This window comes from Lampetra planeri, chromosome 4, assembly GCF_965212315.1.
Source record: "Lampetra planeri chromosome 4, kcLamPlan1.2.h2, whole genome shotgun sequence".
NCBI lineage: Eukaryota > Metazoa > Chordata > Hyperoartia > Petromyzontiformes > Petromyzontidae > Lampetra > Lampetra planeri.
The window spans coordinates 30,862,767-30,915,791 of record NC_136110.1 but is presented as its reverse complement, the minus strand read 5'-3'; the positions used below and the strand labels follow the sequence as shown (position 1 = coordinate 30,915,791).

The following is a 53,025-nucleotide window of genomic DNA, read 5'->3' as shown; positions in this document are numbered from 1 at the left end:
CTCATTAACCACAAACAAGGAACAGCATAGCAGTTGTGTAACTCGTCAAGGAATTTACAATAGATAATATTACCACACACTGGAAATAATTACATGTTTCGATAATATCAATGTAGGTATAATCATTTATGCCTGCCAAGTGATTAGATGAAATTGTACCATTCAGGGTAAACAAATCGATTGAGTAATCAATATTGTTGCCCAATGTGCTGAATTGTATTGACTCTAGGGGTCACACTAATGAGATACATGCAACATGTGTCTCAAAAAACTGGTTCATGCTCACAGCATGTATCATGAGCTTCGGAATAAAGGTTAATCTAATGACTCAAAACGTTATATTTTTGTTAACCAGAACATTATTGTTTAACCCTTTGTGAAGGCATAGCTTGATGAAGGTCTACCAACAATGTGTCAGTCATGGAGGTTGTGTGACCATACTTCACAACGCGGGTCAGCGCAGTTTGCTGAGTTTTAGGCCCACGACTGGCTCAGAAATAATTTGCCACTGATGGTAGCCACGACCGGTAATACAATGCAGGTCACCGGGTATGTAATGCAGCAGTGCGCTAACCGCAGTACCACCGCTCCACCCCGATTACCATACATCCATGTAAAAATATATATATATATTATCATCTAGGTATCATCATTGCAACACAAATAACATTGATGTTTGTCCAGATGGCATCGTGATCCTTTGCAAAAGAAATCAAACATCGCACCCCCCGAAAAAATAATGGATCACTCCAAAGATAACAATCTACATCTGTCGTACTGCAATGCAACTCGGCAACTATGAATGTGTTTGCTATTTATCCTGGGCATGTGCCATATGTGAAGTGAAATCATCCATCTTTAAACAAACACTTTCATTCTGTATGAACTATTCATGTAAGCCAATGTGGCTAGTTTCTTATTATAAATATTCATGCAATTTTCTCTTGAAGCCATTATGTCTTGTCATCAACATGTCAAACCGTCAGCCTTTTATTTTGGGGGGGGGGGGGGTGTGGGAGAAGTCCATAATTGCCACAGTAACACAGTAAATCCAAATTTTTCCCCATAAAAAGACACATTCCTGAACTTCCACGTTGTGTCTGGTGCCAAGTGGAGTGCTATGATGTCCTGATCAGTCAGGTGCTAGGAAGGGTCGTCGGGGGGACGACAAGGCCTCGTACCAAGTCCAGCATGAATGGTTTCCGACCCCTCCAGTGGCCCCAGATCCCTTGGCCCCAGCATGGAGGACTTGAGCCCATTGGCCTTGGGGATCTGAATCTACATGGGGAAACACAATTTAAGAGATGTCACGCATTGATCGTGTGACACTTTACAACCGTATGTATTTTTTTTCGATTTAAAGCTTTCGTGACTGCAGGGATTCATCTTCTTGGTTCTTTCGGTAAAGTCACGTAGAAGGGAGATAATAAAATAATAAAAATAAAACATAATAAAATAATACAATTCTCACGACGTTTCGGCCACAACGCAAGCAGCCGTCCTCAGGTGAAGAACAGGTCTGTCGGAAAGACAGCGTCTGAATGAACACCACCAAGCTTGGCAGCCTATATTTAAGCTGGGTTAGGGGAGGAAGAGTGCCTTGACAAAGGAATTTGCATATCAAGAGGAATGTAGCATATTTATGGAAAATGCAGATATGGGATTAGTTACTACTTGTGGAAAGCGTAGGAGGGGGCGGGGTCTCAAAGTCATATTATGCCCGTGCAGCTTAAATATAGGCTGCCAAGCTTGGTGGTGTTCATTCAGACGCTGTCTTTCCGACAGACCTGTTCTTCACCTGAGGACGGCTGCTTGCGTTGTGGCCGAAACGTCGTGAGAATTGTATTATTTTATTATGTTTTATTTTTATTATTTTATTATCTCCCTTCTACGTGACTTTACCGAAAGAACTAATCAGCAACAGCCGTATTGCCTCCACAGCTGGAGTGGAGGACCCGTCATGATGACGACGACGACGATGGCAAATTTAGCAGCAGCAGCAGCAGCTGACAAGACACCAACACCACTTCTGTTCCCAGCTGGGGGCTTGTCACTATTAAGTGTGTCAAATTAATGTGCCCCCCCAAATACATTCCAGAGCCATGGCTTAATGCAGAAGCACAGACCAAGTTACCGTAATCTCTTTACACCAATGCTCGGGGGGGGGGGGGGTCATTAAGGGCTTAGTTGTGAATGCAATTAACGACCTTTTTAAACACTTTGCAACGAGGTTAATACGTTCACGCATTGGCGCTATCCATCCGTCAGTTTGTAACAGGGGAGGGCATAAGTCTTGCACGGATGATCCAATGTGGTGTATGCTTTAGTGCGTATATCGAGTTGTGTGGCTATTCGGGACTTGACCGACAGAAAGTGGCCAAATTGATTAAAATGTTTAGTGGGACGTACCCGTCTCCAAGCCACTTATCCAAGCCTCGTGTTGCCACGTTCAAACATACTGCTGACTTTACCGAAAGAACCAAGAATATACTGCTTCCTGTTTAACACGTAACAGCAGGAGGAGGCTTTCGAGAGCAATATCCGTAAGGTTTTTTTGGGTTAGGTCGCGTAAGTATATGTGTCGTTGAACCTGCCACCACCCGTCACAGCCAATTAGTATCGGGGTTGTCACGTAAACGGAACACGTGTGTCATCAGAACACGCGTGTAAACAGAACACGTGTGTAAACGGAACACGCGTGTAAACAGAACAGAACGATTAAATGATTTCGGCGTTTAATACGCTTCGTGAACTACGCCTTTTGGCGTCATGTGGTCCAACACCAATGGAGACTAGGCTCTAAGAAAAGCTGTCTCGGATGTGGACCAATCAACTTCAAGGACAGTGCATATCATTATCATTATCAGAGTTGTTTCTTTTTGTTTGCATTTTGACTGCTTGTGTTGTGGTTATTGCAAACATGATCCCTTGTATAAAGGTGTCAGTTTTGTACCAGTTTAAAGGGTAAAACCCTACTACTATTGCACAACCGATAAATAAGAGAGGACGGATCAATGACAATGACGCCTTCATCCAGCAGTGGATAAATCACGGTGCGTATGTACCGTGAACAGATTATGATGCGCGATTAGACAAAAGGCTCGTTGATACAGATCACATCTACAATAGCTGCAATGCGTATTGATGTGTAGTAACATTTTACAATTATAATACGGCACGCATTAATTAATTATCGAGTACGAGACTGGCAAAGCGCCCGGTGCCTTGGAGTCATCACCCGTTATGGGGGTGGGGGTGGAGAGGGGAGTGGGGGCACGGGGGGGGTGAAGAGGGTAGTGGGGGCACGGGGGGGGTAGGGGGTGAAGAGGGTAGTGGTGACACGGGGGGGGGGGGGGTGGAGAGGGGAGTGGGGGCACGGGGGGGGTGAAGAGGGTAGTGGGGGCCCGGGGGGGGGGTAGCGGGGTGAAGAGGGTAGTGGGGACACGCGGGGGGGGGGGGGGTAGCGGGGTGAAGAGGGTAGTGGGGACACGCGGGGGGGGGGGGGGGTAGCGGGGTGAAGAGGGTAGTGGGGACACGCGGGGGGGGGGGGGTGTGAAGAGGGTAGTGGGGGCACGGGTGGGGTAGGGGGTGAAGAGGGTAGTGGTGACACGGGGGGGGGGGGGTAGTGGGGTGAAGAGGGTAGTGGGGGCACAGGGTGAGTTGGGGGTAGTGTGGGCATGGGGAAGGAGGTGAAATGGGGGGTGGGGGGCTGTGGGGAGGGGGGTGGGGGGCTGTGGGGAGGGGGGTGGGGGGCATGGGGAAGGGGGTTAAATGGGGGGGTGGGGGGCATGGGGAAGGGGGTTAAATGGGGGGTGGTGGGCTGTGGGGAGGGGGGGTACCCACCGGCTCAAGGGGCGCGCGAGCGCTTCCGGACATTGCCGCGCGCGCGCTCGCTCTCTTCTTAAACGCGCGCGCGATTGGTCCGCCGGCTGCACGCGATGAGAGCGTTGGCCAATAGGATCGGGAGCTGTCGGGGGGGGTGGGGTTCACCCCCGAGCCCCGCCCCACTTCTGGGCTCCGCCCGCTCCGTGGCCCCGCCTCTCTCCCCCGCGTGTGACGTCACAGGGCGACCTCTGGATATGGGGGGTCCCCGTCACGAGGACCTCGTCACGATTCTTGATTTGAAGTTTTCGTGACTGCAAGAAATCCATACACAAGCGATATTTTTTCCGCCTGAGGACGACCGCTTGTGTTGCGAGCGAAACGTCGTGATATATTATTTTAAATTTTATTTAATTTTTCTACCTACGTGACTTTACCGAAAAAAACAAAAAGTGTGTCCTGTGTAGTTTAAAACACGCAGATTACATTGCCCAATATATGAGCCTGAGAAACAATGTTATACTATTGGTCGCGAAAGCCTACGTATTAAACAGGCAATATACTGCAGGGGAGGCTATACAATTTGAGCTTGTTCTGCACGTAAACGTCTTTGGGTTAAATGTGGAACAGAAACCTGCGCGGGTAGATGGGGTTTAAATACACCACACTATACACATCTACGGTGTTATTCGCACTGCATGATGCACGTGGCGACCTGAGTTCAATTTCTCCTCCCCCACCCACGGCTAACATCAGTGACATACGCAGTATTATATTTGAATCGGTCTTGGGGGACCCACCCCCTTCACCGACCCATCGTTGATCAGAGTGGTGAAGCATGAACAATCAACACCTAGGATCAACACGGTATGGGGAGGCATTCATCTATAAGTGGATTGACAAAGGGCTACACATTATAACCTGCATTATAATTCCACATCCATTATGTTAAAAACTCAGCCATGCCATTTGTAGAACCCCGACCTCCTCCGCCTGGCAGAGTAAACGACCATTCCCAGACTATAGATGCATTTCGCTGGTATTGCAAGCCCCAATGGTAGACGGAGGCCATTGGATGGATTGAATGGTGAATTATACCAGGATGGTGACAACCCCCTCTGTATCGATTTCTCTCGTGTACAAGCACCCTATCAATCAACCGTGACCTTTACTCTTTGGTTCTTTCGGTAAAGTCACGTAGGTATAAAATAAAATAAATCACGACGTTTCGGGCGCAACACAAGCGTCCGTCATCAGGTGCGTTGCGCCCGAAACGTCGTGATTTATTTTATTTTATACCCACGTGACTTTACCGTAAGAACCAAATAGTATGGATTCCTGCAGTCCCAAAAGCTTCAAATCAAGATTGAACCTTGACCTTTTATTTACACGCGGCGAGAGCCCATTGCCTATGACCAAATCATCAGGAATGCACCCAATCTCATGAAATCCCAGAAGCTAACCTGGATGGGCGACCTCCACGCATATAACGGGCATTGTAGGCTGCTCTGGGGTTACGTTGTCAGCAGAGAGCACTGCAGCAAAAGCAGTTGTTGGATTGACCTATGGTTCAAAGTCTCCGCTCCCCGCCTTATCCAACCGGCACCGATCAGCGTGGTTGATATGTGGATCAGGGGTCCCCAACCCCCGGGCCGCGGACCGGTACCGGTCCATGGCCTGTTAGGAACCGGGCCGCACAGCAGCAGCAGCAGGAGGTGAGAGCGGTGAGTCCGCGCGTGGAACCCGCCCCCATTGTTTTATGATTGACCACTTCCGTCCGCGCCTCTTTGCTGCACTGCGCACTTGTCACAGTTTTGGTAAGCCCACAAGCTCTAACCCCTAGTAGCCAAAATGAGTAAAAAACAAACGTCGCTGGAGAGCTTCTTTGAAAAGGGGGAAAGACCCAATGATGACCCCCCCCACCCTCCGGTCCGTGAAAAATTGTCTTCCACGAAACCGGTCCCTGGTGCCAAAAAGGTTGGGGACCGCTGATGTGGATCAAACAACACGCACGGCGTGGGGCGGTCCGCATCCAGCATTGACACAAACATAAACATTAAAACACAAGATCAAAGGCAAATAAATAAATAAATAAAATAAATTTTCGTTGCATTGCCTCAAAAAAGCACGAGCACATACTGAAGAACAGTATTAAAACCAGGAAATGTGTTTTTGTGACCGACATTTTTCAGTGTGGGTTATCTACAGCAAAGGGGCATTTAAGTACAGCCTGAGGCAAGGTCGTATTTTTAACCACAAAACTATTTGGAGACACAAGTATTGATGTGTGGAATTCATAATATACTTATAAATTTATTGTCTATGTTACTACCCCACTGTACTGTAGAACCCGATGTGCTGGCATACAAATAGGCGTAACAACGTGCACAAAATCTTATACTGATAAGCTACAATCTAACGTCTTGAGTAGACATCATTCCAGTAAATATGCCAAATGAAAAGACAAAACCAAAATCATAGAGGCCATTCACACACTCGATGCAGACTCCAACATTTGTATTCATGGGTTTGTGTCGACATGATCATCATCACTCCATTTCTTCCGTGGCAGTTTCGTGAGCACGTTCCTTCCTTGACTGCCACTCCATTATTCTTGACACCTCGTCATCACCCGTTCTAGCAACGTGTCCTGCCAAAGTCCACTGATTTTTATTGAGTCAATGACGTCTTTAATTGGTTAATATTCTCTAGGCTATATCCCTCTTTTTTGTAGACATGTAACACTATGTAACACATTTTTTGTTCCTGGGTACTGTGTTATTTTTGATTGGTTATGCCTAAAAAGTATAGAAGATGGCTATTATTCCCCGTTTTTATTACCAGTACAGTGATATTTAGAAATGTACCTATTTTCAATGAGAAAACGGGCGAATTTGTGTATTTTCGTTCACATAAAGTCATTAAAAACAACATATGATTGAAAATGTACATGCATTTATTTCTAAAGTAATATAAAAATTACAAAAAAATATTCGTTTTCGAGATTTACGATTATGCTGTAAATCACTTTCACGAATCAGCCCCCAAATGTAGTCTCCCATCATGTTCTCGTTATACTGTCCTTGGTAGCAGCATTCGAAGTCCAGTTTATCTTGGTGGAAGTGCTCGCCTTGCTCTTCCGAGTACGCTCCCATGTTCTCCTTGAATTTATCAAGATGAGCATTAAGGATATGGACTTTGAGGGACATCCTACAGCCCATTGTGCCATAGTTCTTCGCCAGTCTCAACCAGCTCCACAGAGTTTTCGACCTTGTGTTTGCCCAGGAAGCCACGAACTACTGCGACAAAGCTGTTCCAAGCCACTTTCTCCTTACTAGTGAGCTTCTTCGGGAATTCATTTCACTCCAGGATCTTCTTTATCTGTGGTCTGACGAAGACACCGGCTTTGGCCTTTGTCTCAGACAGCTTAGCGAAGAAGTCTTGAAGGTACTTGAAGGCTGCCGACTCCTTATCTACAGCTCTGACAAATTGTTTCATAAGGCCCAATTTGATGTGCAGTGGTGGCATCAGCACCTTCCGGGGGTCTACCAGTGGCTTGCAAAAATCTTAAACCGATGCTGTCCTAAGCATGGTGAGTGCAGGAATAGACATTTAAATGTTGAATCATTATGCTACGCTTTCTGTCTTATCCATTGTTTTCGACGAGGAGTTGGTGGACACATACCATCGCGTGACAGTAGATTAAGCTATACAAGGTACAAGATTTGGCTGGGAGAGTCCCGATGTCAGAAAGGCTGTCCCGGTGTTATATATCTTTTGCAAAAGATGGGATTATATCCAGATTTATAATCACTTACTTTTAGGTCAAATCGTGTAGGTACGGTGTATCACCGTCCAGCTATCACGTGGGAAAATATATCAAACCGGAATGTTGAAAAGCAAGCAAAATGTACACGTTTACGTTTCGCTAAAGATTACATCCAGCATCATCTTGGTTTAACATTATTTTTCTGGCTCTTGGCTCGTATCTTCAAAGAGTGAGTTATGGCAGATTAGTAGGTGGGGCCTATGAAAAGCAGAGCCAGTGCCAAAAACGTGAGTCGGCCACTCAGTATCGACAGGGCTTGTGGTTGAATGGGCGTGGTTATTACCGAGTACTGTAGGAGCGCTTGACAGAGGGGATGAACTATGTGTCCCCAGTTGAGCCTGCCAGAAATGTGGTAGTTTTTTGTATTGGATAGCAGTTCCACAAGTACTGCCCATTGTTTTTCTAACCCATTCCTACAAATTGTTGATTAGTAGTTATCCATATTATTGGTTCTTTCGGTAAAGTCACGTAGAAAAAAGAAATACTTATTTTATTTTTAAATAAATATTCATTTTAAAAAAAAAATTGTATTTTCTATCTACGTGACTTTACCGAAAGAACCAAGAATATGAATTCCTGCAGTCACGAAAGTTTAAAGTCAAAATTGAGTAGTTACCCCCTCGCACGTGCAATGTTGCCTCTGTTCACACCAATTTCTGCCACCACCAAAACACTGGCCCAGCATCCCCACAGCTTTGAGGGCCCTTACCCCTCATCCAGCAGTGGATTGGACAAACGGGCAGCAGAAGTGCACGTGGGCATAACTGTCGTCCCACGTGGGCGTGTGTGAGGCGCGCGCGTGCCTATACACGCAATCCCGGTGGATCGTACCATTCGTCAGCTTAGGGCGGGGGGGGGGAGTGTTCAGTCGTGGTTTAGGGGTGGAGCAGGAGGAAAAGGGGGCGTGGCTTGTCCCTATATAAATGAATGGGAGGGGGCGGGGCCAGAGGGGGGCGTGCGCGTGACGATACAGAAGCGGCGAGGCGGTCGGACTGTACCACTTTGCTAAATAGTGGGGAGAGCCGGGAGACGCGGCCACACAGCCGAAGGTAACATGGAGGCGTCGGACGACGGTCTGAGAAAGCGCAGAGCCGGGGCCGATGGAGCGGCCGTGCGGGAGGGAGCCGAGGCGATCGGCTCGGCACGACGGAACGACGGCGGGAGATGTGGCGCCGGCTCGTCGGAGCTGCTGCTGTGGCTGCTGTTCGCCTACACGGCGCTGCTGTTGCTCGCCGTGCATCGCTCCTTGCTGCATCTCCCCGTGCCCCTCGACGAGGCGAACGCGCAGCCCGGGCAGTTCGTGGCCGAGAGGGCGAGGTGAGGGTGAGGGGGGGGGTGAGGGGTGAGGGGTTGGATGAGATGAATGATGGATGAGGTGTGGGGTGAAGGAGGTGAGGGGGTGTTGAGGGGTCTGGTGAGTGAGTTGAGGGTGTTGAAGGTGAGTGTTGAGGTGTGGTGAGTTGTGGGTTATAGGGTGAGCATGAGTGGGTTATAGGGTGAGCATGAGTGGGTTATAGGGTGAGAAATGAAAGTGTGGGATGGATGAGGTGAGGGGAGTGGGGTCGGGTGAGGGATGACGAGAAGCCGGTTGGGATTCGATGAGGTGGTGATAGTTTTGGGTGGTGGGGGTGAGGTATTGGTGTAAGAGGTTCGATTGGATGAGGTGAGTGGTGGGATGAGCTGAGATGAAGAGTGGTGAGGGGCTCAGATGGGGCGAGGTGAGGAGTGTTAGTAGGGGTTAGGATTGAGTTGTTCGGGCTTTGGTTCTGGTGAGGATTAAGAAGTAACGGTGGCGATGAGGTGGGGGTGATGGGTGTGTGAAGCGAGGCGTTTGGAGTGTTTTGAAAGAGAGATTAGGCGATTAGACACCGGGTACAGAGTCCCTCATCCTGGGCTGGTTTGGGGTTATGCAATTGTAAAGGGGATCGAATGGGTCACCTTGCTGATGTTTGATCCCCCCAGCAGTCGAGAAAAGAACGGGGTCACTAGGGCATGGTCCATGCATTGATTTGCAATACAGTTGTGCAGGCATGTGTTGATTGCCAGGGCAGTGGAGTTCTAAAAGGCCACATTGTCTTAGCAAAGCCATGGTTTGGCTGAAGTTGTAGCACAGCGCAGCGTTTGAATAACCACGACATTTGCGTTGAAGATTAACGGTAATTTTGTAAGCCAAAGGAACAAATTAGAGTATGAGATGGGTAAGATTAATGAAATAACCTCGTATGGATGTGCAAGGTGCATTGTTATTTTGCAGGACCATGTGAGATTACAACGGACTGGGGAAACCTTTATCCTTCGGTGGTATTATTTATGGCGAATGTTGATAAAATAGAAGGGCATGGATTTAATTAAGTTGTTCGGGCGTATGTCTAGTAACCAGGCCAAGTGGGGTCGTAATGGCATCGTGTGAATGGAGTTTTGTGGACACGGTATAATTGTAAAAGCATGGTCTGAATACAAGGGCAGTGTCTTTTTTTCAGATGGAAAATTGTCTGTATTAAGTTGGAAGAACATAGGCTGAACGAAAGTTGTGCCATGGAATTTAGGCTTGGTCAGGGTGGGTGGTGGGGCAGCAGGCAGGGAGGGCAGCTATTCTGAGCCTCATGCAGAGGGCAGAGGCTGCTTTGTGTGCATGCAGGGTTTGCTAAATTCCGGGGGATTGGATAGCTTAACAATACACAGCAGAGCAGTCATTGGTGACAGACACCTTGCAAAGAACAACATGTTTTAAATACAGTGCATGCAGAAATACTTGCCGAGCACAGATGAATTGTTAAAAGGGCTAAGATAATTCGACAGTAACCTTTGTTACTGTCGAATTGACTGGGGCTGTGATACGAGTGTTTATAAGGATAACGCTCAAAGATCAAAATGTTTGCAGTGCATACGTCACAAATATCATGTACCAGTGTTGCCATGTGTTTTGTAAGGTTTGTTTATATAATTAGCGTGTGGTTGCTGCATACCCATTGTCTGCTCTTCAACAAAGCAACAGTGTCAAAGACAAATATTCTCAATTCCTTAAATATTTTCATTTGCAGTAGATTCTGGGCATATGTACCATTATTTTGCCATATTAACTGCTCTTCCATGCTGGCACACCCATATTGTTAAAACCACATCTGGCATCAAAAATAAATTTGCATTTATCGCAATGACCAGGCCTTCAGAACACAACGTGGCAATGATGGGCGTTTGATTGCGTTGCTGTAAATATCTCACTGTCAAATTCCTGCCGCTCTGATAACAGGAAGCACCTGGAATACATGACTGGTTTGGGGCCGCGTCCCACGGGCAGCGAGGCTGCCGAGGTCAAAACCGTAGCGTACATCCTGGCCCAAGTGGAGGCCATATCGCAGTCGCTGGAGGCCTCGGCATCCTCGTCACCGGCTGGCCGACGACCAGCTCACCGAATCCGCGTGGACTTGCAGCGCCCCTCCGGCTCGTTCAACCTTGACTTTCTGGGAGGGTTCACGAGCGTCTATGCCAATGTCAGTAACGTCGTGGTGAGGCTGTCCCCGCGCCACCTGGGCGATGGTGATGGAGGCCATGGAGGAGGTGCCCGGCGCCATGCCCTCCTCGCCAACTGCCACTTCGACTCGGTCCCCTTTGGCCCAGGTTTGTTTGTTACACTTTTTTTTGTTTGGCAGAGTGCAATTTTTTTTCAAGTTCATTTATTAGGTATAGCCCTGTGAGCCATTCGGCTCTTGAAACGGGTGCAACCGCAACAAACAAAAAACAAAAACATGAACAAAAAACATCTTAAAGTGAATATGTGACTAAGTGCAAACTGAAAATCCAAGAAAAGACAGCAAAATATTGCAGAAAAAAACACCGTACACCAACGCTAATGATGAGAATGGGTGCAATACCCTGCATGAGGTAATTTCCCTACTCCACAGAAAATGTGAAATATAAATGGTTATTACAGTGGGTGCATAGTTAATAGAGATGAAATAATATATTTTATGACATTGATGTTAGCAGGGATGTGGTGATGAACTCCTTCCAAATTTCGGTGAATTGTCACAATTTGGGATATTTTCTATACAAAGCCTTTTTTGACTTTGTGGTACATTAGACACAATCGTGGAAACAATGTACAGTATTTGAAATAGTCTATCTGTATGTGAGTTTCATGTTGTGTTATACAGCATAAAATACATGTTAATGGATAAAATGTTACGTTACAATCACTAACATACATTTAGAATTTATTCATATGTTGGTTTTATTGACGTTTGGTTTAACAGGCAATGAACGCAATGTAACACTAGAGTCGTAATTATTGTTTCGTGTGTGGGTACAGAATGTTATTTTCTTTTCACACCTTGATATCCTCTTGGTTCTATTCACGGGGGACGTTGTGTAATTTTTGTTTCCTGGTCCCAATGTTCCTTTTTAAGTCACTTGGGAGGACATTGAGACTGAGAAAAATAAACCCATAGATCAGGGAACAAACAAAAAATTAGACATCAATTTTACAGATAGGTAAATGGGCTTGGGCTGGGGATACATCACCATATGGGATGACTGCCAATGGACAAGACTGGTCACGGAATGGCAGCCAAACGGAGAACGTCCACTAGGACTACTACCGCGTAGATGGAGCAATTAGATCAGTTCGTGTGTGGAAGGGTGATCAATGGTAGCAGCACTGGACTGTGAGGGATGGTAACAATGTGGCGAGGCCTTCATCCAGCAGTGGATAGAAAATGATTGATCATTATGAATTTACCTTAATCCAGCCCTGGCTCAGTAAGCACGAGGTTGTTTTTCTACTGTGTAAGCCGACCCATGCCACTGACATCACACACAATTAGCAAGCCGAGATGCATGTAGGTAACACGGTTACCCTGTGTCCTTGGTTTACTAATGTCACACAAATTACTTTGCTTAGCACTGAGCCAAATTCAGATGTCAGCGTATCTCAATTTGTTTCCGGTTCGGCACAGAAAAAATATCCAGTTGTGAATGCCACCCGAACTGAGGGCCCACGTGCTGATTTGACCCTGATATTCCACGTGAAATAATAGTATTTGATTCAAATACTTCTCCACGGTGGGTGCTGTACAGGGGCGAGTGATGATGCGGTGAGCTGCGCGGTGATGCTGGAGGTGCTGCAGGTGCTGGCACAGCTGGAGACTCCACTCCTGCATGACATCATCTTCCTTTTCAATGGTGCCGAGGAGAACGTCCTTCAGGTGTGAGCAGGCTGCCCAATTACCTACTCTTAGTTCTTTCGGTAAAGTCACGTAGGAAAAAAAATGAAAATAAATAATTAAATACAATCACGACGTTTCGGAGGCAACACAAGTCTCCGTCATCAGGTGGGACCGTCACAGCCAGATTTGCTGCATCAAGATGCCCAATTACTTGTTTCAGATTTGCAGTTCTGTCTCGTTAGGGAACTAGCCTGGCCAGTGAATCCTTGGGCATTTTCTCTGAATATAAAAAAAATGGATGGCTGCCTCCAGCTAAACTCGATGGTGCAGTTACTGACATTTACAGGCCCACTTCAGTATGTAACAGATACAGTTTTACGCAACAAAAGCTCTGTTATTTCCCTGCCATTCTATGTCAAAGGGTGTGCTGAGTAATGAATATTTGTTTTATGATTTGCTAAGTGTCTGACAAGGAACTTTGCCCAACACTGTGTTCACATGTGATAATTTCATCAGGGATGCTGTCAAATGAAAACATTAGTCTATCTCAGCCTAATGTGGAGGGAGGAATGTAGACTAGGTTTGGTGCCAGTGAACCAAATGGTGACCTCAGCTGCACACTTAATGTGACTTTTAAATTGATTGTTATTATTGCAGTGTGCTTGTTAAATTGTGCTGAAAAATACACTTGCTAAAACCGTGTGTGAAAAAAGAAATTAAAACACGTTTTCTCTCTTTCTTCTTTTGAGAGGCAATCGATGCCCATTGATTTCAAATGCACAAAAAATATTTCATGACTAGCACAGTTGAGTAACAAAACATTGAGTACCTCCTGTTGATGCTGCAGATGGAATACAGTTTGGATTTGTAAAGCATTTAAATATAACCAAAGATGTCATGGTGTAATGGCTAGCAGTCTAGAAGTTACCGATTCAATCTCCTTGCTCGGCAGTTTAAACAATGAACAATTTTCTATGAATCCTCCCGCCTCTGGTCACCCAGCAGTATATATGGGTGCACTACACTTAGTCAATCGTCGGCCTGCGTGTCGTAGGATAGTGTGTGGGTACTTCCATTTCCTCCAAGATATCTGGCCAGTGAGGAAGAGTAGGCCAAAAAATATCTAGGACTCTCCAAAGCTCCTACTAATGGAGACACTTTCGTAAGCAGTAGCGTGCACCTTTACCTTAAATATTACCGCAGTTGAAGAAGATTCAAGAAAAAGAGGGGCATGTGTTTAATGACATTGAGCGAAAGATGATCATAATTAATTTAGTTTATGGGATGAAACTAAATTGGTATTAAATGCAATAGGTATTTAATTTGAAGTGTGTATATATAGTGTGTGTGTTGCAAGTTGTAAACGAATGAAGCAAACCTTCATCACTAACCCTTCAATTGTCATGGTGTGCAGGCAAGTCACGGATTCATCACCAAGCACCCGTGGGCATCGCTTGTCCGTGCTTTTATAAACCTGGAAGCAGCAGGAGTGGGTGGCAAGGAGCTCGTCTTTCAGACTGGTATGATAAAACCCTCCCTCTGTAATCTCTCCTTCAGGAGTAAGCTTAGATTGTACATCATTTTGAACCGGTTGATGGCCAAGATAATATTAAAAATAATTTTCTGGACAGTATGTTGATATCAAATAAGGACGCGAGAGTGTATGGAAGATGACACTGGTGATACAGTTAAGGTAATTTCATAGGCATGTAACCATACACCAATCCACCCCATACTTGGATGAATTGTCATGTTTCGGGGTCAAAGTTTTGCTTTCTTTTATTTGTTCTATCTCATATTCTTGGTTCTTTCGGTAAAGTCACGTAGAAGGGAAATAATAAAATAATATAAATATAAAACAACAAAATAAAACATTGTCAAAGTCTTAAAAACAGTCTTCCAAACGTCCCAATGCACAACCCAACTGAAAAAAGAGTCTTTAACTTGCTAAGGCTTTCCTGGGTGATGAAATTACATTGTTATAAAAATATCAATAATTTACATCTCTTTTTTTCGATTTAAAGCTTTCGTGACTGGAGGGATTCATCTTCTTGGTTCTTTCGGTAAAGTCACGTAGAAGGGAAATAATAAAATAATAAAAATAAAACATAATAAAATACAATTCTCACGACGTTTCGGCCACAACGCAAGCAGCCGTCCTCAGGTGAAGAACAGGTCTTCGCAAAGACAGGTCCGACAGACCTGTTCTTCACCTGAGGACGGCTGCTTGCGTTGTGGCTGAAACATCGTGAGAATTGTATTTTATTATGTTTTATTTATATTATTTTATTATTTACCTTCTACGTGACTTTACGGAAAGAACCAAGAAAAATTTACAACTGTTTTTTTTTAATGCGGTCATTGACATATTTTTTTTTTTTATCTGCAGGTCCAGAGAACCCGTGGCTGGTGCAGGCGTACGTGCGCTCTGCACAACATCCATTCGCCTCCATCATTGGGCAGGAGGTCTTCCAGAGCGGCATTATCCCATCTGACACAGACTTTCGAATCCTGCGCGATTTTGGAAACATTCCAGGTGCGAAGCTCCGTAGAACTGCGTGCGTCTTTCTTTGAGGTGTGCTCATATCTGAATTTTATTCTTTCTCGGTTTTAAAAGCTACTGAACAAAATGCTATTTTTCATAGTAGTTTTCTTAAGTTTCTTAACTTAAGCAGGGGTGGGGAACCTTTTTTCTGCCAAGGGCCATTTGGATATTTATAACATCATTCGCGGGCCATACAAAATGATCAACTTAAAAATTAGCCCGTTATATTTGGTCAAACATTGAATTAACTCACCCCTAATACGATGGCTGGAACTGCTTCTGTTTGGTGAGGCGTGTGATGTTAGCTGGTATTGATGATGTTGCTGCTACTCGCAACTTCTTTTCCAGGTTTGCTCCTAGAGATTGATTGAATTTCGAGTCCCGCCTGCGGGTTTGCCTTGGCAGGGCCACACCAAATGATTTCGCGGGCCTCATACGGCCCGCGGGCCGGACGTTCCCCACCCCTGATATAAAGGCTGAATTAAATGTTTACATGCGTTAAAGGGCAAGTGCCATTTAAGATTGCTAGTTCAGGTACTTGGAATGTACTGCATTTGGTACGAGCAGTCCATACCGAGGCATAGTTGGCATATGATCTCATTTAGATTGGCATTGAAAACAAGCCACGCTGGCTCACAAGATAATCTGAGTTTTGTAAGGCATGTTTCGTAAACATTCACAATGCCATGTTTGTGTAGTGTTGGCTTACGCAGCTAAGCTCGTCTCTCTTACGATACACAATTAAGGACTGTATTGTATACTATGTTCACAGCAGTGTTGAACGCAATGCAGTTTTACTTGGAAACTCTGCTTTTAGCACTTTTACCATTAAGAAAAGGGAACTACTGTATGCGAATGCACACTAAGGCCATATGTGTACGTTTGATGTATGATCATGTCTAGGAATTGACCTCGCGTTCATTAAAGATGGCTACATTTATCACACGGAGTATGACTCGGCTGACCGGATACCGTCTGGAAGCATCCAGAGAGCAGGTTTTACATTGCACCCTTGCATCAAAAAAAGCACACACAAGATAACATGTAATGAGATCACTGATGTTAGCGTGCTGGATATGGGCCCTGGTGCTTGAATGAAAAGGGGGGGGCCCTCCTGTTTAATTTCCCACTTCTTTATAGGCCGGCCCATGAGCCTCAGTGCAGTTGCAGTATCGGCACACTCGATAGCTACCCTACTGAATGAGATCCTCCCTGTATTTCAGTGCTTGATTAACTACTTGATCATTCTGTATGTGGCAGAATGATTTAGATAATTGTCAGCATTAATAATGAATGTGTTCGGAGACATTCAAAAAATCACTGTAATGACGACACTCGTGCGCTCTAACAGAAATATCAAGAGGAGAAAAAACTGAATTTGAAGTTATTCACAATTTAACATGTAATTTGCAACCTTAATCACGCTGCTGTAATCCATTATCTTAATTGAAGATCATTGGCATTAACAGAGCAAATTGCCCTTTCTTGTGGATCATGTACTATACTGTATTCATGCAGTCGGGTGTATTGCTTGTGGGAAAAACAGACCACACTTCAATGCGACAGGACAGGCAAAGCTCCATGAAAAACCTTGTCCTGTTCAACATCCACGCTACTGTGTTCTGCATAATAAACATGCCCAGGCTAGGGTGAAATAATTTCAAAGAACGTAGTGCTTTGCTCTGGGAAAGGGGGGTAGATAGAAGCCATTCCAAAGGATAGTGGAATGAGTGGTTTGCATTTTAGTACGGACCACAATCCTGTCACTGCTGTCAGTTGCTGTCAGATGAACTGCATAATACAGCAATGTTTGATTTAACAAGTTGCTTGCCTTGGAACAAGGCGATGTTGCCCCGGGGAAGAATGGGCAGTGTGTCTTCAGAACTCTGCCAATGCTCGACAGTTGTGAAGTGTTCCCTGGCTGTTATTTGCGATTGCCGACATAATATTGTCATTTATGAAAGTCTCTCGAATATAATAAATCCTGTCCTAGCGGGGCGTATTGCAAATAAATAATGTCTTATTGTTAAAGTTAACTTACATTTATACGTGATTACCACTTCACATACTTAATTAACGTGTCATAAGTTACGAAGACGTAATTGGATATTTACAATTTAAGTCTTACTATATAACAATACTTAACAAAAATCACTAGGTACACTGTACAGTTTAATCTGTGTCACTTGCCATCAGCGTGAAGTCTCGGCTGATATTTTTGTAAATCCAAGAAACGGAGCAATTCTCACGGGCTTCAAGAATGTATTTGCTTTTTTTTTATATAAAATAAATCTAGAAACGAGAATGAGGGTAGAGAGAGTCCTGAGCAAAGCACATCGATGATGAGTGTGGTGTTTCAGAGGAAATGTCCAATTCCATACAACCAATAAGTACATGTGGTCTATAGCTTTATAATTGCTTACGTCCACTGGACATTAATTGTAGTTACTGTATTACCAAGGTCAGGGATAGGATTTTACACCTGCTAGGCTTAATAAGTGCCGATAGAATTTCGTACACAAGATTATTATAGCTTTTCACCATCTCCTGTAGCACGCAGACTAATTAGCATATGAACACTGTTCCCATCGGAGTTTTTTTTTAGAAGTGTGTTAATTTATTTTCCATAATCTTTCTGGCAGGAAGCTACAGCATCTGTAAGAAAAAAAAATCGCACATACAAGGGGATAACACTCAAATGTCCACACAGCAAAGTTTTGGAACCTACTTACTGTACTGCCATCTCTTGACAACTCCTCTGCCTAGTGGCTTTGGGAGTTTCGCAAATCTATTTGATCCACCAAACCTTTCCTCCAGAGTGCTGGATTACAGGCGTGCCTCGCCATGCATGGCTGCAGCAGCTCTAAAAAGGGATTACATTAATCTACTCGGAAGCATGTAACAATTTCTGGAGCATCGGCACTGTTGCCGAGGACTAGCAGAGTAACTGTTGTGTGTTTTCTGCAAAGAGATTTGTGTAAAAAAAAAAATGTGAGGTTTATTTCTATATATGGTATCTGCACTTTTTGAAATGCGATACACTGTATACGCTTTTTAAACTAATAATAAAAAACATTGCGGCATGTGTATTAGTAAACAAGTATGGTTTTTAGCCCTATGGAGTATGGCCAATAGGCTATACAAGGATATTTATCATTCCGAAAAAATAGACTTTGTAAAGGGCAGTTAGCAACGCATGTTTGGAATTGACATGATTACAAAGAAACATTTAGAACAGAAATGTAAATTGTTTAGCCTTATCTGATTTGGATAATGTCCTGTTGGCTTGCTATCCAAAGTGTTGACTTGAACGGGCACTTCTATTTGTCGAGTTGTTGTTCCCGTCCACGTTTTAGCCGTTTAAAATTAGGCGGACTTCCTGCACATTTATTTAGCATCTTGGTTGGACGCCGCCCTAATTTTTCAACGCACATTATTCTTAGTGTGACATTAACTAAAATTGCATAAACCGATATATAATTTCAGAAATTATTACATTAACTAAAGTCATGCTCAGAAATTCCATGAACCGAAACGAACCTGGAAAAATCATCGGAAGCTTTGCTTTTGGCCAAACACAAGTATTGTTTGGTATACGAAACGAAACGTCATCATTGCCTCCAACCAACCGCTCGAAATGATCCCAATCTCTTTGTATTTTGTGAAACGAAGCAGGGTTGTGCCAAATCAGTAATTAGATGGGTGACTACGAGGCCTCGCTAGTTGGTGTAGGCCCTGGGACTTCAAGTTTACCAGAAGATGTCTTGATCGCCTCCCACCAGCCAAACACTCATTAATGGCATTAACCAAACATATCAATGCAAAACTCCCCTGCAGCGAGGGTTTCATGGGTAAATTTCATTCGTCTATAATATGCAGCATACTTTAAGTTACAACACGTTCCATTTCCATAGTGAGCTTGCGACAATACTGTCTTGAGTCATCTACATTAGAATTAGTCTGATACAAGTATAATTCTGGCACTGCACCTTAATGTCTAACGTGTACATGCATAGTTATTTTGTGCTGTCTTATTAACATCAACGTCCACTGTATAGCTCTGACATGTGCTAAAGTTATACCTCGTGTTGTTCGTCATTGTCAGACATTCCGCTCTCAGTTCCTGAAGAAGCTCCCAGCACATGGAGTTGAAACGTCAGTGATATATAATGCTGAACAATTAAGCTATACAATTCTAGATTTGAAGTTTGAAGTTTAAGCTATACAACCCAAACACAGATCTGAGAGCTAAACAGCACAAGTGCGTATTCCGACTTTGTGATTGAATGGAGGCCATGTCCCATATCGCAGGTGACAACATCCTGGCTCTGGTACGCTACCTGGCATCCTCGTCTCTGCTGGCCGACTCCAGCGAGTACCGCCATGGGAAGATGGTATTCTTCGACGTGATCGGCCTGCAGGCCGTGGCGTACCCGGCTCGAGTGGGCATCCTCGTAAATTATCTTCTGGCATCGCTGGCTGTCCTCTACCTGGCCAGTGCAGGTGCGTGTGCCCGAAGAGTGCCCGCAGCGTGCCCGCAGCGTATGTTCTCAGACAACATCCATCGTGCCTCTTTTGTAATGTTTTAAACACATGTAATTGACGCAGTGTAAACACTCCCTAAATATCATCGTGCTGTTTGCGTATTGTCCACGTTATGTACAGTTCTCTGGCAATGACTGAAACATTCAGCTGCATGTTAGCACTTATTATTTAATTGATTTTATCTTGTAATTTGTACTGTTTAGATTTCCTTAATATATTTTGAATATAGAATTACTTACAACAGTTGCATCTTTATTTAATTATACCATTTGATAAATAATGTTTTTCTTATAGTGAGAATAACCATATTTACACGATAAGATACATTTTGTTAGGGGGAGAGAATACCCCGGCCGCTTCGGGGTGGCTTTCCACACAGCTCTCTCATTGACATGCTAATTTCTCTGCTCCAGCAGACCCACCTCTCTCTCTGCCCCACCCCCCTCTGTCTATTTAAGGCCACGGCACAGAGGCATTGGGTCCTCTGTGTGTCTATGTTGTGTGTCTCTCTCGTCGTCTCTGTGTTGTTTCTCTGCATGTGTGTCTGTCTGTCTGTGTGTCTCCATGTCTGTGTTTTGTCTTTCTAATTTAGTTCTACCTGATCACGACTGCTTGTGTTACAATCGAAACATCTTATTCTATTAATTAATTTCTTTTCTTTCTACGTGACTTTACCGAAAGAACCAAAGAGTGATTATCATGTTCACAAAAACCCTCAAAATATTCCGTAAATCTTTGTCTTCATTGAACTGTACTGTCTGCAACCCCTTCACTCTCTGTCATCCTCCCGCCGATATTTTCCACTGACTGAACAGGCCTGGCGTACCTGCGGGAGGTCTTGCGGGCAGTGGGCGTGCTGCTGGTGGCCTGGCTGGGCGCCGTGATCACCGTTGCTGGAGCCGCGCTGCTCATCACTCTGATCGGCCGCTCAATGTCGTGGTACACGGAGAGAACGGTTCTCGTCGGCCTCTACGCCGCGCCCGCCCTCGCCGTCATTCTGCTCGTGCTCGTCCTGGCCAAGCGGCGGTATTGCGGCGTAAGTTGTCGTCTCGGGGTCTCGCGTCAGATTTTGATTATCAGTTTTTATTTTCTTCAGCGGGAAGGGCTAATGCTCTTTGGTAGAGCAGATGGATGCACTGCACCACACGAGGGCACGGGAGGTGCGGGGAAGGCAGGGGGGTTTAAAACTTAATTGAGAAAATCTGAGTTGAATACTATTTCAAAAATGAAAATGGGCAAGGCCCATGAAAGCAATTATGTGACTCTTGGGGCAAACAATAGAATTGAACCCACCCCTACCCCACTCCCCCCTGCTTGAAATCTCCGTGGAGCCAAGTGTCTAACGGTAAAAAGTTCAAAATCTTACAATCATATTGTTAAATTACTAACATGTACTTTTGACCGTTAAAATATCAGCCAATGCACTATAGATGATATAATGTACAGCCCTTTGGCAAGCTACTGTTGAATGAAGGCCTCACACCGTGTTGGTCATGGGGGTTCTGTGACCATACGTTACCACGCTGGGCATTGAGGGTTGGTGAAGCGAGCAGGGTAGCCAAGACCGGTTGAGATGTCACTCGCCACGAATGGCAGCTGTGGCCAGGGATCGAACTCGGGTAGCCTTGTCCATCGTGCGGTGCGTTAACCACCGTGCCACCGTTTCTCCCCACCAATTTGCAATCGGCCGGAATAGGCGAGGGTTGGACAATTTAAAAAATATGAAGTCATATGATGTTACAGGCTTCATGGTGTCTCATGGGCTATCCTCCCAGCATGGGGGCCTCCATACAGTAAATGCCATTTAACCCCCCCCCCCCCTCCATAATAATAAAGTAGTGGCACCGCCCATTGCTCGCAGGGCTGAGCCGTGGAGTGACGCACCTTTAGAGATAAGATTTTATTTACAACCCAATTTCTATCAAGATCCAGTGCTGGCAGATAAGATAACCTCTTATTGTGAAATTCACAGCACAATCACTTTGTACAGATTCCAAAAATACTTTTACAGTTATATATGTTTTTAGAGCAGTTCCCTAGGTTACAGGAAATTTTTTAAATAAATCTAACAGACATAAGCACGATAAAATTAATCTACACCGTTCTTTTGAAATTAAGACAGCTCCATATTGTTTATGCTTAAGTGCTTAATGATCATAAGTCTTCATATACAGTTCCAGACATGCAATTTGGGGCAATACCATGCAAGATATGGATAATAATGATGACCTTACATTGAATGTGAGCTGACACGGTTAGTGAGCACCCATATTACTTGCGTACATTTTCATTGCCATGGTCACAGCCCCCTACGTTGATGGGCTTTGTCCAGAAATAGACACCACCATGTGAGATGCAAACTGGCTTCAGAATTTAATGAAACAAATAATGTAGTTCTGTTGGTCACAATAATGATTTCTCTTTTAGTATTGCAGTATTGGTATATTATTAGATTGAGATGTACAAACAGTTTTACAAAACCTGTTTTAAGATTTTTATTTTGTTTGGTAAAATGATTGTTTACGTCATCATAGTATTAAGTGTCAGTGATGTCCTGAGTTCCGTGGTGTGAATCCAGACAGTCACCTCTGAGTAAACCAGTTTCTCAAGTGTAGTGAGTTGATGTCTCAGCCTGGTCACCGATGACTGCTGCACAAAAAAAAATGTAACACTAAATTTAGTTCTACACTTTTTTAGGCTAAATTCGAGCTCTGAGACTAGAATATCTGGGAATGACTTTGTAAGCTCAACTGATGGTGGTCGGGTCGGTGGGAAAGTGCTGCCCCCTACTGTGTTGAACAGAGGTCACTTGAAGGGATCTCAAAGCTCTGTGATATCCACTTACGCGAGTTGTCCTCTAAGACGGAGAATTGCGCCGCTCTGTCAGAGATTCTAATGTATATATCATCCCATGACATGACTTGAAATTTGATGTTACACCAACACTACATAAAATTGTAGGACGGGATTTCTTTTCACATTTAAAATTAACAAAACGTCCCTGCGGCGTGTAATGTTGTGTGCATGTGATTGCAGTTGGCGGGACAGACGGGACAGCGGGCAGCTGAATGCAGCTTTGACGCGGCACTGATGCTCTGGACCGCGCTGCTATTGTGGCTCAACACGAAGGGCATCTGCTCCGCTTTCCTGCCCGCGCTGTGGGTTGGGTTCTCCCTGGCCGCTCGCCCTGTGCTCTTTGGTCTTCAGAAGAAATCGCTGCACAGAGCAGGTCTGGCTGTACCGTGCGATGCACTCGTTTCACATTATGGGTCAGTTGGCAATCGTTTTGCTGCGAGTTTTTTTAACGTATATACTTTTGCCGAATACATGGCCAAAAAGCCAAACCGTTTAGCGGCCAGCAACAAATAGCATGATGAAATGTATAATAATAGATCAGAGTTAACACATTCCTGCGGAGGGAGCTGGTAGGAACGTTGGGTTGCTCGGTCAATGGCCAGGGTCAACGGCGGCGTGGTGTATTCCACAAATATGCCCGACCGTGAGGGCGGGCACAAGCCGGCGTGAGTAGGTTAAACGTTGAGTTTTATAAGGGCACCACGGGGTGACCAGCCCCTCCCCACCCAGCCCCACCCCCCACCCTCTCCACCCAGCCCCTCCCCACCCTCCCCTCCCAACCCATCCCAACCACTCCCACCCCCCACCCTCCCCACCCAGCCCCTCCCTGCACGACGGACACAATAATCCCCTGTGGGCTGGTGTCACCAGGAGGTTCCCTACCAGTAAAATGTTTCTTGAATTGTGCAAGGTTATAAGAGCTTGGGGAAAAAATATGACGGGAGTGTTGTGATGATACTGCAATATATTGTATGGTAAGATCCACAATAATTGTATCATCAGTTTTACTAAACATCATTATATCAGATTCGTCATTGTTCTTAGTTTTTTTTCATATTTTATTTCCTAATATAATATTTATGACATGAGAAAAGCACAACTAATGTTTTAAATAAATAGCTATTATCCATTAAATTGGTGATTTGGTAAATGTTTTCCAGAGTAATTGACGGTGTGGTGGTTGTTTTAGCTCATCCGATTCATTATTACTTTTGTAACTGACAATATGTGCTTTATAAGCATTGTATGTTGTAAAGTTGCAATGATTATAATACTTGTGACAGACTTATGCTCTTTAACTGCAGTCAAATATATTTTTAAGTAATCTTTATTTTCTTGAAGTCCTGCAGAGCACAATTCCATAGTTACGGTAATCGTTATATTGTTAAAATTAACATATGATAGCATTTTTTTATCAACACTATATATTTATATCCCGTTTCCCATGCCGTACATCTCAAGGTGCTCTACAGCAGGCAGGGGGGGGACCCCCTGTGGGCAGCTGTCCCCACCGCAGCTGTTGGCATCGAAAGTGTGCGTGATTTTAATTCTGCCTGCCGTTTCTTTTCAGAAGCGGCTGCGAGTGTTGGCGTGAGCCCGGGTCGCTTCTCTGTATTCCTGGCGATACTGCTGCCCCCGTACCTCATCACGCTGTACTCGCTGTGGAACCTCTACGAAATGTTCCTGCCCATCATGGGCCGCAGTGGCACGCAAGTCGTTCCCGACGTCGTTATGGCCATCGTTACCATCGCCGCTGTCATCGTGCTTTCTTCCTACCCCGTGAGTGCCGATGCAAGTGTGAGGTCTCGTGTAGCTTTACCGCTTTGCTGTGGGAATCGCAAAATGTGGATTGACCAGTTTGTGATGTAAGTTTTTACATATATGCCAGGCATGTGGGTTACATAATGATGCCATTCGTATTATAACATTTAAGATTGGTGGGGAATGATAAATCATTAAAGGTTCAAGTATGTACTTTGGTTGCAAACTTTGAATAATCTGTTCACAAGGTACATGACTTTAGTGGTGGTCAGTCAAAAAAATTAGACTTTAAATTATACTCTAAATGAAAATAAAAGTTAACAATTGATTCATTTTTAAAATGTTTCAAGCCTGTACAATAAACACATCAAGCGGACAGTAATCTGCTCCCTTTGTTTAAAGCTTTGAACACATTCCCAACATGGATGCAGCTGAACTTTTCTTTCTCCACTGTGTTTTTATTCCATGGTATTTTTGGCAGCCAAAAGAAATTGCTAATGCTTAAACTCAAAACAATGTTTCTGCTGGTTTGCTTAATTTTCATTGGGATATTGAATACTGTGGGTTTAGTGTGTGTATGCAAATGTTCCATGAAATACATTGAAGCAAATATTTGTTTTTACATAAAATTATGTTCATTCATTTTTCGATTTAAAGCTTTCGTGACTGCAGGGATTCATCTTCTTGGTTCTTTCGGTAAAGTCACGTAGAATGGAAATAATAAAATAATAAAAATAAAACATAATAAAATCATTCTCACGACGTTTCGGCCACAATGCAAGCAGCCGTCCTCAGGTGAAGAACAGGTCTGTCGAGAAGACAGAGTCTGAATGACACACCCCAGGCAACGCAAGCAGGCTTGGAGCGTGTGTCATTCAGACTCTGTCTTCTCGACAGACCTGTTCTTCACCTGAGGACGGCTGCTTGCGTTGTGGCCGAAACGTCGTGAGAATTATTTTAATATGTTTTAATTTTATTATTTTATTATTTCCATTCTACGTGACTTTACCGAAAGAACCAAGAAGATGTTAATTCAGTCTGTAAATGTTATAAACGAATTGTATTATTTTTAAAAGGGAGTGAGATTGATAGGTACAGCTTGCCTTGTAAAGCAATGTTCAAGGATTTTCGCAGTTTACATGCATTGCTGCCTAGCGCAAGTGAACTTGTAAACTTACACTTGGCGGTAAGAACATATGCTTTGTTTATTCCTTTTTTAAACCACCCGTAGGGGACTGATTGCGGGTCCTATTCGTCAAAAATTTGGCAAGATTGTAAAATTCCTCTTGGCACTGGCCTTTCCTGACTGAAATTTGACCGCAACCATGGCTGGTGAGGCTTCGACGAAATATCTCGCGAACAGTAATGAGACATGAACTCACGCTTGTGGCCCCGACAGGTCTGCCTCGTCTACCTGATGCCAACCGCCAAGAGGACGCTACTTTCCCTGGCAGCGGTCTTTCTCTTGACCTTTGGCCTTGTGTGCGCTGGTTTTTTCTTCCCGTACGGAAACGACTCCATCCGTCCGACTCCCAAGCGGCTTTACATGCAAGTATGTTCCATATTTCCTGGGCACGGCCCCGCCTTTGGAGTAACTGACAAGCACAACTTTTCAGAGTTTTTGCATATTATTAACATGATTTAAATTGTGCGATGCAGGCATAAATGTTTTTCCACGTGTCTATGATTCGTTCTAACTTATTGACAGGAAGGCATGATAAAAGTGACACTGAGCTTCCATAAATGATTGGAGTACTTGGCAAACAAGACTGCATTTCAAGTCATGCATGATAAGTGCGCTGAACAATAAAAAATGCGTGTGGGGAATAGATCAGGCATAAATATGAATATTCTTCAAAAAACAACGTTATAACATGATACAGAAAAATCCATGTATAGATGCCATACTAAAATGATTGAGAACAATCCTAGAGAAAACCGTTGTACCCCAAAGCCTCTACATATTTCTCAAAACACTTTAATTAAATATTTAAATGTTAAACATTGCCGGTCTGACCTGCTCACAACATTCAACAATGCGTGAGCTGAGGTCATTGATATCTCAATTGTGTTGCCCACATTGCCTTGAATAGTGCTCGTCAAGAAACAATCCGGTGGTGGTTACGTCAGGCGAATGTAGGGGCCATGCCATTGTTTCACCACGGCCGATTAAACTCCCTAAATGTCTCTTGTAACCAATTACGTACTTCATGAGACCAGGGTCAATAAGAAATCAATGGGGCACCGTGGAGTTGAGGGTTGGTTACCCACACATGTTGCGGATTTCCCTTCTTGTTTGCATCGAAGTGCCATACCCAGACTTGTAAGGAGAAGGTGGTACAGCAAAGTGAAGATTAATATTTGTCCCTTCTGTTTTGGGATAAAGTGTTGCCTCTTTGCACGCATGGGTTTTCTCTGGGTGCTCCTGTTTCCTCCCACATAAATTGTCATTACTTGGTTAATCACATCTTAAGGTGTACAGGACTGTAGAGCTTGGGCATTTGTTGGTGCCGGATCACCACTTGGCTGCCTTCCAGCTTTTCTGTTTCCTAAGCAATTGTGAGGTGCAGTTTGCATGAACGATACTATACTAATGAAACATTATTGTGGATCAATATTGAATATACATTTGTCCATTGCTTTCGGCAAGACGGGCGCCCTCCGCCAGTCGTAACATGTACTCCGCACATCCAAATAGAGCGACGGGCAAAAATCACGGAGCGGCGTGCGCGTGAGCTTTTCGTCCCGTTTCTATCCACCAGCACATCTCGCGGCGGCTGCACGACGCGTCGGGTGCCGTGGTGCACAGGGACTCCGGCGTGTGGGTGAACGGTTTTGACTACAGCGGCGTGTCGCACCTCACGGACAGCATCCCCGCTCTCAACGACTCGATGCGCGCGCCCTGCCTCCCCGCGCCTTTCTGCGGCTACCCCTGGTTCCTGCCCGTCAACTCGCTCGTTCGGTGAGGGGGCGGAGGCTGCCGCTTGCCGTGTTGGTGCTCGTGTTCTTGGTTCTTGTCGTGGCGTGGTGGTGGCTCGTGGTGGGCTCTTAGCAGGCAGATTTTGTACGTGGAGCAGATATTATTATGTTACTCGAATGGCTAGGAAAACGTCACTTAACGGCAAAAACAAAGAACATTTATAAATACAGTCATTCCCGGTTTGACGCGGTAGATGCGTTGCTGAAAAGTACCGCGTTCAGCAAAAATGCGTTGAGCAGGAAATTACTGTACTGAATCACATTTGCACTGTAAAATCAGCCTGCAGCCATCCCGTCGTGGGACAAAGAACTGAGATGAGGGTACGCTGCGTACTGTATCATTCCGCGTACTGTATTGTATTGCTCGCCCGCGGAGCAGCTAAAGAAAGTACTTTGTCGGCGACCGCTCAGAAACCGCGTTATAGCGGGCGCGTTTCACATTCTGCGAGAAGTATTCCATATAATAATTGTGAATTGTATCACTTTGAAGGCGAAATAACAGTTTTGCTCTTCTCGTGCAGGAAGAGCTGGTATTTGCCGGCACCAGATGTCTCCCCGTCTCCCGCTTTGTCGATGCTTTTGGTTGATAAAGAGCAGCTTCTTTCGAACACATGGAGGCTGACCTTTGAGGTGTCTGGTAAGTAACTGATATATTGACTCCGGGCAAATTATAATAACGTATACAAATGTATATACTTGTATGGAGATAATCTCGTGTCAGTTATTGAAGTAAGTTTAAATTGCACAGCTTTATTTGTATTATATGTGGAGAATATATCCTACGGATATTATCCCATGACAAGATTTAAGTACTTCAACTTCATTACCAGAAATGATAAAGTCAAACATCTTAATACGCATATAAATATAATTTGTACTGTTCCATTTATATTCTGAAGTTGATAGAGAATGTATATGAAACATTATCTTACATATGACATGGCTGAAGGTATATCTGTAATCACCCAAAATACAAACATTTTCTTATGACAAAGGTTTAGTTTGAAGTTTCTTTTGTTTAACCAGGTTGAATCTCTTTGGCTCGAATAGAACTTTGGTCACCGAAATAACAAAATAAAGTACGGTAATAAGCATCTTACATTCTCATGAAATAAACTGTTTGTGTATTGTGGTTCCACGTTCAGTAGATAGGCCCATATCATAATTCACCACCCCCTCCCACCCACCTCTTGTGATTTGATTGATTTAGGTCGTGATTCCATTTAAGATGTTGTTAGTGTTTACACGTTTTAATTGTGGTGAATGTAGCACCTCTAGTGGCCGCAGGGTTTAAATGCCCCAACTACATACAAACCTGCAAAAACCAAACAATTGATTCCCTGCACACATGATTCGATGCACGCATCATGAGCATTTAAAGTATTCCACTCCCCTCTTGTCTGTTTCTTTACCCGCGATACCTTAGGACCGCACCACATATCCTTGTACGTGCGTGAGCCGGAGGGCACGACCCTGGTGGGCTGGTCGCTGGGGGAGGGGGCACCTCCCCCGCCGCAGGACAACTACTCACAGGCGCGATTTGTATTCTACTCGTACGGCACGTACACGGCGCCGTGGCGGCTCTGGCTGGACATGCAGGTGAGCTGACGACCGTGGTTTTAAGCACCTTGATCTGCCAACTGCAGAACGATGCATACAAATGTGTTTTTTATTCTTCTTGGTTCTTTCGGTAAAGTCACGTAGAAGGGAAGTATTAGTATTACTTCCCTTCTTACCGAAAGAACCAAGAAGATGAATCCCCGCAGTCACGAAAGCTTTAAATCGAGTGTTTTTTCTTATTCGATACATCCATTTTCGACTTAATTTTTTTCTTCAAATTTAATAATAATGATAACAATGAAATGTATACATACTGCATGTATGTGGAGTGCAATCGGACGGCACAAAGAGTTAAAAACAACTGCTGCTGAGGTCAGTCTCATTTAAAGGCAGTGCCCTAACATAGCATGTCATTATAAATGTATCCCAATTGAGCTTTGTCAGTTGTGTCTGAGACGAAGAATCCAGATCTTTTGAAGAGCAGTGCAACATTTCGTGTTAAAGAATGGCCCGTGGAAGAAAATATATCAGAACTATGTCTGAGATCCCTTAAAGTGATCTTGAATCCACACAGTAGGGGAAGAACTTTATCCACCTTCCCTGACACCAAGAGTAATGTGTGTTTGCATAACAGTAAAAGCAATATTGTTAATTCTCAGAGGCAGAATTTAGCCAAATTAAGTGTTGAACCAAATTTAATGTGATGGGTTTTCTTGTGCAGTCATTGTTGACTGGCCTGGCACCATCATCTCACTACACTTGAATCCAGTTTAATCACAGGCATGTGCCTGGATTGACAAAGGACTATGAATATATGTTTATATAGGTATGTATTTAAAGTTAAACGTAGGTTATTAAGAGTATGTACTTCACCTTTTCTTTCTGACCCCTAAGCCTCCCGGAAACTTCACAGTAAGATCTCTCACTCGGCAGAAGGCACTTTCTGCGTGGTATAATTTATTTGTGAAGGGCAGTGGAAGAAATTTAACAAAAAGTCTTCGATACTGTCAGTGAGGTTTAGAATTTTGTAACATGACTTTGTATAAATCTGATTATCCTGTCAATTCACTCACAAAATGTGATGTTTTTACATGTTAAAATTAACCCAATCTTCATAATCTAACTGCAGTATAATCTTGACATACCTTTTATAAATAAATCTATTATTCACAATCCTTTCTCAAACCATGCCATGTCAGTAATGGGGGTTGTTTGACCATACTTCACCATCCTGGTCAGTATGTTGGTGAAAGGTTTCCAGGACCGTTTCAGATTTAACTCGCCACTTATGTGAACCAATGCTGGGAAGCAAACTTGTGCGGGCCAGGTTCATAGAGCGTTGCGCTAACCACTCTCCACCAACACTACACATATTATGCATCTCATTTCCATAAGAGTAAACGCCGTATAAATGTGAATTGAGAACATTGCTGTGTTGGGGAGATGGACTGTTTTTAACCCCTCGGGCTGGGTGTGAAGAACAGCAAATGTTTATTGTTGCATTTTACTGACAGAGCTGTACTTTGAACTGACCCGGTCAGATTTGACTTTTCGGTGCAAAGAAGAAAAATGCTCTTGAGCCATTTATCGATGACAATGTTTTTCTTCTCATGCAGGTCACAGACCCCGAGAAGCCAATGGTGGAGGTTGCTGTAGCAACACATTACTTGTTTGGTCCCAGCCGAAGGACCCCTCAGCTGTCCAGTTTGCTCAAGCAGCTGCCTGATTGGACTTTTTCTTCAGACTGGGTCAGCACCTATGACTTGTGGGCATTTTGAAAAGAAAAATTGATTTATTGTGGTGGAAAAAAAACACGACTTAAAAAAATAAAGGAATTAGCACAGTTTGTATGGAATTAGAGCGATGGCTGCACTGGATGAAATAACTTTCTGCAAAAAAATACCATTTAATTTTAGAGTGCAGTGTTCCACACTCATTCCGCATTATTAATTTATTGTTCACACTTGGTAGCCGAAACCGTTTTGAGCTGGAAGATGGTCTCCTTTCCCTGGTTCAAAAGTAAAACAAAAGGTTTGTATTAAGGATACTGCTGCGTAGTACTTTGCGGTTCTGCTTTATAGCTCTCCAATGTATGTTCTTTGGGTCTTTCGGTAAAGTCACGTAGATAGGTTCAAAGAAAATAAAAAAACTACGACGTTTTGATTGCAACACAAGTGGTCGTCTTCTTTTCCTGAAGGACGACCGCTTGTGTTGCGATAGAAACGTAGTTTTTTTTTTTCTTTGAACCTATCTACGTGAATTTACCGAAAGACCCAAAGAATATTAATTCCTGCAGTCACGAAAGCTGTAAGTCTCCGATGTATATTTGGGTTGTAACATCTCCTGAAGAAGCTCCTGTCACGTGGTGCAAGATGTCAGAAATCCTGCTGAACAACACATGGTACAAACCAAAAATACATCAGAGAGTTGTGTTAATTATCTTACGTGGTGGACGTTGCCATGACAAGCAAGAGTTAAAATGCAAATGACACTCCTTTTGTCAGACCCACCTCCCTGGCTTTTTGGAATGTGTGAGTCTAAATGGGGCACATCCCTTGACCACCACATGTTTCGCATTTAAATTCTGACTTCCAAAGTGGTACATGGGAGTTGGTGTGGTGGGGTGGGATCTTATTTGAAAACTTCTATACTTGGTAGTCCCATGTGACGCCCCGAAGAGTCGGTGGTGCACTGACAGAGATTAACACTTTCAGTATTGTATATTGTGTGGGTTGAGCCATCTCAGCCCAGGAAACCAAACCAGTGTGTCACATGTCTTTGACCCCCCTTGCCCGAGATTAGGCGTCTTGCCTAAACTGGTCCTAAACTGAATTTGCATTTATTGAAGTGCCATTCTGTTTTTACATTTGTAATTTAAGCAATTTGCTTTAAACAAAAAATGTCAACTGGTAACTTATGGCGTCTTGGAATGCACCTTTGATTATATCGTAATTTATTAACCTAGAGATCTTGTCTCATGATCTAATCAATCAATATTTTTATCCACACAGTCCTTATCGGAAGTGGCCTTAGTAACGTTGAATCCGTTAAATGCAATCGATACCTCCCGTTTTATGATGTGTTCCTGGAATTGTGGATGGGCTTCCATGCTGGTGCTTCATTTTAAGATGGCTAAACCACGGATAAAACTCTTAGGTCTCCTTGTGTGTTCGCCCCACTCCACTAGCCACAATTGATTAGAACATTCCAAGACATCAAATTGTTTAACACCCTCGTACAAAACAAATAATAAAAGTAACGGTATTTTTGTAAATTGGTCAATTTAATTTGTGTGTTTGAGCTTAAACATGCAGGCAGTAGTAGGTAGATTGAAAGTACGGAGGTAAAGTTTGGCAAGAATTGGGTTTAAAATAATGAACCTAAGCAGAGCAGAGCTACTTGCAAGGAGTGATGTAACTTCAAGTTTTGGCCCTTTTCCCAGAAATTGGGTTTGATACGATACATTTCCTACTTCATGCCAGTGATCAAATTAATACAAACTTATAACAATAAAGGAATTTGCACACATGTATTGACTTAATGGTTACATGTAACATACTTTGAGGATCCCTGGAATATCAAGTCATCCCCTGTTTTATTCTTCACAGGTTAATGGACCGTAAAGATACATGTGTAAACAGTACATAACCTCTGCATGTACTGAGCGCTTGTTAACGAAATATAAACTCGTGGTTAATATCGTGAATTTGGTGCTTTTTAGTTAGGTCTTGTGTTCAAGTTTGGACTAAAGCAGCAGGTATAACCAACTACCTTTCCTTAGATTGTTCATTAGATCTGATATTTCAAGAATATTTATTTTAATTTTAAATCTAACACAATAACTTTATTCCGTTTAACATTTGTTACAGTAACGGATTTATATCTGCCAAGGAGTGCATCTTATTGACCGATTTATTTTTTTTTGCACTAAGTTTTATCAAATACAGCAATCTGTATAAAGGTGGTGTTTGATAATAAAATATCAAGCCTCAAACTTTTGTTGTATTGCCATATATTCTTATTCCATGTCAGTCATATAAACTGAAAGTGCATGCAAAATCGATATGAATACTGTATTGATTTAAAATTCGTTTTCAACGTAGCAGTATTTTTTTCTTTCCTAAAAAAATACTTTACAATTCATGGTAATCAACATTTTTGTAAGTACATTGGCTGCATACAGTGGCTTAGAATATTTAACTCAACATTCGTCAACACTGCCTGAAAAGGAATTCTCTAATCGGCTACATGTTGGCCCATTGCTCCTACATAGCACATCAGATCGTGTATGTACTATGAAGGGCCATTGCCTGAAACGTCGTTTATTATATTTCCTTTATAAGGCAGTGTTTTTGACAAATGTGTTTTTTTTTATTGTGCTTGTGTACCACTGCCAATGTAAAACAGTACAGCATGACCAAATAATTGCTTAGCATGGTTATGCAATTCCGCCCTTCCTGTCTACGTAACCCAACGTATGGACAACCCGCGTTCAGCCCGTGGTGCAGCTGCTCCACTTTGTCAATGAGAGATGCAGTGATAGACATGCACTTAATCTCAACAGGGGTTTTGAGCTCGTGGATAAGTAACCAACCAAACAGAGTGTTCGTCACTGCGAGGCCTGCGGGCCACTGGCGGCCCCTGGTGGCCTTTAGTGCGGCCCCTGACGTGCGGCCCCCGACAATACACAACACGTGACACCCCCCCATCATCATCGTGCTGCTGTCAAACCCCCCAATGGTTTCACACGCGTAGCGGCCCTCGCTCTGATGAAGTCTTATAGGCGAACGTGGGAGGGGGGGGGTGGAGGAGGGGGGTAAGCGGGAGGGGGGCGGGGGGGTGAGCGGGGTGGAGGAGGGGAGGGGAGGGGTGAGCGGGGTGGAGGAGGGGGTGGAGGAGGGGGTGGAGGAGGGGGTGGAGGAGGGGGGGGGGTGAGCGGGGTGGAGGAGAGAGTGGGGGGGGGAGTGGTGGGGGGGTGGAGGAGGGGGCGGGGTTGAGGGGGTTGCTGCTGTTCTCACGTTCCGTGCTCCCACGTGGAGGTGGTGAAGGCGATGGAGCGGTCGTACGCGTCCCTCGCAATCGTTCCGGGGCAGTTCGACGACGCCGATGCCGACGACGCCGTCAACGGTGCCACGGACAAGCGCGAGAAGAGGTTCGATGAGAGAAGTGGGGATGGTGGAGGGATTATAAAGAAGAGGGCCTACCACCCTCTCGTCCCGGTCACGATGCCTCGTGCTTGCCTTAGCAGCCCTGCCGGCGGAGGTGCCACTCGCTCGGCAGGGATGGAACGGTCTGGGGGGGGGAGGTGATGAGACCTCTGGGGCGATGCATTTACGTCGCTTTAAAACACTTTTAAAGAGTTGGAAACACGGGGACTGTTACGGGTTGTCGACATTGTTGAAAGTAAAAGTTTGTTGAAAAAGTGTGGTATTTATTAAATGAGAAGCGGCGGTGTTGTTTAAAGAGATGACGTTTAGTGGGTCGGTAGGGGGCGAAGCCTCACGCTTTGCAATTTAAGCGGACGTTCTAAATACTGTTACTCTACAATACAACTGGTTTTGAGCCTACGCATTATACAACTGTCTTCACTTATTCATAGTTTTTTTTTAAATCCCACGTAAATTTGTAGGCTCCTACGATGATTGTCAGTCGAGGAAAGTTAATCAAAATCCGCTCCACTTTTCTATGCTCTCTAACCAACTCGCACTGACCAGCGTGGTGAAGTATGGTCAAATAACTCCCTCCCACGATCCGCACGGTGTGGGAACACCCTCATCCAGCAGTAGAGTGGCCGAAGGGCTTCGTGAAGTCGCCGTAATAATTCGTGAAGCCATGTAACGACTCAATGAAACTCAACTTTTAGTTTACTTCACCAGGTAAAGCCCCTGGCTACGAATGATGGCTCAACGAAGTGGCTTGTGTGGAAATCAAGGCCGTAGCCATGGAGTCAATATTAGGGGGGGGACCAAATCTTCCAGGGGGTCTGGGCCCCCCCAGAAAAAAAATATAAATTTGAAAATATTTTCCTGCCTAAAATAGAAAAAAATTTCACTAACACATCGGATGGAAATTTTTTTTACAATAATGTCTAATAGTGTATTGTATTACATAGGATGTAATTAGTTTTTTTACAATAATGTCTAATAGTGTATTGTATTACATAGGATGTAATTAGTTTTTTTACAATAATGTCTAATAGTGTATTGTATTACATTGCTCTGTTTTTTTACCTTTTCTTGTTTCATTGTATGTAATGGCAGAGATTAGGGATTAATAAAGTACAACCATAACCGCAATCATATAAACAGAAATATATTTAATATATTGGAGGGGGGGGGGGCATTTTAGCATATTTGAATAATGGGGGAAATTCATATATAGCAGCCAAATTATCTTAAGCGCGTGACGTCATGCAATGACATCAGGAATAATAGGATTTGGGCTTTAGGGTAACATTTCACGCTCAGATTGGTTTCAGTTATTTTTCCATTGAAAGTATGGTTGTTGGATTGCGATTCTGCTCGTGTAAACATGCTGGCAGCACACCAGGCAAAGATGTGGAGCCATTACTCGGCCGCCACCGTTATTATGAAGGATGTGGTCTTGTGCTGCTGCGTTTTAGCCTCCTTAAAAGCGATGGGAAATGTTGGTTGCCATTTAGCTGGACATGATGTCGTACGCTTTCGATCCGCTCCCGTGGATACAAGGGTTGGTGGGGCTCGTAGGGAATTTTGAGACTGCAAAGTTTTCTGAGTTGCGAGCTCGTAAAGGTGTCAGTTTTGGTGCCAGATAAAAGGGTAAAAACCTATTACTATATCTTGCTACTGGCAAAGGAGGTCTCGTAATGTAAAAAAGTGAGTTCTTGAACTCGTCAGTGTGGACATTTAAGTATTATTTCCTCATTACAGCTGTCTTTTTTTACGAGTACTCTGTTTTTCACTGCAAAATACTGGCAATAAGGATGTGTCCAAATATCTTAATGAAAAAATATTCTTTAAAAAAGAGTTGAGGCTTTTCTGATGATTTCCTGGTTCAAGTGGAAAGTTGTACCTTGGCTGACAGGTGTGATCACCAATGAATCTGAATTGGTCTGGCTTGCGTGTGCTGTGTTCCCTCTGCTTGCAGCACAAACGGCGGAATGCCTGGAATGGAGGGACTAGCTGGTGTGGTGGAAGCCCTACAGATCGGGCACTATGTGGAAACATTGGCGAGAGAAGCGGAGGAGGAAGCAGCTGAGGAGGAGGAGGAGGTCGACAGCGAGGAAGATGACGACGGCTGGGATTGGGACGATGCTTCAGATAATATCACCAAGCGCGTTAACATCTACCGGAGTAACAACCAGCAGGTGGAGCCCCTGTATTCATGAAATAATATCCAGCCATTCTCAATCCGTCAATATGTGAAGGCATGTCAAACCCACAGCATGTCTGTCATGGGTTTTTTGTTGTTAACATACTTCACCATGCTGGTATTGCGGGTTTGTGATTGGTGTCTACCATTGGTGCAGATACCACTCCCGCTGATGTCATCTGTGGCCGGGAATCAAACGCAGGTCACAGTATTGGTATCTGCTGCTCCACTTCTTCCCCTAGAGTGATAGTCCACCAAAACCACGCGGTGTGAAGTGGAGCAGCATTTCTCAAACTGGGTCACAGCACCTTTAGAGGTTCCTTTGTCGTTTGTTCTGGGGAGGTAATGTGGTCCAATAATAAAAAATGGAAGGCAGTTGTATTATTCTGTTTCATCTGCAACGATAGGTGATAAATTAATGTATTTCGCTGGCTTCAGGCTTGAATCGGTCATGTTGCTTGGAATGATTGTGATCTTTTTCTTGTTAAGATCTTTGTTTATTCTCCTGCCTACCTGCTTTCCTTATTCATTCAACATAATGTGCATTTCCATATATGGTATTCTGTCAACTTTGATTTTCACCACGTGTCCAAACCATCGCAGCTCTTTTCTCCTGGATCTTCCCCAAAAACAGTCGTTTTCTGTCCGAGTCTTATCTTTCCACATCAATACACTCGGGGTTTTTTTCTAAGCCAGTTCATGTCCACTGTATCTTCCTCTCGTAAATATTTCTCCATGTTCCAACACTCCGACCCATACAGATGGACTGGCACAACCTGTATAATAGCCAAAATGTTAATAAAACAAGTGTTCATTGGGATTGACTCTGTGGATGTGGTGCTTCAGTAACACCTCCTTTTTTTTTCATTTTAGTGCAATCGGCAAACGGCGCCCAATGCATTGAAGATGTGTGCACCACAAGACAAGGCTTTGAGAAAGTTTGAAAATAAGATCTCTCTGGGTAGGTTTATCTGAGCTTTACAACAAAAATGTTGTCGTGTCCTCGAATGATGTTGACACCTTCATGATTCTTTTAACGTAGGTGTACACATACAGCCCTTTGACAGTCGACCGCTGGATGAGGTTCTGCCCACACTGGGTCGTGGGTGTTATTTGACCATACTTCACCACTGGTCAGTACTTGGTGAATGTGGGGAACATAGACATGGCAGCATAGTTGTACAGTACAACAATTAAATTGCTGCACTGCTCTCTGATGCTCACCATGTAACCCCGAAGACTATTAACGACTTGGATTTGCATGGTGGTCATACTTCCAAGCACGATCCAGGCTCAACTAATGAGATCGGGTTGGTGATTTGGTCATCGGCTTATCATACAGGACTGTAATGTATCTATTTTGAACTTCTTTCGCACCGTGCGTAGCCAACCGTGCAAATCGGAGGTGTGGGGGAAGGACAACAAACTAAACACACAGCATTTGAGGAAATTAGTTTTCAATCTAGATTGAGTATTATGAGCAGAGGTGTTGTTGTTAGTGCATTATGCTATGAATCTATTATCCCATGTTCATTGCTCTTCCCCAGCTAATATCCTTGATGAGTGATGTATGAATCGATCCTGGTACCTCTCCCTCCAAAACCCGCACCGCCAATTAGCGAACTTGGCTACGTACGGTGCAAAAGAAGTTCAACATACATTCATCCACACCCACACTGGCCAATGTGGCAAAGTGTAGTAAATCGAATTCCATGACTAACACGGCATGGGTAGGCCTTCATCCAGCAGGGGATTGACATAAGGATGTACATGATAATTTTAATGACAATAGAACATTTTTACAACTTAAAATATTTAACGCTTGATCTTTTTCTTTTTTTTTAGAAAAGTTGAACTTTGCCGATTCTGTGATCAACAAAGTGACGGAGCGCTGCAGGCAGAAGGATGCTGAAATGTGAGTCGAGAATGTCTTGCCTGAAATTTTCTGGAGGTTAAAAATGACAATTGTTCATTCATGAAAACATCGTTTAAAACAAAATTGTAAAAAAAAAACGATGTTGCTGAAATATTTTAAGTTGCCAATTAAAGGTGGAGCACATTTCACATCTGAAAGAAAGAAAATACAAAAAGTGTGCCATGTTGTGTGAAACAATGCATCATGATCTTCTGGTTTTTAAATAATATCCATACTACAATATCCATGAGGTAGCCAAGGGAAGTATTGTACCCGAGAGGATTACAACCATAGAGATGGAGTGATGAAATCGGCCTGTGTGCAGGTGTCAGGTAGATGATTATATTATAGATTAGTAAGAGATAGTTTTTGGAGACCCTCGTTTTGCAGTGGGTTTATCATGGGCGAAGGTGACGATGCAGACGTGTTATTTTGTGTTATTTCTTTTCAGGTACCGAGTTAAGGACAAGGCAGACAGGGCGACTGTGGAACAGGTGACATTTAGCATTGCGTATACAATATATGGAGCAAGCAAACGTGTCAGATAAACATTTTTATTCAACTCTGCTGAAGATGCGTTGCACAATAAAATGTAAAACAAAATGATTTATTTCACAAAACATTGCGCTAAATCCTTCAAGAATTTAAAATGATCCCATATATGTAGTAAAACCTATTTTATATATTTTATAATGAATTATTTTGTGGTTTTGATGACGTTTTGATTTGGAACTTACGCCAACCTGCCAACTAAAACATGGCAGATTTATCCACCATTTCTTGTCATTGTTCTTATATTCAGACGGGGCATTTCACAATAGACTTTGGATTTTTACATGTCAGCATGTGAGCATGCCCCATCATTAGTGATACGAAGTAGTGAGTATTCTGTCAAGTTTGGCTCGTTTAGCACATCATTTTGTCAACGCTGCTTACCATGCTTCCATCAATTGAACGGCGTGTTGCGAAAGCCAAGATCCTTATTTCTTGGTAATGATAGCAGACGCTTGGAACCGTGCACCGTTTGCTTGGACAGACATCTCAATCCACTCCACACAGGATGCTTGAACAATCCACAATGTGTCCACACTGAAAATAAATAAGCAGACAATCCACCGTTTCCCATGTCCCCGATGAACCCTACTGAATGAATACAGTAAGTTGTTTGCACATTCCTATCGGCCAACATGGCTTTCTGGGAGTGATTTTTTTTCTCTTATCAAACTTATGTTTTTACATTCGGTGTCTTCTCAACAGTCAGGCTTACTTAAACCAATGCTGGTGAACTGCCAGATGGCAATAGGCAAGGAACCCTCTATTAGATATGTGTCCTAGTTCAAAGCAGAATCATATATCGGTAGTCCTTTACTTACGACGGAGATGCGTTACGACGACCCCATCGCAAGTCGAAAATATCGTAAGTCGAAGATGGCCTAGCCTACCCAGGAGTCTTAAAGAATGGTGATAATTTAGCAAAACAGCAATTTACAGTACCGTACTGTATAAACTATATACTGTATGTATTAATTACAATACTGTATTGCACAGTAAAATGTAAAGTGAAAAAACAAGGAAAATTCTTAGCCTACCTATATGAACTGCAATTTAATAGAAGTTTTTTTCAGGAAACAATCCTATCTGCTATAAAAACTTTTAACATGCATTGAACGTATCGTATCGTGGTAACCCTTAAATGAAATCGTTAAAGCTACGTATCATACATGCATCAAACGTATTGTAACGTATCATATTGTACTGTACTCACCAAAATTCGTACGCTGCTGCGTTTGCCTGCTGCGCGAAATTTAAAATATTTTTCAATTTTGTCGTATCGCCATCGTAAGATCGAAATATCGTAAGTCGGACCATCGTAACTCGGTGACTCTGTAGAACATAACACGATAATATGGTTTACGTGGAGTGATGGGGAAGAGGACGTATGTTGTCTGTATTTATTTTGTTATATTGCACACAGCGGCCCTCATGAGTATACGTATTTCAATAAACAACGATATACACAGTGCAGTCCTGCAGTCGCTTTGACGAACCTCGTGTGTTATTGAATAAGTTGACATTCCTGAACATGATGCTAAGCAAACAGGCTTTGTGTGACTTGCTACAAGTAAAATAAACACGTTTGAGGCCCATATTTGCTGTCTGCTTTGTTGTAAGCTAACTTGTTAGAGGTAGTAGGTTAAGCTGTCCAATTCATCTTTTGTGTGCGCTTTGACTGCGGGTTGTTATTTTGGATTAAAAAGCTCTTCCCGTCCACAACACCGGGGTTTTTGCTACATTTGTCGAGCTGGCTTTGTTTTGCAGGTGCTGGATCCGCGGACACGCATGATTCTATTCAAGTTGCTGAGCCGAGGGGTCATCACGGCGATCAATGGGTGCATCAGCACCGGCAAGGAGGTTTGACTTTAACGCGACCCATGCCTTAGTTCTATTCATCGTCGTCATAGTCAGCCGTGATCTGTCCATCGATGGGCAGAAGGCCTCTCCAGGCGGTTGCCATCTTTCATGCTCCTGCGATGTAACAATAATAATAATGTGCAACATTTTTAAAACTCTTTTGGGCAAGGTGCACAAATGTGCTGTCCATCGCAAAAAAAAAAAATCGGAGAACTGGGGGAGGAAAAACAAAGGAAACATATTGAAGCTAATTCGGATAACCGAAAGCAATAAAATATAAATGCATCGAGGCAGGGTTTAAACACAATCTGGCACCTGTGCACGAGCCAGTTTCATCGCTGCATCTTTGCGGTGGAGGCACTCTCTGGTGCGTTATCTCCTTTGGCTGACACTCCCATACTTAGTCTCTAACAACTTTAGCACGGTTGGCTACGTACGGTGCAAAAGAAGTGCAACACACATATATGCAACTGGCCATCATCCTTCATAGCAGTGTTGTTTTATGCCCAAGCCCCCTTTTCTTAAGAGTCAGTATGTTGTCTCAAAGTTGCACGTGTTCTCTAACCTGTGTATTTTTTTCTATTTCTCAGTGTAATTCCAAGTGTGCACCTAATCACGCTGCTTTGCTCATCTTTAAGCCTTTGTTACATTTTCTTAGTCACTGTCCATGTTTATGATTTGTACGTCATAGCAGACTACCTATACACAAATATGAAAAGTAGGAATAGGGTTTACCCTTTCTGCAATAAAACCGATGTTAATATATGGCAAGGAATCAAGCCTAAGCATGCTCTGATAACATACGCCTTGTCTTTCAAACTGATTGGCCGACACCAGAGACAGCCTTCTTTATGGCCTAGTCTCACCGGTGTTAGACCAGAGAACGCCAAAAGGCGAACATGCAAGTACCAGGGTATTTGGTCTACATGTGATCCATGTTGTATTGTTGACACATGTGATCTGTGTTGTCTTGTTGTGGCATGCGATCTGTGTTTTGTTATTGCATGTGATCTGTGTTGTTTTGCCAGCGCTGAGATCATTTGCAGCAGGTTCCGAGTGTCTGCCCGTTGTCCTAAAGCAGGGAAAAGCTCTCCTGGTTGTTGGTTTGATTCTTTCCCCAGGCGAACGTTTACCACGCATCGCACGGAGCGAACGAGAACCGGGCCATTAAGATCTACAAAACGTCCATCCTCATCTTCAAGGACCGCGACAAATACGTCAGCGGCGAGTTCAGGTCCGGCAAAAAAACGCTCAGGAGTATCGCTTTGTGAAACTTTCAGATTTGCGAGGTGTGATAATGGGAGGCTCAATCCTGTGGTTGTCAATTGTACCTTTTGCTGTATAAATGACCATTTGAGTTCATTATTACTGTTAGATTTCCATCCTACACTTGTGATTGAGTCTTCAGTGTCTTATTATGTTTTAGAAAGCGTTGGACTTGGTTTTCTGCCACCTTTAGACAACACCAGACTGTCCCCCCCCCCCCAGTGATCATGGAGGACTTGTCCCACATAAAGCCCTCCTGAGACCCAAGGTGACAGCGGTAGTATTGATGATTCCTCAAGGATGAAACTGGTGTACACTGGTCTCATTGTTTCTCTTCTGCCTTAAATAATGTGGCCACAAACATTTGACTTTTGAGTCCGTGGTCGAGAACAAGGCTGTGTGCTCTGTACTTCCAGTACGGTGATGTGACGTGAAAAGCACAATGGGGGGACCGATCCTATGGTCATATTTGCACCTGTCGCTGTCTAGAAACCATGTTTTGTGTGTGTTATTACTATTGTTTATTTGCTCTTTGTAGCAAAGGTCAAGTCATAGTATTTCTATGCTAGCGGAACGTAGGGCGGTGCTGATTTCTGCTGGTGGCTCTTGAGCCCAATGATGGGAATGATTCTCTATCAAAGTCTTTTTTTTTGAATGGCGGGGAGTTGATCCAGAACGTTTGTATGATCACGGCAAGGTTGGTGAGTGAGTCAGTGGCCGGCTTCAGAGGTGTACTCTGGTGAATGTCTGAAATCTTTTCATGGCAAATGATCGATGCGAGTGGTGGTGGGGGCTATGCTTCCCCTAGGATGAAATAAATAAGCAGACAATCCGCCTCCACACGAGCAGTGTCTCATCAGCAGTCAGGCTCGCTTGAACTAATGTTTATCAAATGCCAGATGTGTATTCACAATGACCCTCTGTTAGTTATGGGTCTGCCTCGTATGAAATGACTGTTGACCTCCCACAACTGCTACTTATTTTATTGGCCGTGGACGGATGGTGGCCCCGAGTTGACACCTGACCAGAAATGATAACTCGCGAGCCCTCCTGATCGCCGGCGTGTCAAGATCTCCAACCACAATGACATTTTGACCCTGCCCTTGCAGATTCCGCCACGGATACTGCAAAGGAAATCCCCGGAAGATGGTGAGGACGTGGGCGGAGAAGGAAATGAGGAACTTAACAAGGTAAGCAAAACCCTCGCGTGCGTCCTGAAAGGTGAACACCTGCGTGCTAATTTAACACGTAGGCTTTCGCGACCAATATTATTCATAATATAGGTTTTTGGGTCAGATCGCGTTATTTATATATGTGTCGTAACCCTCCACCACCTGTCACGGCCAAACAGTAAAAAATGTGTCACGTTTTTCAAAGGACAAAATAATTCACTTCTTTAGCCCACCGGTGTGCTGAAGAGAGAACATTTAAGACCGGAAGCAACAGGAGAGCTTCACCATTCTTGCCCAATGAAGCTGATTGCAATTATCAGCGAAACGTCGTACTCAAATTTCAAAATGCTGTTGATTCTCTCTTCAGCACAGGTGCCAGCTAAAGAAGTGAATTATTTTGTTCTTTGAAAAACGTGACACATTTTTTACTGTTTGGCCGTGTCGGGTGGTGGAGGGTTACGACACATTTATAAATAACGCGATCTGACCCAAAAACCTATATTATGACCTGCGCGCTTAACTCTCATCACGCCTGGAATCTTTTTTGACAGCTTTTTTTTCAAATACGGCTCATTGCACACACAGGATTTCGGTTTGGTTATCGCCATAATTTATATAGTTCCTAAAATATCTCCGAACGTACATCTTGCCCGAAGTACGTTTGGAGTAATTGTGGGTAAGTCTAAGAAGTAGGTTAAGGAATGGAGAAGTAAGGGAAAGAGAAGAAGTCACCGATGATGGTGTTAAAGCAAAATACATCGAGAAGAAATGGGCAGCAACGCGTCGTGAGAATAACTGATGAGAGACGATGGACAAAATTAACTTTGGAGTGGAGGTCGAGAGAAGGTAAAAGAAGAGGAAGACTGGAAGTGGTGGTGAAACGAAATCGCAGAGTTCAGAGGCCTCTGCTGCACAGTGACAAGGAGAAAAGGATTAATGGTAGAAAATGGTGGGGGGTGGGGGGAGATTTGCCCAGCAGTGGGAAGTTACAGGCCAACAACAGCCTTTCCGATTCGCACGGTCGGCTATGTAATGGTGCGAAATAGCTCAACATACATACATAGAGCATTTGATATTGCTAGCAACTTCCTGGTAGTGCATGTGGGGTCAACGTTGTGTTGATTTCACTGTGACTATGCTGAGTTTGGTGTGTCTGGTATATACTTTGTTTACCGTAACTGTGTCAAGTTTGATGCGAACGTATTGAGTTCGCTGTGACTGCTTTGTGCTGTACAATCACTAGGTTGCACACGGCAGGAATCCCGTGTCCAGAACCGGTCATGCTTCGCAGCCACGTACTGGTCATGGGCTTCATCGGCAAGGGAGACATGTGAGTTGACAGCGTGGCAACTCTTGAGCATCGTGAAAAGCCATTGAAGCACTTTGCAGTTTCAAAGGGATGTTTGCACGCTTAATTATTAAACACAGAATTGTTGGTCAACAGTGGCAGTTACATTGTTGGCAGTAGAGGGCAGTGCAGTTACGTCCATTGTTGTACTGTAATTCTATGTTCCTACGGTTGCTTCTCACCACCAACCCGCACAAAACGTTGGGGTGAGGCATGGCTATAAAACCCCCGTGATGTACATTGGGTGGAGAGGCCGTCACCCAGTCGTCGATTGATGAAAGGCTGCACGTGTACATGGGCACTTCGTATCAGCTGATGAGCTGCATTAATAAGAAACAAGTAAAGGTGCAGCCCTGCATTTGGTTGCTCATGCCACTGCTGATGGAAGGGCCTCCACTTGTGGGCGTTCTTAGAGAAGCCCTCCAGAGAGGGTATTTTTGGCCTATTCTTCCACGTTGTCCGGATAAATTGGCAGAGCTGTGAGTTACCCACGCTTTACCCCGCCGCACACGACCTGCCGATCGCCTAAGTGCAGTGTACCCATTTATAACGCTGGCTGGCCAAAGGTGGGAGGATTTAAGAAACTTGTCCATTGTTGAAACTGCCGCACGGGGTAGAATATCTGGATTGATATCGTCTAACATTTCTCCGTGTAGTCAAATTTCCACCCTGAGCTTCGCTCGTGTTACTTGTGAAAGTGGTTGCGCAAAGAGCCGCCGAGCGACACGCTTGCGTTGACGCCGTTCTTTGTACGTGCCCGTTGCGTGTGTACGTTGAATGTGCGCGCGGGACAGGCCGGCGCCGTTGCTGAAGAACGTGCAGCTGTCGGAAGGCAAGGCTCGCGAGCTCTACCTGCACCTCATCCAGCACATGCGCGCCATGTACCAGCGGGCGCGCCTGGTGCACGCCGACCTCAGCGAGTTCAACCTCCTGTACGTGTGTGTGTGCTTGTGCGTGTGTGTGTGTGCGCTTGTGCGTGTGTGTGTGCGCTTGTGCGTGTGTGTGTGCGCTTGTGCGTGTGTGTGTGTGCGCTTGTGCGTGTGTGTGTGCGCTTGTGCGTGTGTGTGTGTGTGCTTGTGCGTGTGTATGGGGAGCGGTAGTGTGGCGGTGAGCGCGCTGCGCTGCGAACATGACGACCCGGGTTCGATTGCCGTTCACGGCCAAGACCATAGACGGTTATCTGAACTGATCCTGGTCCTGCCCTAGGTCGACTCGGCCTCAAATGAGTACCTGGTACGGTGTGCAAACATCAGTAGGGAGACAAAGGTGGCCGGGCGTGGTGCTGGCCTCGTGTGCCTTGCCGGCCTTCATAAGTGCTCACTAACAGCACTTGCTCCTACAGTCTGTTCCGGCTTTACCGGGGACCTTTGTCTTTGTAGAACTTCTTTGACACCGTACGTAGCCAACCATGGAGGTGTGTGCAGCATTACCTTTTGCCCTGCCCCCTGCCTCCACGCGCCAGTCGGTGTGGGACTGTTCCCGTTCTCGTTAGGCCTCGAATAAACCTAACTGTACATCGATTCATGAATAACATTTGTAACGTGCACGAATTAAACTTTTTGAATGACATTAAAATTAAAGAGAGCAAAAAAAAAAATCTTCTTATTCTGACAAGGTCGACGCTGATGTACGGCACACCGAGAGGGGAGAAGAGAGTGAATTCTAGACGACCGGAGCTGCGGCATATATGCGACGTTTGCCTTGTCTGGTTCGAGAGAGAGGGGCTTGACGAGGAGAGGAGGCCACTTGAGGTCTAAATACGCCGGTTGACCCAGCCGTGTGTGCTTTGTAACAGAAAACAGTGACTCTACAGGATGTGCTGTTCAACTGGAAGCCAGTTTGGAGGGTTGGGTTGCCGACGTTTCAAACGTGCAGTTCCAAATGACCGTCTGATTGTAATTATTTTGCAATGAACGACGCCTTTATTTTGATACCAGTATAATTAAAGCATCCAAACTCATCGCCCAGAAGGCGCCTGATCTCGTCAGACTCGGGAAACTAAGCAGGGGTTGAGCCTGGGATGTCAGTTGGATGGGTGACCAACGCTTTGTGCAACTGGCGTCGTAGGCTGCTGCGGCGATACCGCTGTCAGCGCCGCCGAGTAGTGCAGCAAAATCCATTCCAAATATATTGGTGTACTCCACTATGCTCCCCCTGTATTGCGAGGCTTTAACTTGGGGAGTTTGTTGCCAAGTGTGGAGATATAAGCGAGCCTGAGGTGTACGATACAGTGTGCCACTGGTGACTTCAAGATGCCAGCAAGTTGCGCAGTTTAGCCTTTTGAAGGCTTCGTGTATTGCTTTAGCAGAACACTTTCACAAATCCTTAGAGGCGGGCCTTGTTGAGTTTAGAGCAAACTTATATCGCTGAATTCACCTTTTCCATGTTGTTTTGTTGGCCGGGAATCAATGTCTGCTGAAGTGTTTTTCATTAGTTTATTTTTTAAATGTTCTTTTTTTTTCTTCTACAACCGCGCACAGACGCCAACTTGTCTTTGCGTCGCGTCGTTTGTGCGCCTACAGATACCATGAGGGAGAGGTGTACATAACCGTCGCGTCGTTTGTGCCCCTGCAGATACCATGAGGGAGAGGTGTACATAACCGTCGCGTTGTTTGTGCCCCTGCAGATACCATGAGGGAGAGGTGTACATAATCGACGTGTCCCAGTCGGTGGAGCACGACCACCCACACGCTCTCGAGTTCCTGCGGAAGGACTGCTCTAATGTGAATGGTGCGTTGGGCCGCAACACTTTTGTCATCTCCGTTTCTTTTCACTTCTCCTTAGAATTTGTCCTAACGCGTATAATTGCGGGGAAGGGCCCCCTTGTGCCTTTTGCATGTACATATTTCGAACAAATTCTTGTTTTAGATTTTTTCAAGAAGAATCACGTCCCGGTGATGACGGTGCGCGAGTTGTTTGACTTCATCACTGACCCCACCATCAACGACGACAACATCGACCAGTACCTGGACAAGGTGTGCGATGCGCTTCTTCACCATATTCAACTGTAAAGCCACTCGGGGTTTGTTTTTTGACCTTTGACTCTGTTAGGATTGGTGTGAAGAGAAACCGTGGTGGCGAGATGTTATCTCCCTCGCTAGGTACACAGGAAGTCGTGGGTTCAATCCTGACCATGGTGCCCGTATATTTGGAGTTTACATGGTTTCCCCACGGTCAACGTGGATTTTTCTCCGGGTCCTCCGGTTTTGCCCTCCACATTCGGAGAAACATGCGTGTAGATGATTTGGCTTGCATAAATTATTCCCACGTGATAAGCTACTTTGATGAGCCATCATGTGTGGGCATGTTTCCTCTGAAAAAGAGCTAAGTGGGCTTCATCTGGTGAATAAAATAGTTTAGTTTAAAGGATAGGGGAGACCGCGACTCGTGTTTTAAGATTTACGTGTCTATCCCGAGTCACTGGAATAACGGCGGTTTTTGTTTTCTCCATGCAGGCTATGGAGGTAGCATCTGCACGGACAGGAGATGAGCGCTCCTGCCAAGACGAGGTGGATGAAGAGGTGAGTGAAGATGGAGGAGAGAGAGGACTTGCCCTGTAGTGGCTTAGGGGGACCGGTGGGGCAGGGTTGTGAATCGATTATTAGACAATCGTTTTGCGAATCGATTACGTATTCTAAAAGTCATGGGATCGCTTTTTTTTTTATCCAGTCGAATTTTAGTAACGATTTAAACAGATTGGCGCACGCGAACGGCCAAATCTCACGGCGCGTTCGAATGCGATTGGTTAGCGGCGGCCGTCGTAAGGCACCGGCGGCGGGGGCTCACCAGTCACCGCCACGTGGCACGTTCCAACAGACACACAGATGCACACATCGGGGGCCAGATTATTCATGTTTATTGTTAGCCATTTTGGTATGTGCAACGTGGCCATGAATAGTCTGCCCAGCATTTGGGGTTTTACAAATGCAATGCAAACAGTTTGAATTTATGTACAGTAATGTTAAAATGCAACTGTATCTCAAGACGCCGTGTATTTTTATATAAAAAATAGAGCTTGCGCATCACAGGGATAAAGGCAAGGTATTTATTATATACTTTGAGCTACGATTGCATTGGCGCTACATTTGCTGGGATGGATGATAGGCCACAAAGTTGCAAAGCTTTTAAAAATATGCCTTACAGATTAAAAAAAATCCTCCGAATAGGGCCGTGCTGCATTTCGCCTTGTTTGAGTTTCCAGAATAAAAAAAATCGACCTTGCTTCTCACCCTGAAGTGTTGCAATGTCAGGCCGCGTTGTTGCCGTTGTGCAGGTGTTCAAAAAAGCCTACATCCCCCGCACGCTCACCGACGTGGTGGACTACGAGCGGGACTTTGACCAGATGATGCACGCCAAGGAGGAGGACGCGGCCTTCAGCGTGCAGCACGACAACGTGAGTCTCGCAATCCCCCGCACGGCCCGAGACTAGCTCCTTAGCTTAAACTTCCCAGGGCGGTGATTAATAATAATTATAATCATCAATAATGGTACATTTAGCATTTGCGTCATTTTTACGGTGCAAGGCTGTCGCGAAGGATAAGGCGCTCCTGTGTTTCACAGACGGGTATAGTTTGCCAGTAGGAGGCGATCTTGCTTTGCTGTTGTACCCAAGGAAGTACATTTGCGGTGAATAATAAAAATAAAATTGGACCATGACTGCTGCACACTTGTGCGATCTTTAACGTCCATGGTAAAGCAGAGGGCGTGTGTTCGTGGTTGGTGTGTTCGTGGTTGGTGTGTTCGTGGTTGGTGTGTTCGTGGTTGGTGTGTTCGTGGTTGGTGTGTTCGTGGTTGGTGTGTTCGTGGTTGGTGTGTTCGTGGTTGGTGTGTTCGTGGTTGGTGTGTTCGTGGTTGGCGCATTTCTGGTCGGGTAGGCCTGCAGTATTTTAACAATGGCAGCCGCAGTGCCCTAACCATGAACCTCTCCAACAATCGGCAAACGTGCCACTGCTCGGCAACATCACCGCTTATTATTTTTTTTATCAGCAAATTAAATGTCCCGTTGCACGATAATGTGATGCACAATAGAGTGGAGTCCTTTGTCGAACTTCACCACACTGATCAGTGGCGCGTTGATGAAGGTGGGGGAGGGAGGGACCCCAAGGCTCGGTTTAGATTTCACACGCCACCGATGTTAACTGTGACCAGGAATCAAACTCGCGTCACACCGGGTTCAAAGCGGAGTGCGCTAACCTTTGCGTGACCATTCCACCCCGATACAGTAAACCTGTGAGTGTGCGTTAAGTGAGTGACCTTTTTAACTGCAATAACCCGCAAACCAGTTATAAGTGTAACTTTTAATTGTCAGCCTTATTTCAATAACCTGTAAACTGATGTATGAAAGTATAAAAGTATAAGGGTAACTTAATTTAAACAATTATGTATGGCCCTTCACTGCTGGATTTGACAGGCTTTCACAACGCCCGTTTGTGCAGGTTGGTAAGGAGAGGCTCGTACTGGCCACTCGTATTAGCCGTGCATGGCCAGGGATTGAACTCGCATCGTGCAGGGTTCATAGTGCAGTGCACCACCGCTACACAATTAAAACACATCGACATGAAGCTCATTAAATGTGTACAGCCTCGTATGATGCTAACCCAAGTCGTTTTCGTTACAGATCTTATATCAGACCGTTACAGGCTTGAGGAAGGACCTCACAGGAGCTCAAACGGTGACGATTCAACTCGAACGCACATTCTTTCCCATTGAAGCGCGCGCAGCTGTTTAATGTTTTCATTTGCTGAAAATATGCGCCCCGGTGGACACCGCTTCGGCCGGTCGAGACGTGCTGCTGTGACGTGCGGCACCGCAGGTTCCCGCGTTGCTCGAGGAAGACACGGATTCCAGTTCGAGTAACGACAGCGACGGCGACGACGATGGCAGCGATGGCGTCGCTTCAAATGGCGACGGACCGGAGTTTGTCCATCCCAAGGACAGACCTCAAGAGTTGCCGGCGGATAAGAAGGTGGAGATGACGCTTCATGAAACGTTGTTGGCGTTAGCGCCGTTGTTAATTTTATACTGCTGCGTCTGACAAGTGTTCGCATCGTTCGGTATGACGTCTGACACCCCCAACAACACACGGTACAAGCTGAAAACGCATCGGATATTCTGTTTAATTACATTTCATTCATATGATTAATACTTCGATGCCGATATCGTTTTTTTTCCGTTGTATATGACCAAGATTGTATGGCAGAGTGAGAAAAGAAAAAAAAATAGGACTTGAATTTTTTTCCCAAAAGACATTCGTGAGAATGTGCTGATCCGGAGGATATTTGGGCACCATCGTGTGCTTGAGTAACAGTTTGCAAGCGCTTTTAAGTATGTTGGCTTTCAGCAGAAACGTTCCCAACGCCGTTTCGCTTGGGTCTTTGACGGGGGCGCGACAGCTGGAAACGCAGCCCCCCCACCCCCCCCCCCCCCCTTGTATTTGTCTTTCTCGGTTTGTTTAAAGTTCTCATTTATTTTTGTTGGCCGGTAACTAATGGATGCATAACAGACATGTGGCACGAGATTGTTATGATGTGTATTTACTCTAGCAATTGGGACGACGGGCGGGGGAGGGGGTTTATTTTCGAAATGGTAAAGCTGAGATGCTGTAATATCATTTACAGTGTGGTCCTGGCAGTGACATTAGGGTCACATTCCCTCACAGATATTCGATTAATGGTTGTGTGCGGAGTGACGTTGCAAAGTCAATAACCGGCGTTGGTCAAAATAACCTAAAACAGATGTCGACCATTTCAGGTCGTTTTTTTGGGGGGGGGGGGGAAAGAAAACGGGGCCTCGTTTGCCTTGACGGGTTTGCGACTTCTCTCCGCCAGGAGCGAAAGAAAGAAGTGAAGGACGCGCAGAGAGAAAAGCGGAAGCAGAAGACGCCAAAGCATGTCAAGAAAAGGAGAGAGAGGCTCGGCAAGACAAAGAGCAAGTGATGATAAGAGATGCCGGCCGAGAGCGAGACTTGCTGCAACGCGCGTGCCTCCACGGTTTAAAAAAAATCAAGTTTCCGCGGACCGACGACACAAAACGCCCAGTGGATAATGTAACGAAAGTAATGTTTCTTTTTATGAGCTTCGTGTGTGGTTAAATGGGAAAATGCTGGTGGGTTTCTGCAGTCCCAAAGTGTAAAAGTTTTTTTTTAATTAGGAGCGTTACATTAATTTAAACACATTAAATGTATTTTTTCCAGCAAACATCAACAGAACACCGATATTGACGATCTGCCACTGGCTGCTTGAAATCCTGAGAAATTGCATAAAAACACCCGAACCTCTTCTGGTATTGATACTGTAAATAAATACTTTGAAGTACAACTGTCTTTGAATGTGGGATTTGTTGCATTTCATCGCGGTGCCGAGGCTATGTTTAACGTTACAGCATCGCGAACGATAAACAAGGAGTATTGAAAATAAGTACCGGATATTCACATTAACGTCGGTGTCCCGTAGAAGTTTGAATATAACAATTGGTTCTGATGGGGAAATTGCATGGAAGTGTAATGTTGAACAATGTACTGTTTAGTGAAATGTAATGACATGCTGCCATCAACGGTACCAGTTTTATCTCCCCAGCGTGATAGTTGCGACCGTGGGAAAGCTTCCTAAATTCCTCCACCTCTCCGGCTAGCAGATAGGTCCCACCTCTTCCAAGGCATCTGGTCAGTGTGGAAGAGTAGACCAAAATACCCTCCTGAGGGGCTTTCTTGAGCCACCTCTAGCGGAGGTGGCGTGGCCGATACATTGCAGAGCAGCGCCTTAAACTGATGGTAATTGTACCGCAAAATGCGTAGGCAAAACAAGTAAAGCACAGCTATTGCGAAGGTTTCGCCATTAAACCGATCCTCCGCATGCATCTTTGCAACTTGGCTCCACGCATCTTCACCTTGTATAAATTTGACCGTCCGCCTTAAAATGTATTCTCTTTCACAGGTTTCGGTGAAGCGGGTTTGAGAAAAAAAAAAATGCCGTGATATGTTGAACCCACAGATCCATTGCCCGTACAGAAGACCGTAATGATACCCTCTTGGGCTTGTGCTTCCAGGCCTGTCCTGGTCCATTCACTCCATTCAGCACCATCTCAATGCCTACGTTGTTCTATGTATCCATCATTATTGCTGTTAAATATACCAGATGGTTGGTTTTATTTGGTCAAGGACAAAGGCATGTTTGTATTCTTTGTGTGTGGCTTTTCAAGGGTTAAATTTCGACACTGTTTATTTTATGTCATTAACAACTATAGTGTGCATTTCCCAAACGACCAATGGTTATTAATGGGATTTGTCTTGTTAATGTTACTTTGCGTGTACATCTACGGGACAGCCCTTTTGGCAATCCACTGCTGGATGAGGGCCTTCCAACTCCGTGCGAGTCGGGGCTATTTGACCATACTTCATGCTGGTCACCGCGGGTGGGTTGGCGACGGAAGGGAGCATAGGAGTACAGTGCAACGATGATTTGTCTCTGCATTATGTATGTTGGGCATCTTTCGCACCGTACCT

The 53,025-nt window shown here is 44.5% G+C and overlaps 3 protein-coding genes across 3 annotated transcripts in view; 2 read left to right on the top strand and 1 right to left on the bottom strand.

The window, feature by feature from the left end:
- Positions 1-3,917, bottom strand: part of LOC144717929 (MAP kinase-interacting serine/threonine-protein kinase 1-like) — a 26,832-nt gene extending 22,915 nt beyond the window's left edge. Inside the window, exons 1-2 of the mRNA XM_078593738.1 lie at positions 3,844-3,917; positions 1,182-1,278 (exon numbers count right to left, since the gene is read on the bottom strand). Coding sequence (XP_078449864.1) covers positions 1,182-1,278; positions 3,844-3,876 — 130 coding nt within the window. The 5' untranslated portion in view covers positions 3,877-3,917. The remainder of the gene's footprint in view (positions 1-1,181; positions 1,279-3,843) is intronic.
- Positions 3,918-8,617: 4,700 nt separating this feature from the next.
- Positions 8,618-33,056, top strand: ERMP1 (endoplasmic reticulum metallopeptidase 1). The gene is made up of 15 exons (XM_078593737.1): positions 8,618-8,968; positions 10,902-11,269; positions 12,728-12,855; positions 14,231-14,336; positions 15,206-15,352; positions 16,265-16,357; positions 19,673-19,864; positions 20,722-20,942; positions 22,943-23,135; positions 24,333-24,541; positions 25,923-26,075; positions 27,286-27,485; positions 28,024-28,139; positions 28,929-29,101; positions 30,679-33,056. Exons 1-15 carry the CDS (start codon positions 8,706-8,708, stop codon positions 30,838-30,840), a joined length of 2,724 nt encoding a protein of 907 aa, XP_078449863.1. The 5' UTR covers positions 8,618-8,705; the 3' UTR covers positions 30,841-33,056.
- A 977-nt stretch (positions 33,057-34,033) lies between these two features.
- Positions 34,034-51,841, top strand: RIOK1 (RIO kinase 1). Its single transcript, XM_078593736.1, has 17 exons — positions 34,034-34,214; positions 36,188-36,407; positions 37,286-37,373; positions 38,258-38,327; positions 38,779-38,821; positions 40,647-40,739; positions 41,861-41,973; positions 43,115-43,195; positions 44,421-44,507; positions 45,320-45,457; positions 47,152-47,255; positions 47,394-47,500; positions 47,981-48,046; positions 48,799-48,918; positions 50,143-50,196; positions 50,338-50,490; positions 51,353-51,841. Exons 1-17 carry the CDS (start codon positions 34,114-34,116, stop codon positions 51,458-51,460), a joined length of 1,746 nt encoding a protein of 581 aa, XP_078449862.1. The 5' UTR covers positions 34,034-34,113; the 3' UTR covers positions 51,461-51,841.
- Positions 51,842-53,025: the final 1,184 nt, after the last annotated feature.

What these genes read in the sequence shown, in the direction of transcription:
- RIOK1 (XM_078593736.1), top strand. Translation starts at nt 34,114, where the DNA reads ATGGAGCGGTCGTACGCGTCCCTCGCAATCGTTCCGGGGCAGTTCGAC. An exon ending in TACGTCAGCGGCGAGTTCAG is followed by an intron (nt 41,974 to 43,114) that starts GTCCGGCAAAAA and finishes CTGCCCTTGCAG; the next exon opens with ATTCCGCCACGGATACTGCA. An exon ending in CTCAGCGAGTTCAACCTCCT is followed by an intron (nt 45,458 to 47,151) that starts GTACGTGTGTGT and finishes GTGCCCCTGCAG; the next exon opens with ATACCATGAGGGAGAGGTGT.
- ERMP1 (XM_078593737.1), top strand. Translation starts at nt 8,706, where the DNA reads ATGGAGGCGTCGGACGACGGTCTGAGAAAGCGCAGAGCCGGGGCCGAT. An exon ending in CCCGTCAACTCGCTCGTTCG is followed by an intron (nt 27,486 to 28,023) that starts GTGAGGGGGCGG and finishes CTTCTCGTGCAG; the next exon opens with GAAGAGCTGGTATTTGCCGG. An exon ending in GGCTCTGGCTGGACATGCAG is followed by an intron (nt 29,102 to 30,678) that starts GTGAGCTGACGA and finishes CTTCTCATGCAG; the next exon opens with GTCACAGACCCCGAGAAGCC.